At 42.4% G+C, this 72,089-nt stretch overlaps 1 pseudogene; it reads left to right on the plus strand.

The window, feature by feature from the left end:
• The first annotated feature begins 11,233 nt into the window (after positions 1–11,233).
• Positions 11,234–11,351, plus strand: LOC126337230 (5S ribosomal RNA; annotated as a pseudogene).
• Positions 11,352–72,089: the final 60,738 nt, after the last annotated feature.

A 72,089-nucleotide genomic window follows, 5' to 3' on the forward strand; every position in this document is an offset into this window, starting at 1 on the left:
AGAATTGGCACATCGATTACAGAACATATCTGTAAGCACGAGCAGAACTCTATCTCCTCCTTAATATGACACATCTTGCTTCTCTTCATCTATCATACTTTGCGCTTTAGTGAGCAACAGCAAGCAATATGAAACAGGTCTTTGCGTACGCGGATGGTGGAACTGACGTCACGTTCATTTGATTTGAACCTGACGGGAGCACACGGTCCGTCCCACGAGTGACGCGCTGGTCAGCTGCGCCGCCTTAGCGGGCCGCCGACACACGCCATGAGAGCCCATCATCCATGTCGGGGAGCGCGCGCCACCCGAACGCCACTTGCAACAAAAATCATCCACATTCAGATATAGTATGTGGAGCCACAACATCTAACACATCTCGAATCTTGTGATTCAGATGTGTTTGAGACCCGCCATACTAACTGCTAGTTGTCCCAAGAAACAAAGAAGCGATCACACAATCTTGGGTTTATAACAATAGTTCAGTGAACGTAACTGAATGTGAGGCTGTGGAGGAGCGCCTGGTATCTGCGTCTTATCTGATCCCTGTGAATTGGCGGAAAGACTTGCTACTGCTGGTGCTGATCGCCAACAAGTCGGCTACTAGGTTCAATCACGTTTCCTACTTCTTAGCACAGACGGAAGTCTCCTTGTCTGTCGAGGAATGCCACAAACGCTCTGCTCATACCTCTGGAACAGCACAACGTAATCGGGCCAGCTTTACAATCCAAAGAATATTTCTGCGGTCACGAATAAATTCTCGGACAGTACGTTCGCCTGTACTGATGACTCTCTTCTCTGGGAAATATGAGAACATTCAACAGGATAACGCGACTTGATATACGGTAAGCAGCTGAAAGATGACGATGAACCTGCAGAATATTTTCTTGTCCCTCCAATTCCCTGGACACTGCCAGCTACAAATAATAATGTCAATCGACAGTGATTCATTTAGTTGACTATCGACGTGCCTTGTTTTTTACAGTCACCAGTTTAATAACTCAGAGCTGCAACTAACGAATTACATCAACGTCTAAACCTACAAAGATACTACATAAGCCACCTTATGATGCGTGGCGGAGAGTACCTTGTTTCACTGCTAGTCATTTCCTTTCCTGTACCAGTCGCAAATAGAGCGAGGGAAAACGACTGTCAATATGCCTCCGCATGAGATCTAATTTCTCTTATCTTATTTTTCTGGTCATTACACGAAACTTATGTCCACGGCAGCAGAATCGTTCTGCACTCAGCTTTAAAAGTCGATTCCCTAATTTTCCCTCCAAACATTCGAGCAGTTCTCAAGTGTCCTGCACGTCGCCTCCTTCACACATGAATCACATTTTCCTAAACTTCTCGCAACAAGCTGGAGTCGATCATTCGCCTTCCCTAATACAATCCTTACGTACTCCTTCCACTTCATATCGCTTTGCAACGTTACGCCTAGATATTTAATCGATGTGAGTGTGTCACATAGCCCACTAATAACACTGTACTCGAACATTGCAGGTTTGTTTTTCTCCCATATCTGCATTAACTTACATTTTTCTACGTTTAGAGCCAGCTGCCATTCATCAGACTAACTAGAAACTTCGTTGAAATCATCTTGTACCCTTCTGCAGTCACTCAAGAAGTCACCTTCACGGGAACCATAGCATAATTAGCCAACAGCCACATATTGCTGCTCATCCCATCAATCAGATCATTTATATACACTTAAGGCGGTATAGGCATGCGTGTTCAAATACAGAGATATATAAAAAGGCAGAATACGGCGCTGCGGTCGGCAACACTGAAACGTCCCCTTAGAAAAATTATACACGACTGTGCTTAATCTGACACACAATATTTTTAGCGCAACGCAATCTGACTTTCAATAATCCCTACAAAAGAATGGCCCTGACTAACATTAACCTATACCTTTCACAAATCACTTACCTCACAAAAAATCTTCGTTACTCGAACTACTGCAATACAGCGAGCACCACTACTGCCAGCTAAATAAAAGATTCTAACTACGGAAGGCACTAGCTACTGATAGGTATAGTTAGCAAATGAAAGATTTTAATAGAGAACAAACAGTGTATTTACCTTAATAGTCAAAATATATATGATAGTTCATGACATCCAGTCTTACAAATTACAAAACTCCGCCATCTCTCTCCCCACGTCCACCACTGCTGGCGGCTCACCTCCAACTGCGCAACGCTATGCGCTGTTAGCATCCAGCTGCCGCTGCCCGACACTACCATGGCAGACAACAATGCAAACTAAACACAGATTGCGCACAGCACAGCCAGTGATTTTTCATACCGAGCGCTAAGCGGCGTTACCAATAAGAAAACCTAAACAGCCTACCTACATAGCCCCCATGCTCCCCACAAAAAATTTTTACAAATTGTTTTGGGCAGTGGCCAACAATGATTTGATAAAATTTTTCATAATTACTATAACAAAGATATCAAATGCACACACTTATTGATACAATGTTGGTCAAAAGCTAAAATTCTCTCACAGTCCATAAAGACAGTCCTGATCGTTCATCATAGTAATATTGCAGTGTTTTTTTTTTTTTCAAAGTCTGAGCAATAAAAGAAATTGCACTTGGAAGTAGTGGATTTCTAAGCAGTCTTGAAGAAGTAGTGTTGTCCTTCCAACGAAAGACAGTGCTGACTCTCGACATGCAGACAGGTAATGGGCCACAGCAGAGTCAGTCGACATTGAAGACTATCGGTAGGTAGGTCATCACAGAGCAGACCCACTGTAGTCCTGGTAGATATTACTATTGGTGGGCCACCAGAGGTGCAGACCCACTGCAGTCCTTGTAGAAATAATGGTATTGGTGGGTCATCAAAGGTGTAGACCCACTGTAGTCCTTGTAGAGATGGCCAGCAGCCATCGGTTTGACTGTGCAGGTGCACATTCACCATTGAAGAGTCTTGCAGTTAATATAGCAAGTCCATAACCACCACTTGTGCACTCACAAAAATTGTTTTTGAAATGTCCTTACAACCAGCAATGCTGTTATCCAGTCCCTTACTGAATTATTAACGCAAGTGCAAACACTATCAGTCCCTACTTCTCACATATTGTCCATATACTATGACCAACAGAAACATGTGCAGTGAAATGTAATTTACAAGTTACTTAATGTGATGAACTGGTGTCAGTTACAATTTTATAACATGAGAATACAATAACAAAGGCACAAAATATATCATTAAGGAACATAATAGTACAGATAACATTTGCAGTAGTACAGGCTTTACAAAAGAATCGAAATAGCAAATACATCAGTGTTACGAAAATTACGACATAAGTACGTACATAAAAGATCAGAATAACTTTTGAAACATCAAGTTCACACATGAGCATTAGAACAAAACAGAATAAATCATGTCTGAACATATTTACAAAGAAAATAACATAGTATTTGAAAAATTCTACAACATAAATCTTATTAGCTAAACACATAAAGACAGGAAAAAGACAAATACACAAGGGTACATAAACACATAAACGGATAATATGAAAGAAAAGGACAGGGTTTGTTTTACTGCAGTATTTTGCATAGAGATCTGCCTTAGTTCATCAGTATTCCCAAAAAGTCCTATCTAAACCTGCTTTCTGTCTTCTGTACACATCCTCTTTCAAAAATAGTTTTTCTCCACTGTACACTACTTTTTTGGCCAAACCATTTTCTTATAGCTTCTGGATGCTTTTCTTTCAATTCATCGTAGTTAGTTTCTTATATAGTCTACCCCCTCTTAAGCTAACTTAAAGCTACTGAGCTCAGATGCTAAACCAAGGGGCGACGCAATGCAGCAGCACAAAACAAATTAACACAAACAGCAATGACCCAAAAAAATGCAGATTTGCAAAGCAAGCAGCAGTAAATGTAATAACTTATATCTAAACATGACAAACCCACAAGCAGAAGAAATAGTATACTAAAGACAACAATGCAGATAATGGAAAGTTATAATCACATCTTAATGTCTATGTAATTAAAGTGGCACACTACAAAAACTAATTCTAAAAAAAATTACCAAGTACTGGGAAAGAAAATTATATATGCAGTTACTGTTACTAGTCGCTTCTTATTGCCTTCCCATTCCAAGAGCTCCTTTTTCGCAGAATGTGGATCATAAAATAATTATTTAATAGATCTGTCGACAGAAAGTGTTCACATTAGCAAATGCATTTAATTTTATAAAACCAAAGCTGCAACACAGCTGGAAAACAGATATCAAATGAAATAAGCAACTATGGAAGGCAAAGCATAAAAATATCATTCAATAGTCATGTGACATTTCATAAGTTAGTACAAATTCTCTCAACTCTCGTAGAAAGACGCTTGTCATTATCAGGTGTGCAGAAGAAAATAAGTATCTTTTCCAAGTAATGAGCGTGTCGTTTTTGCGATGCTTTCTACAAAGGAATGTCAATAGCGAGGATAATGGCCTCCCTTTTTTTTTCTTGTGCCTCTGAAAGGCACACACTAACGGCTTGTTTCCAGGTGGCTGTCGCCCAGCTGGGTGCTCACGACGCATTACGTGCAGGTGGACACTTAACTGTCTTACCGAAATATTTACGACACCAGTTTCCGCTACAGTGGCAGTCTCATATAAAAAATTTGACAGGTCAAGAATTTGCGTTACACATCTGTAGAAACAAAATTCTGTTAATATAACAGTGTCCAAAAAGTTCTCGTCGGCATTGTAATACATTCAAGCATTTACATACATTTCATAACTCTTTAAGTACGATTCTTGGTTTTCAACAACCTTTTTCACAAACCAGAGTCCCTAACCACTACTCATTATTCCTTACCTTATTCGTCGACACTTCTTCAATATTTCATCATAACAGATACGTAGCATAATCAAATAACTCATATAGCATCAGCTTATTGATCATAAACATACCGCAACAGCATAATACACATAGTCATCGTAATAACAACATCATAACACCTCAGTCAAATTCTCAAAATCGTCGTAGCTTCCTCCACTAATTTCAAAAGCTAAAAAAATGTCAAAAGTGTCATCTACCTCAAACGTACTTTAAAAATCATGATCCCATACCAAATACATCATTCGAAGCTCTCATAATATCACAATGGTTCCGAAAAAATATGAACTGTTCACAAAGTACAGACAAAATACAATTTCATAAGTGTGAAGTTATCCAACGGTGCAATTACGTAAACATCTGTCACTGATGTAGTAAAATAAATGTTTGTCTCTCTCAGTTAAATAACCAGATAGCTGTGTAATTTATGTGTTATAGAAATATGGTACCGATGTGTAAAGTTGTATAAGCAAATACCATATTAGCTAGGGCTCCTTGTGCTTGCCAAACACATGGTACACAAAGTAGGCGTGTACCCCCCTGAGGATTAATGTAATTATATCCTCACGTGTTACAGATTACAGCAATGGAATGAAATGTATCACGGAAAACTTTCTTTGTAATTCAAATATGTTGAAAAATAAATAGTTTAATGCGTGTCCTGTAGCGCTAAATGTGCGTCTTGCTGTAAGACAATCTCTGTGGAAGTGTCGTAGTTATCGTCCTCCGAAAGCTAAGTTCTGCAGAAGTCAATGTACTTACCTCATGATAAACAAAAGTGAAATGCTTTGCGTATAGATATCGTATTTACTACGCTTATTGCTGTGATGAAGTAAGTTCTGTACCATAACGTATTGTTGTGCTACAGAAAAGGCTGTCTCATTGTAGCTATACCACAAAGTTACTACTAAAACATGTTTTCCTTTCCAGAAGAATTCAGAAAAGCTGTGCAGATATAAAACAGATACACCGCAAAAGCAACATTGTAAATTGTCACTCATTAGTAGCGTCGTGATATAATCGTGTAGCTGCCACATATACTAACCACTGTGTCATCTGGTATCTCACAGAAAGTACTTTAAATCCAGAATGTATTTGCAAGTAAACCAAAATGTTGCATTAAAATCTCATTAGTAGGACTGGTAAATGTTCTAAGTATGTCAGCCTTATGGTCGTTACATAATCGTGCCACTAACAAGCAAGAATGTACACACACACAATGACGCTGTGTCATCTGTTCACTGTAACAATGCATTCGTAATTTCTCTTTAGATAAGTTCTCTTGGTCCTTGATTGGATATTTAACTTAAATACTGCTGCATGTTAAGAGATTAGAAGTCTGACAAAGCATACTAGTAATGTGAAGTGAAAAGTTATATGGCAAATACAAAGTTAAAAAGCAGATTATCTTTCAATAAACGGTTTTACATGTGAAATGTGGTGTAAACCTTTACTCTTCCTAGTACGCAGAGTTTTAACTTCAAAGCAATTATCATGTTGTGTACGTCGGTAAAGAATACTGGAATTTTTCTCAAGGTTAGCGCCTATGTTAGTTATTTTTCTCTGAGCCATCCGGCGCACGCGGCTGCCTGAGGTGCGGGTCATTGTCTGTCTCTTTGTTGGCGCGCGCCATTATTGGGATTAGGAGACCTAACTTCTACAAATTCACCTTGCCGAGAGGGCCCTGCTCTGTTTGAATCCCGCCAGTTCTGATGCAATTCAGGTCTGTCGTTACGATCATATCGTCTGTCGTCATGTCGGTAATATCTGTAATTAATTTCTTGTCGGTCACGTGGTGGAGAATTTCTCCCGGAATTGGAACTGCGCGCTGGACCGTTGCGTCTGAAGTTATTCCGTCTCCCGTTATGATAATAATTATTTTGATTTCCATATTGTCTGTTTCTCTGATTGTCTCTGTGATAGTCATTACCGCGGAGAGGTGATCTTTCCCTGTAATAATTACTACTCTGCCAACGGTTGTCATACGGGTGGTGTCTGTTTTGGTCACGATTTACGTTGTACGAATAGCCTTGTCGTGTATTATTTCTGTCATCGCGGAATTGTGACAGGTGTGACCTGTAATTGTTGTGCTCCTGTTTTCGCGTTCCGCGATTGTCAGTGTCAATTTCCAGTTCTTGTAACAGTCCCTGGAAAGCTTCAATGTCGTCTTTGCATCGTCCTGCTAAAATAATCTGTCGTAAATGTTCAGGTAATTTGATTAAGCAAATGCGGATGAGTTCTGAGGGGCTGTATGGGTTTGAAAGATACTGATTCTTATGTAACATGTCTTCAAAATATTTGACAAGACTGGAAAATTCAGATTGTTCGAAATGTTTCATCATCATGATGCCATGTTTTACTCGGTCTTGTGTGGCTTGGGACCAATATGCTGAGAGGAAGGCATGGTGAAATTCTCCTTCACTGTGACAATCGTGAATGACCGATCGCATTCTTACAGCTGGTTCATTCTCTAAGTAGCCACACATAAATTCTAATCTGTGCTCTAGTGACCAGTTGGGAGGAAAACAATGAGAGAATTGATGGAGCCACGCTTGTGGATGAATGTCGTTGCCAGAATTCTTAAATGTTTTGAATTTACGTGAAGTAATGAACAGCTTATAGTCAAAATCATCGTGTCGGCGGGTAGCATATCGTTCATTGTTACGTCGTGTCGGCAGTTCCATCTCAAAATTCGGTGCAACTTGCCAATTTCTTTCGTAATTTTCGAAGTGCCCTGTGTTATTATTTTGTGGCTGTTCCGTATTTCTATGTCCCTCTTCCCGTATTGGAGCGCGAGTGTCCTCTGAAATACATAATTGTTGTATTACCTGTGACAGCTGATCTTGTACTTCCCGGATTTCTCTTTGGTGTTGCGTACTAATTTGATTCAGACTTTGTTTGAATTTCCTAATTTGTTCGTACTCTTCTGTGTCATTAAAGACTACCGGTTTTGTGTCATTCAGATTATCATCTACCTTCGTAGATAAATTAGTGAACTGATCCGAAAGTTCGGCTACTTTCTCCGATAGTGAACACATTTCCTCAGTGTGTTTTTCTGAACCAAGTTTCAGAGTGTCCATTTGTGTTGAAATCGAATCTACTGTGTCCTTTAAGTTTTCCTGAGTTCTTGCAAGTTGCGTAACCGAATCGGTGGATGCAACTGAGTCCATTTTAGCTTGCAAGGTGTCGTGATTTTCACGAACAATAGGTTGCAATTCTTTTATGGCTGCTTCGTGATTCTGTAATGCATTTTCATGCCGCGAAAAAATGGGTTGGAAATGCTCACAAATTTGTGTTTTTACGTCATTACAGATTTTTTGACATTTCGATTCAATGTTATGTAACTCAGTAGTTAAATCTTCACGTGTTTGTTCAAGTGTGGTGTCTAACTTCCGAAGGTTTTGTTCCATTGTGTCTAACTTTTGAAGATTCTGTCCCATTTGTTTCTGATTTTGTTCAAGCGTTGTGTCTAACTTTTGAAGATTTTGTTCCATTGTGTCTAACTTTTGAAGTTTTTGCTGTGTTTGTCTCTGATTTTGTTCCATTGTGTCTAACTTTTGAAGCTTTTGCTGTGTTTGTCTCTGATTTTGTTCCATTGTGTCTAACTTTTGAAGCTTTTGTCCCATTTGTTGCATTAATTGTAATAACAATGCACTGGTGTCTGAAACATGTTCCTTAGTGCTATTTGGCAATGCATTTGAACCGGCAATATTCGAATTTTGAAAAGCAGAAAATGTGTCTTGATTTATTTGAGAAAACGCTGAGGACGCTAAATCTGAATCTACAGTATTTGCAAGATTGTGTCCTGTCATTTCGGAATCCTGAGGCGAGCTGTTGCCGACCGATCGATCGATAATGCTTCCCTGTTCACTAATTGTTTCACTGCCTACACCATTATTTGCAACTCGCTCCATTTCCCTATGCGCTATTACCAAATTACTACTTTGAACATTAGTGAATTCATTACATGGTGACGTTAACACACTGCTTTCGTCTTCACTGTCATTTCTCAGTCTACTTTGGAGCCTAGTATTACGTTTCTCACACGCCATTATTGTCACAATATTTCACACGACAACACAAAAAAGCACAATTTGAAAAGCAAAAATAAGAGATCACATTAACATATCACTGAAAATAATATCTAGTTAATTGCAAGCGCAGCTGCGAAATACTTGGTGCAACTCTACATGCATGCCACAACTGTTGTACTGTACAATAATGAAAGACTACAACTACAAAGGAAATTCTCTCTATGATTACGCGCTAGCAATAAACAAAGGCTACACTAACTACACAAACTACAAGAAAAAAAATCAGAAGATTCCAGTGAGGTATCCTTGGCTAAGGGTCGACATATGAAACGTACCCTTTGTAAAATTATACACGACTGTGCTTAATCTGACACACAATATTTTTAGCGCAACGCAATCTGACTTTCAATAATCCCTACAAAAGAATGGCCCTGACTAACATTAACCTATACCTTTCACAAATCACTTACCTCACAAAAAATCTTCGTTACTCGAACTACTGCAATACAGCGAGCACCACTACTGCCAGCTAAATAAAAGATTCTAACTAAGGAAGGCACTAGCTACTGATAGGTATAGTTAGCAAATGAAAGATTTTAATAGAGAACAAACAGTGTATTTACCTTAATAGTCAAAATATATATGATAGTTCATGACATCCAGTCTTACAAATTACAAAACTCCGCCATCTCTCTCCCCACGTCCACCACTGCTGGCGGCTCACCTCCAACTGCGCAACGCTATGCGCTGTTAGCATCCAGCTGCCGCTGCCCGACACTACAATGGCAGACAACAATGCAAACTAAACACAGATTGCGCACAGCACAGCCAGTGATTTTTCATACCGAGCGCTAAGCGGCGTTACCAATAAGAAAACCTAAACAGCCTACCTACAACACCTATGTAAGACAACTAGAGTCTGGCGCAGCTGGTAGATCGGTTACTGCAGCTACAATGGCAGGTTATCACGATTTAAGTGAGTTTGAACGTGGTGTTAGAGTCGGCGCACGAGCGATGGGACACAGTCATCTCCGAGGTAGCGATGAAGTGAGGATTTTCCCATACGACCATTTCATGAGTGTAAGATGAATATCAGGAATCCGGTAAAACATCAAATCTCCGACATCGCTGCGGCTGGAAAAACGTCCTGCAAGAACGGGATCAAAGACAACTGAAGAGAATCGTTCAACGTATCAAAAGTGCAACCCTTCAGCAAATTGATGCAGATTTCAATGCTTGCTCATCAACAAGTGTCAGCCTGCGAACCATTCCACGAACCATCGATCTAGGCTTTTGGAGCCGAAGGCCCACTCGTCTACGCTTCATGACTGTACGACACAGAGCTTTACGCCTCACGTGGGCCGGTCAACCTCGATATTGGATTGTTGATGACTGGAAACATGTTGCTGATCGGACGAGTCTCCTTTCAGACTGTATCGAGGGAACGGACGTTTACGGGTATGGAGACAGCCTCATGAATCCATGGACGCTGCATGTTAGCAGAGACTGTTCAAACTCTTGGAGGCTCTGTAATGGTGTGCAGCGTGTGCAGTTGGACTGATTTGGGACCCCTGACACGTCTAGATACGACTCTGACACGTGACACGCACGTAAGCATCCTGTCTTATCACCTGCATCCATTAATGTCCATTGTGCGTACCGACTGTTCAAAAATGGCTCTGAGCGCTAGGGGACTTAACATCTGAGGTCATCAGTCCCCTAGAACTTAGAACTACTTAAACCTAACTAACATAAGGACATCACACACATCCATGCCCGAGGCAGGATTCGAACCTGCGACCGTAGCGGTCGCGCGGTTCCAGACTGAAGCGCCTAGAACCGCACGGCCAGCGTACTGACGGACCTGGGCAATTCCAGAAGGGCAGTGCGACACCCCACGCGTCCAGAATTTCTACAGAGTGGCTCCAGAAATACTTCTCTGAGTTTAAATACTTCCGCTGGCCGCCAAACTCCCTAGACATGGACATTCTTGAGCGTATCTGAGATGCCTTGCAATGTGCTGTTCAGAAGAGATCTCCACCCCCTCGTACTCTTACGGATTTATGGACAGTCCTGCAGGATTCATGGGAACAATTCCCTCTAGCACCAATTCAGACATTAGTCGAGTCCATCAGTAAATTATTAGAGTTACCAAGAAAGCACCTAAAATAGACAATGCACTACTGCTGTCTCAATTACACCAAGTATCTATAATTCAGTCGATGATCTGGCTGATACGATTATGTCGGTCATATGCCCCCAAAATATAAAAACCAAAACCACTGCACTAATCACTGATGTAACGAAATTATGATTATATTAAAATATTTGCTATTATTATTTAATTCTAGGTCAACGGCCTTGCCGAAGTGGTAACAGCGGTTCCCGTCAGATCACCGAAGTTAAGCGCTGTCGGGCTGGGCTAGCACTTGGATGGGTGACCATCCGGTCTGCCGAGCGCTGTTGACAAGCGGGGTGCACTCAGCCCTTGTGAGGCAAACTGAGGAGCTACTTGACTGAGAAGTAGCGGCTCCGGTCTCGGAAACTGACATACGGCCGGGAGAGCGGTGTGCTGACCACATGCCCCTCCACATCCGCATCCACTGACGCCTATGGGCTGAGGATGACACAGCGGCCACTCGGTACCTTTGGGCCTTCATGGCCCGTGCGGGAGGAGTTTAGATTTATTTAATTCTAGACATATGTGGCACATTATATATGGTGCTTTTGCTTGGGAGGAAGGGGAAGAATGACAGTAAAAACATCCCTCAGAATAGCACACTCTATCTGCGCCTGGTACTACTAACATGCTTCGGTTTTACAAGCTGAGACATTGTCGCGAATTAAACAGTGAACCGAATATAGAACAAATTTCCTTTACTTTACGTCTACGGTCACAAACTTTTTGTCACAGATCACCGGTTTCCGAAGATAGTCATTATACCGAAACCGGTAATTTCTTGACAAAATGGTTGTTACCATGGACGTAAAGTAAAGGAAATTTATGCTTCGGTTTAACTAACGTTAACGTGACCATATTGATATTTGTTATAATAGTTACCTACGTTCTGTAAGAATACACACCAACTCACAGCGACCATCGTACCTTTTCAGTCTAGGAACTTACATAATCAAATAATTTACACAAAAATTATAGCACTTGAAAGATAGTCTGAGCAGTCTTATAAGGGGAGCGTTCAATTAGTAATGCATCATATATTTTTATCAGCCAATTTCGGTTGAAAAAATACTGAATTTTTTGTGGGACATCGTGGAATATTCCCGCAGCAGTCCCTATAGTTTCATGAAGTTCCTATTGGTGGCGACGCTAAACGTAGCCTTCAAAATGGCTTCTGTGAAGGAGGTCCGTTCCAAGCAGAGAGCTGTCATAGACTTTCTTTTAGCGGAAAACTAGACGTCACGAACACTGATAGGCGCTTGCAGAATATCTACAGTTAACAAAAGGTCTGTGAGCCACTCGGCGACGCATCTGTCATCATTTTCTTACAGCAGTAAATCCATGGACGATGCACGTTAGCATAGATTGTTCACGCTGTGTTGAGGCACTTCTGCGTGCTCGCGGGGAGCATATACGATAATAGGCAGGTATACCAGTTTCTTTGGCTCTTCAGTGTATAAAGAAAATAATTAGACATGTCACACTTCCCTGGGTCATGCTTGACGATACATTCGCCGTCGAGGGCAATGTACTGGGTTCTATTACTTAAGCATTCTTCGAGCCACTCACACACCGGGGAACCTAATCCGTACGCTTATACCTTCATTAACTGTGGGCAGCGAGGACTGCGTCAAATGCTTTCCGGAAACCTAGAAGTATTTAATACACCTGTTGCCCTTCATACGAGGGTTGGAACTTAAATAGTGGCAACTGTTTATTCACAACCGATACAAAAGAATTGTGTGTTTGCACCTGTTACCGTCCTTCAGAGTAGTCACCAGCGTTGTGTAGAGCCCATTGCCAGCGATGTGGAAGGCGTAGTATACCGTTAGCAGAGTCTGTTCTGTTGATGGTGCGAATGGAGCGGTCTAAAGTTATGATGATTCTCGTGTACGACTGTGATGGTGTTATCCTAACGCATTACGTTTCTCCACGGCAGACCGTCAATGCACAGTATACTGTTAGTTTTAGGAGCATCACCTGCGGCCAGCTATGTGAAAGAAGCGGCGGCACTTTCTGCGCAACCCACCCATCATTTTGCACGACAATGCGCGGGCGCATACAGCGCAAGCTGTGGCTGCTCTGTTCGCTCTGTGGGACTGGGAAGTACAGTACCATTCACCATACTCCCTGGACTTAAGTCCTTGTGACTTTGATTTGGTTCCGAAGATGAAGGAACCACTTCGTGGCATTCGCTTCAGAACTGTTCCAGAGATTTGACAGGTAGTAGACCGCTCCATTCGCACCGTAAACAGAACAGGATCTGCTAACGGTATACTACGCCTTCCACATCGCTGGCAACGGGTTCTACATAACGCTGGTGACTACTCTGAAGGACAGAAACAGGTGCAAACATGTAACTCTTTGCATCGGTTGTAAATAAGTAGTTGCCACTTTTTAAGTTCCAACCCTCGTACATAGTTCACAGGACATGATATGCGAAAAGGGTAAGCCAAGTTTATCATGAGCGACGCTTTCTGAATCCGTGCTGATCTGTGGACAGAAGCTTTTCCGCCTCTAAAGAAATTTATTGTACTCGAACTGAGAATATGTTCAATCTTTCTGCATGAATCTGATGTTAAGCATATTGGTCTGTAATTTTGCGTTTCCATTCTTTTACTCTTCTTACGTTCTGACACTTTTTTTCAGTCTCTTAGGGCTTTGTGCTGGGCAAGAGATTCGCGATACATGAAAGCTAAGTAAGGAGCCCCCCCCCCCCCCCCTCACCACCAAGAACCATGGACCTTGCCGTTGGTGGGGAGACTTGCGTGCCTTAGCAATACAGATAGCCGTACCGTAGGTGCAACCACAACGGAGGGGTATCTGTTGAGAGGCCAGACAAACGTGTTCATCCTGAAGAGGGGCAACGGTCTGGATGATTGACTGATCTGGCCTTGTAACACTAACCAAAACGGCCTTGCTGTTCTGGTACTGCGAACGGCTGAAAGCAAGGGGAAACTACAGCCGTAATTTTTCCAGAGGGCATGCAGCTTTACTGTATGGTTAAATGATGATGGCGTCCTCTTGGGTAAAATACTCTGGATCTCCGGGAGGAGACTACTCAGGAGGACGTTGTTATCAGGAGAAAGAAAGCTGCGTTTTACGGGTCAGATCCCTTAATCGGGCAGGTAGGTTAGAAAATTTAAAAAGGGAAATGGATAGGTTAAAGTTAGATATAGTGGGAATTAGTGAAGTTCTGTGGCAGGAGGAACAAGACTTTTGTTCATGTAACTACAGGATTATTAACACAAAATCAAATAGCGGTAATGCGGGAGTAGGTTTAATAATGAATAGGAAAATAGGAATGCGGGTAAGCTACTACAAACAGCATAGTGAACGCATTATTGTGGGCCAAGACAGACACGAAGCCCACGCCTACCACAGTAGTACAAGTTTATATGCCAACTAGCTCCGCAGAAGACGAAGAGACTGATGAAATTTATGATGAGATAAAAGAAATTATTCAGGTAGAGAAGGGAGACGAAAATTTAATAGTCATGGGTAAGTGGAATTCGACAGTAGGGAGAGGAAGAGAAGCAGACGTAGTAGGTGAATATGGATTGGGGGCAATAAATGAAAGAGGAAGCCGTCTGGTAGAATTTTGCGCAGAGCATAACTCAATCATAGCTAACACTTGGTTCAAGAATCATGAAAGAAGGTTGTACACATGGAAGAACCCTGGCCCTACTGGAAGGTCTCAGATTATATAATGATAAGATAGAAATTCAGGAACCGGATTTTAAATTGTAAGACATTTCCAGGGGCACATGGGGACTCTGACCACAATCTATTGGTTGTGAACTGTAGATTAAAACTGAAAAAAACTGCAAAAAGGCGAGAATTTGAGGAGATGGAACCTGGATAAACTGAAAGAACCAGCGGTTGTAGAGAGCTTCAGGGAGAGCATTAGGGAACGATTGACAAGAATGGGGGACAGAAATAAAGTAGGAGAAGAATGGGTAGCTTTGAGAGATGAAATACTGAAGGTAGCAGAGGATCAAGTAGGTAAAACGACGAGGGCTAGTAGAAATCCTTGGGTAACAGAAGAGTTATTGAATTTAACTGATGAAAGGATAAAATATAAAAATGCAGTAAACGAAGCAGGCAAAAAGGAATACAAACGACGCAAAAATGAGATCGACAGGTAGTGCAAACTGGCTAAGAGGGATAGCTAGAGGACAAATGTAGGGATGTAGAGGCTCAAAAATGGCTCTGAGCACTATGGGACTTAACATCTGTGGTCATCAGTCTCCTAGAACTTAGAACTACTTAAACCTAACTAACCTAAGGACATCACACACATCCATGCCGGAGGCAGGATTCGAACCTGCGACCGTAGCAGTCGCGCGGTTCCTGACTGCGCGCCTAGATCAGCTTGACCACCGCGGCCGGCGATGTAGAGGCGCATATCACTAGGGGTAAGATAGATACTGCCTACAGGACAATTAAAGAGGCCTTTCGAGAAAAAAGAACCACTTGCATGAATATCAAGAACTCAGATGGAAACCCAGTTCTAAGCAAAGAAGGGAAAGCAGAAAGGTGGAAAGTGTATATAGAGGGTCTATACAAGGGCGATGTACTTGAAGACAATATCATATAAATGGAAGAGAATGTAGATGAAGATGAAATAGGAGATATGATACTGCGTGAAGAGCTTGACAGAGCACTGAAAGACCTGAGTCGAAACAAGGCCCCTGGAGTAGACAACATTCCATTAGAACTACTGACAACCTTGGGAGAGCCAGGCCTAACAAAACTACCATCTATGGAGCAAGATGTATGAGACAGGCGAAATAGCCTCAGACTTCAAGAAGAATATAATAATTCCAATCCCAAAGAAAGCAGATGTTGACAGATGTGAAAATTACCGAACTATCAGTTTAATAAGCCACAGCTGCAAAACACTAACGCGAATTGTTTACAGACGAATGGAAAAACTGGTAGAAGCCTACCTCGGGGAAGATCAGTTTGGATTCCGTAGAAATGTTGGAACACGTGAGGCAATACTGACCCTACGACTTATCTTAGAAAATAGATTGAGGTAAGGCAAACCTAAGTTTCTAGCATTAGTAGACTTAGAGAAAGATTTTGACAATGTTGACTGGAATACTATCTTTCAAATTCTAAAGGTGACAGGGGTAAAATACATTGAGCGAAAGGCTATTTACAATTTGTACAGAAACCAGATGGCAGTTATAAGAGTCGAGGGATATGAAAGGGAAGCAGTGGTTGGGAAGGGAGTGAGACAGGGTTGTAGCCCCTCCCCGATGTTATTCAATCTGTATATTGAGCAAGCAGTAAAGGAAACAAAAGAAAAATTTGGAGTAGGTATTAAAATCCATGGAGAAGAAATAAAAACTCTAAGGTTCGCCGATAACATTGTAATTCTGTCAGAGGCAGCAAAGGACCTGGAAGAGCAGCTGAACGGAATGGACAGTGTCTTGAAAGGAGGATTTAAGATGAACATCAACAAAAGCAAAACAGGGATAATGGAATGTAGTCGAATTAAGTCGGGTGATGCTGAGGGAATTAGATGAGGAAATGAGAGGCTTAAAGTAGTAAATGAGTTTTGCTACTTGGGGAGCAAAATAACGAATGATGTTCGAAGTAGAGAGAAATTTGTTAACATAGAATATAGATTTAAGTGTCATGAAGTCGTTTCTGAAATTATTTGTGTGGAGTGTAGCCATGTTTGGAATTGAAACATGGACGATAACTAGTTTGGACAAGAAGGGAATAGAAGCTTTCGAAATGTGCAGACTGGCAATGGCAAGGAAAACGTTTCTGAAGAAGAGAAATTTGTTAACATCGAGTATAGATTTAAGTGTCAGGAAGTCGTTTTTGAAAGTATTTGTATGGAGTGTAGCCATATATGGAAGTGAAACATGGACGATAAATAGTTTAGATAAGAAGAGAATAGAAGATTTCGAAATGTGGTGCTACAGAAGAATGCTGAAGATTAGATGGGTAGTTCACACAACTAATGAGGAGGTATTGAATAAAATTGTGGAGAAGAGGAGTTTGTGGCACAACTTGACTAGAAGAAGGGATCGGTTGGTAGGATATATTGTGAGGCATCAAGTGATCACCAATATAGTATTGGAGGGCAGCGTGGAGGGTAAAAATCGTAGAGGGAGGCCGAGAGATGAATACACTAAGCAGATTCAGAAGGATGTAGGTTGCAGTAGGTACTGGGAGATGAAGCAGCTTGCACAGGATAGAGTAGCATGGAGAGCTGCATCAAACCAGTCTCAGGACTGAAGACCACAACAACAAAGTAAGGAGCCAGTGCCGTAGAGTACTTTTTGAAAAACCGAATTTGGATTCCATCCGGACATGGCGACTTATTTGCTCTCAACTCTCTCAGTTGTTTCTTTACGCCAGGGATGCCGATTACTATGTCCTCCATAAGGAACTCTGTGCAATGGTCAAACGACGGTATGTTCGTACTATTCTCCTGCTTGAACTACTTCTTGAACTTCAAATTTAAAATTTCAGCTTTCTTTTACTTCCGCATCACACTTGTCAACGAGTGACTGGGCACCAGCCTTTGACCTGATTAGCGGTGTTACGTAGGACTAGAATTTTCTCGGAATCTCGGCAAGATCTTTTGCTAAGATGTGAAGGCGGTAGTTGTATCCCTCCTGCATTGATCTTTTCACAGACGCACGAATATCTACTAACCATTGCTTGTAGTCACTTGCACGTTCTCTTTTAAACCGAGAGTGCGACAGAGTCTTGTTTACTCAGCATTTTTCGAATCTCGTTATTAAACCATGGGTTTTTCCGTCCTTAATGCAGTTACTCAGTACATACTTCTCCAGAGCACGACTTAAAGTTCATTTAAACTTTGCCCATAATTCCTCTACGTCCACCACACTGGAACAAAGTCGTGTCTGTTCATTTTCTATGTGAGATGCTAACAACAGATTATCTGCTCTTTCTACCAAAGACTCTCTCCTAGCATTCTTGATAGATTTGTTAACTTTAGAAACTATAGTCGCTGTGATGACATCATGATCACAGATCCCTTTGCCTATAATGAGAATGTCAGTAAAATCAGGCCTGTCCGCAGCTACTAGGTCTACAATATTTCCATTGCATGTGGGCTGCCAGATCAATTGCTCAAGACGGTTTTCGGAAAATGTGTTCATAAGTACTTCGCAAGGTTGTCTGTTTGTGCCACTTGCAATTAATCCATAGACTTCCCAATATATACTCAGTAGGTTAAAGTCGCCCCTAAGTAATATTGCATGAGCTGGGTATTTCCGCGCTACTGACCGTAGCCTTTCCTTGAATGACTCTAAAACTGTCACAGCGGAATCGGGTAGATGTTAAAACCATCCAACTGTTAACTTGGTTTCATCTACTCCTGTTATATGCCATAAGACAACTTCACTGTCAGAGTCAAATTATACCTCAATAGCGACAATATTTTTGTCAACTGCAATGAACACTCCCCCTCTTAAGGAGTCTAACCTGTGTTCTTTTTCTTGTGCCTTTGTCCCGCAGTTTCACAGCGTCGGCTTGGTTGGATCAACTTTGGCATGGTTAATTTAAGGATTGGCCGGACTCCCTTCCTTTCGCTACCCGTGGGATGAGATGATGATGATGATGATGGAGACAACACAACACCCAGTCCCTGAGCGGAGAAAATAACTGGACCACCCGGGAACGGAGCCCGGGGCCCCTTGCAGGGCATTCCGTCGCGCTGACCACTCAACTATCGAGGTGGACCAAGACGTTTAACCAGTATTTCCGATATATGTTCCACGACTCTCTAAATATCTCAGAGCTTTCAACTTCAGGTTTCAGCCAGCTCCCGGTCCCGAGAATACTTTGTGCGAGAAATTTCCTGAAGTTATTGTTTATTACAAATACATTATTACATTATCAACAGTCATCTTTTTCAAAATAAAAATACACATGAAGTATTATTTACAGACTGTTGCGATTTACAGACATGCTCTTCTCTGGAGGCAAGCGTATTTGTAGAAAAACATTATTATGCTTTCTGATAGTCACGGCCATCGTGTGAACTTTTTATTTTAGGACGTATATACTGAAAATACATTGGAACACCATCACCCACACTAAATGTTTGCCCATTTCAATAATTGACCAGAAACGTACTCGCTAAATACCAAAAATCATACTTCCATTGATCGTAGGTGCCTAATCAAAAGTCTTTTGAAAGTCAGACTATACATCACGCTGCCCAGCACGTCGTCGAAATTTACTGACAGCAGTTGTATTTTCGTAATAATATTTACGAAAATGTTCGCTTTGGTTGTCAACATTAAAATTACGTACAACATTGTTGCCTGTTATAGTATTGCGCTGTCTTTGTCGCCAGACATTTATGATAAACGTGATACAACTACAAATAAAAACACAACGTAACCAGGAACCAAATAGATCGGATTTTTAAAATCTTTTTCTGTTAACGTGGTATTTCGGGGACTTCGCTCTATCATGAGACGGCAATTCCGATGTTTAGCTGAGATGCAGATATTTCGACGTCGTTGGTTTCCTGGGAGCCAAACATCTGAACAGCCACCTGGTGATAAAGTGAAGTCTCCGGAACACCACGTAAATGGCTGTTTTGTTTCATTTATGTTTTAATTTGTTGCAGAAAAGTTCTATGAAAAATGTGCATGTGTAAAAGAAATAGTGCAATTTGTGAAACAACAAAATACCACTACGACCAGAAAAAACGGCAAAGAGGCGAGTACTGTGTGTCACATTAACCTTACTCACCACAGACATCGTTTTGCGTAGAAGAAAACCAAAAAATATCTGAAGCAAATGTGTTTTAGCAATCAGCGAGACATTAACCAGGATGATTGCCTTCCCTGTAACTTTGTTCGTTACGTGGATATGAACTACAATACGTCTTTTTTTAAATAGCACCCTACATATTTTATTCAGTAGTCCACTTCCTCTCCTCAAGACCTATTCAAAAATGTATCACAGTGCACAATTCGTGTAAACACGACGTTGTTAATCCTAGAACACTAAAAGAGACAAAACGTTACGTTGCTACTAGACCAGCGTAAAGTTTACTACTCCATATTTTATTCAAAAGAAATCATAATTTATAGGTTATGCATTAGTTAGCTACCATTATTAGATCTCCAGTAGCTAATTAAGTGAAAAAGTCATGGTTTATATCACACTGCAATCGTAGATTTTACAAGGGTTTAGTAATTTAGGATAAAAAACGTAACAGAGTTTCCTGTTACGTTTTTAGTAATGTCATATTTACGTGAATGGAACCCTGTGATATGCTTTTGAATTTGTTTTGAGGAGAGTAAGTTGGTTACTAGTTACAAAATGTTAAGATTATTTTTAAATAAGACGTATCGCTTTTCGTGTCGTCGTCGTCGTCGTCGTCGTCGTCGTCGGAAACGAAGCTACAGGAAACGCACTCATCGTGATTAATGTCCCGCTGGTAGCTAAACATCATTTGCTTGATGCATTTATTATTTTGCTTCTCGAAGAAATGTTATTTGAGTTAGTCAAGAGAAATGAGACAGCCTATGTAACATGTTTATGTGACATATGACTTAGGCGTTGTTACAGCAATAATAACGTTTACTTTCAGTACACACATTATAAAATATGGGGTTCCCAAGTTGGCAGTGCCTATCTGAGAACACTTTCCAAGACAAAAAAAGAAAGCACGCGCCACGAAGGATCTATGGAAAGTGGTCACAAATTGTTATTCACATAGATGTAGACGGAAAACGCAAAATTGTAAACTTTGGCGGCCGATGGATGAATGTGTGACGCTGTAGCGCAATTTCACCGCCCACGTGGCAAGGACAGTTAACAGGGGGCATGTCGATGCCAGGACATAAGGTAATTGCGAATTTGATTTCGTGTACTCAGTTGGACAATAACTATGTCTCGTAAACAGCTGCCTGAACAATATACACACATATCAACATTTGAGACAGGACGTGTATTTGGGCTCAAAGAAGCGATTTCAGCCGGCTGGGATGGCCGAGCGGTTCTAGGCGCTACAGTCTGGAACCGCGCGACCGCTACGGTCACAGGTTCGAATCCTGCCTCGGGCATGGATGTGTGTGTGATGTCCTTAGGTTAGTTAGGTTTAACTAGTTCTAAGTTCTAGCGGATTGGTGACCTCAGAAGTTAAGTCCCATAGTGCTCAGAGCCATTTGAACCATTTTGAAGCGGTTTCGAGTGATTGGCGATCGCTCGGCTTTTGAACATGATCGATGCCACTATTGCTAGGAATGGGTGAACCATGGCCGAACACAGCGTCCGGAAGGTAACGGTCGACCTAGAAAGACGACAGCGCCCCGGATTCATCATCGATCCGATGAGCAACTGGTGCTTGAGGTCCCATGTGGACCATTAAGAGGCGGCTCACAGAAAGGGGACTGAGCTCACGGTGCTCCTTGCGCGCCGATTACCGTTGACCTCTGTACATCAACAAGCTCGTATGCGGCGGTATCGGGGACATTCGGCCTGGAATCTCATTGACTAGAGTAGAATTGTCTTCAGTGATAACTCCCGCTTCGGACTGAGCCCCAGTTACCAGGGAAGACGTGTCTGGAGACGCCCCGGATAGTGATAGCGTAACACCCTGAGTGTCGTCCAACATAGGGGCCAACAACCAGGAACGATGGACTGAGTTGCCATTTACTTTCATAGCAGGACGCCTTTGGTTGTCATCCGCGACATCCTTACAGCACATGGGTACGTCGATGATATTCTATGCCCCGTTTTGTTGCCCCCCATGCCAATTTGGACTTACATTTCAGCAAGGTATTGCCACCCACACAAGCTTGTCTTCGTACTTGCCAAACCCTACATTGGCCAGCAGGGTCATCGAATCTCTCTCCAACTGAGAACATTTGGAGCATTATGGGCAGAGCTCTCCAATTACTTCGGGATTCTGACTCTCTAACGAGCCATTTGTACAGTATTTGGCACAATATCACTCAGGAGGAAATCTAACAGCTCTATCAATCATTGTCAAGCCGAGTACCGTCACTGCTTGCATAGGGGCCAGAGGTGCACCAACGGGCTATTAACTTGGTCGCTTTGTGAAGTTCATTGTCTTGAATAAATCATCCGATTTGTATGAAATTTTAATTATTTGCTTGTCTGTATATGTATATCACAGTTACCGATTTCAGCCCTTTTCTGATAATTCCTCCACGCCGCGTCGTACTGTTTGTCTTAGAGTGTATTTCACATGACTTCGTGATGTTCAAAATGTCTAACTGTATTTTTATACATCTCTACGAACCTCTTTAGTCATGAAGGTGGCAACTAGTTGCCAAAACTACATATATTTAAGCGATCATGACGCAATAAATTATTATTCAAAGTGAGTCAGGATATTTATTTCAGTATTCTTGGTGATCAGATGTTGACCTGTATTCGGTACCGTCCTGCCGAGTATGGTGTGGAGTCTCTCGGCTTCCGAGATGGCAACAGCCTTGTCCATAGGGCTGCACTTACGAGTCCCTGGTTTTACGAACACACTGGTACCCTACCTTACCTCGTATGGCATGCTAAATCACCTGACCTTAATCCCGTGGAAACCATCTGCAACTATTTGGAACAGCGAGTGAAACGTAACAGTCAGCATCCCCGCTCTGAAGTTTTCTGGCTCTACTGGCTCCAATTACGAACGAGTTGCTTCAGCTGAGTACAGCACACCTGAAGAAACATGTCGACTCACGCTCACTTGACTGCTCTCCGGTGTGCCATGTATCTGGACTCTGGCCTAAACTTCTAGGCTGGAGGTTTTAGTGTATTGCAAAGTGGCTGATTCCTCCCTTTTTCCCTTGCGGTCAGCCAGCCACTTCCATCTGCTATATTGTTTTAGCTCCCTCTACCACTTTCTTCCCGTTTTGTCCATGTTTTACTGCTGATGGCATGCTTCGTCCCACGCTTCGGTATGGGTAGGCACATATTTTTCCGACCTTGTTACCTGTGTTTTACGTTCTGTTTTATCTTACTATTCTGAGTCTTTTCTTGACACCCGGCTCAATCCGTTACAGAGCGGGCGCTGAAGACCTTGCCGTCGTGCGCCCATACAACCTTCTCCATGCATCCATCATAAGTTGCAATGCGAACGTTCTTATTAGATACGAAGCGTGGTACCCGCAAATGTTTCCATCTGTTGTTCAAGGGTGTTAATGACGTTAGCCGCATCTGGGCATTGAAATAAATTAGTGCTAAAAGGTGAAAATTTCTGCAGGGCAGATACTCGAACCCGTTTCCACTGCCTAAGGCGAGTGGTCGCCTTATCGGCGTCTGCTGTCCGTCCACGCTTCCCTTCCGATCCAAATTCCCAGCCCGTTACACACTACTGACGTAGCGACAGCCACCCACGAACTCCTCACTCGCAGTTCCTGATTCCCGTAAGAGATCGGGTACAGTGTGCTTCCGCACTGTAAAACAGTATGCATTCTTGGTGTCTGAAACGTGCAAAATGCACCATTGCTTGGAATCCACTTTAAAGTGTGGCTGCACCCACACGTCTGTCGGACGAAGGTAAGGTCGTAGCAGCACAAAACTGCGTGCAGCAAAGCGCTGTGGTGTATGGCTCGGCTACTGCGTCGCGCCGCCAGTAAGTTGCAGTCGTCACAAATGGGAATCGTGCTGCGGTGGCAGCGAGCAGACCGCAAGTGAGGGTTGAGTTTCTGCGGTGGCGGCCACGGGCGGCGTCAGCCTACTGAGGAGCCCGGGGCAGAGCGCCGAGGACCGCCCGCTGCGGACACGCAGCACTGCAGCGCGCTCGCCGATACAAGCGTCTCATTTCTCGGTGTCTGTCTCTCTCTCTCTCTTTAGTACACGACACACTTATTTAGATATTGCAGCCGCAACATGTGTATAGCCCCGTCAGCGGACACAATCAATTACTGCTGACGGCGTAGCGTGCCGTGTGAGGCTGGACTAGCTACCTGGAGAAGCAGGTTCAGATGGTAGTCTAGACTGGCAAAAGGACATGCGCCGCAGCATAGAGAATACTCGTGGCTCGTCGAAACTCACGTCCGGATACATAAACTGCTCGAAAACATGGCAAACGCAGGCATCACCTGCAGGGAGCATAACGACAGCGCCGATACTGTTTGGTTTATTGACTAGTTTGGTTCGTCTGTTGCGAGCATCCTAGACGTGTGGAAATTACCGTATGCTACAACAGTATCAGATACAGTCAGTCATTAAAACTCGACTTGCGACGTTATACCTTACATTCACTGCGCCAGTGGCAATGTGCTTCAAGTACCTCCTGGCGCCATCGTCAACACAGAGTGCTGAGAGCTGGATCAGCGATGTTTATTGTTATCTTATTGGACAGATGTACGCAATCAGATCGAAAGTATCCAGACACCGGCATGTAACGCGGAATGGACCTCTAGATGTCACGAGGGACGAACCCACCAGTATAAAAGGAGGCAGAGAGTACTGTGTTCACAGCAGAAGAGCAGTAACAGCGGAATGAGCTGCTCAGCGACTTCCAAAGTCAACTAGTCATTGGATGTCACCTGAGTAACAAATTCATCAAGCTCCCCAAGTCTAGCGTTGGTGATGTGATTCTGAAGAGGAAGCTGGTGATCTGTCTGAGAAGTAGAAACGCGAAGGAACAATTACAGCTAAACCGAGGCCAGGCACACCTCAAGTACTCACAGACACTAACTGTCAAGTATTGCGGAGCGTCGTTGTAATTAATCGTATGAAATCAGCGGAGGGAATCGCACTTGAGTTCCAGACTTGTTTCCAGAAGTCTGCGTTGCACAAAAATTGTGCGTAGAGAGATAAAAATAATGGGACGTAATGGTCGAGCAGCTCGTAACACCAGACATTTATGTAGTCAATACTATGCAACGCTTGAGGTGGTGTAAACAGCAACACCACTGGACAGTCGATGACTCGAAACGAACTATTTCAGGCAATTAATCGCGATGGAACGGTTTAGATTTGGTGAACGCCTGGAGGAAGTTACTCTCCATCACAGGTAGCACCAACAGAGAAGTACGGAGGAAGTGGTGTTATGCTTTGGGGCTGGTTTTCGCAGTTATTTCGAGGTTAGGCTGAGATTCTCTGCTTGCGCTTTAGAAAACGCTACATTACGCAAGAAATAAATTTTACCGTAATGTGTATTGCTTACAGCAGAGGAATACTTTGGAGACGATGATGACAATGCACACTGCCATAAAGCAGCGTCTATGAGGCAGTGATTTGTGGACTATAACGCTCTTAATCTGGTCTGGCCTACCCAGAGTCCCTGCCTGGACCTAGTGGAATACACGTGCCATGAGCTGGAACGTCGAATTCGCTCCAGACCCCAGCCTCCAACATCACTACCTTCTCCGTTGTGGGTTCATACTTCTACATCTACATCTACGTCGTCACTCTGCAATTCACAATAAAGTGCCGGGCAGAGGGTTCAATGAACCACCTTCAAGCTGTCTGTATACCTTCCACTCTCAAACGGCGCGCGGGAAAAACGAGCATTTAAATTTTTCTGTGTGAGACCTGATTTCTCTTATTTTATCGTGATGATCCTTTTTCCCTGTGTAGACTGGTGCCAACAGAATGTTTTCGCAATAGGAGGAGAAAATTGGTGGTTGAAATTTCATGGGAAGATACCGTCGCAATGAAAAACGCCTTTGTTTTAATGATTGCTACTCCAATTCACGCATCATGTCTGTGGCACTATCTCCCCTGTTTCGCAATAATACGAAACGAACTGCCCTTCTTTGTACTTTTTCGACGTCATCCGTCAGTCCCACCTGATGAGGATCCCACACCGCACGGCAGTACTCCAGAATAGAGCGGACAAGCGTGCTGTAAGCAGTCTCTTTAGTTGACCTGTTGCACCTTCTAAGTGTTCTGCCAATGAATCACTGTCTTTGGTTGCTCTACCCACAACATTATCTATCTGATCGTTCCAATTTAGGTTAGTTGTAACTGTAATTCTACATCTATATACATACTCCGCAATCCACCATACGGTGCGTGGCGGAGGGTACCTCGTACTAGCATCTTCTCTCCCTGTTCCACTCCCAAACAGAACGAGGGAAAAATGACTGACTCTGTATGAGCCCTAATCTCTTATCTTTGTGGTCTTCCCGTGAAATATAAGTTGGCGGCAGTAAAATTGTACTGCAGTCAGCCTCAAATGCTCGTTCTCTAAATTTCCTCAGTAGCGAGTCACGAAAAGAACACCTCCTTTCCTCCAGAGACTTCCACCCGAGTTCCCGAAGCATTTGCGTAACACTCGCGTGATGATCAAACCTACCAGTAACAAATATAGCAGCCCGCCTCTGAATTGTTTCTATGTCCTCCCTCAAACCGACCTGATAGGGATCCCAAACGCTCGAGCAGTACTCAAGAATAGGTGGTATTAGTGTTTTATTGTTAAGTATTTAGTTGAATTTACAGGCTTCATATTTGTATGTGACTTATCGTGTAATCGAAATTAAGCTGTTTTCTTTTAGTACTCATGTGAATAACTTCACACTTTTCTTTATTCAGTGTCAATTGCCACTTTTAGCAGCATACAGATATCTTATCTAAATCATTTTGCAATTCGCTTTGGTCATCTGATGACTACAAGACGGCTCTTAGATTGTCTCCTATGTCGTTAATATAGATCAGAAACAATATATGGCCTTAACAGTTCCTTGGGGAACGCCGGATATTACTTCTGTTTCACTAGATGATTTGCGACCTTTCTGACAGGAAATCACAAATCCAGTCGCACAACTGAGGCGATATTCCATAGCCATGCAGTTTGGTTCAAAGACGCTTGTGAGGAACGGTGTCAAAAGCCTTCTAGAATCTAAAAATAGGGAATCAGTTTGATATCCCCTGTCGATAGGACTCATTACTTCATGAGTATAACGAGCTAGTTATGTTTCGCAAGAATGATATTTTCTCAATCCGTGCAATGTGTCAATCAATCGTTTTCTTCGAGATACTTCATATAATGTTCGAATAGAGTACATGTTCCAAAACTCTACTACAAATCGACGTTAGTTATATGGGCCTCTCATTCAGCGGATTATTCCTACTTACCTTTTTGAGTACTGGTGTGACTTGAGCAATTTTCCAGCGAGCGGTTGTATATAATTGCTAAATATGGAGCTATTGTATCAGCATACTCTGAGAGAAACCTGACCGGTATACAATCCGGACCGGAGACCTTGGCTTTATTAAGTAATTTAAGCTGCTTTTTTACCCCAAGGATATCTACTTCTATGTTTCCCACCTTGGCAGTTGTTCTTGATTGGAATTCAGGAATACTTACTTCGTCTTCCTTGGTGAAGGAGTTTCGGAAAACAGTTCTTAATAACTCTGCTTTAGTGGCACTGTCATCAGTGACTTCACCGTTGTTATCGCGCACTGAAGGTATTGATTTCGTCTTGCCATTGATGTGCTTTTTGTATGACCGGAATCTCTTTCGATTTTCTGCCAGATTTCGAGACAGAATTTCGTCGTGGAAATTATTAAAAGCATCTCGCTTTGAAGTACGCGCTATATTCCGAATTTCTGCAAAATCTTGCCAGTCTTGAGGATTTTGCGTTCTTTTAAATTTGGCATTCTTTTTTCGCTGCTTCTGCAACAGCGATCTGGGCCATTTTGTGTACCATGGTGGATCAGAACCATCACTTATTAATTTATGTGGTATATATCTCTCAATTGCTGTCGATACTATCACTTTTAAATTATTCCACAACTTTTTTTACGCTTACGTCATCAGATCGGAAGGAGTGGAGACTGTCTCTTCAAAAGGCGTTAAGAGCATTTTTATCAGCATTTTAAATAGATATACTTTGCGTTTCTTTTTGGTGGTTGTAGATGTTACGGTATTCAGCCTAGCACCAACTGCCTTGTGACCGCTAATCCCTGTATTCGTCACGATACTCACTATTTGTTCAGGATTATTTGTTGCTAAGAGATCAAGTATGCTCTCGCAATCATTTACACATCGAGTGGGCTCAGGAACTAATTGTTCAAAATAATTTTCTGAGAAAGCATTCAGTACAATTTCTGATGACGTTTTATGCCTGCCGCCGGCTTTTATATGTGTAATTTTTCCAGCATATCGAGAGTAGATTGAAGTCGCCACCAACTATAATTGTATGAGCGTTCTGTACCTATAACTAGCTGAGCTTCAGTGCTTCCTATTAGAGCTTGGAGCTCTGGTTCTTTTCCGATACAGCTATGACAATTTACAACTACAATACCGATCGTTTCTACAACGACCTTACTCTGTTGTACCTGTCCCCTTTTAGACGGACGCCCTTTCCGTGGTTCCCTGAGACCCTCTAACCTAAAAAAACCTCCAGTCCCTTCCACACAGCCCTCGCCACCCGTGTAGCCGTCTCTGTGTGTAGTGGACTCCTGGCCTACTAAGCGGAACCCGGAAACCCATCACCCGAAGGCGCAAGTCAAGGAATCTGCAGCCTACACGGTCACAGAATCGCCTGAGCCTCTGAGTAAGACTCTGCACTCGGCTCTGCACCGAATGACCACAGTCGGTTCTATCGACGATGCTGCAGATGGTGAACTCCGCCCTAATCTGGGAAGCAAGACTGATAGTCTTTACCATTCCCGCAAGACGCTCGAAACCAGATAGTATCTCCTCCGATCCAAAGTGACACACGTCACTGGTACCGACATGAGCCACCCCCTGCAGTTGGCTTCACCCTGTACTCTTCGTGGCATCCGGAAGCACCTTTCCGCATCCGGAATGACTCCCCCCGCTATGCACACGGAGTGCACGCTGGCTTCCTTCCCCTGCTCTGCAGCCATGTTCGTAAGGGGCCCCATTACGCGCCTAACGTTGGAGCTCCCAACTATCAGCAAACCCATCCTCTGTGAATGCCCAGACCTTGCGGGCCGAGAAGCTTCCTCTGGAACAGAGTGGACGATTGCATCCAGCTCAGAGACATCGTCAGCCACAGATAACGCCCGAAACCTGTTCGTAAAACGAACTGGGGAGCCCCTATGATCGGCTCCTCGGTAAGTTTCTCACTTCCTGCCAGACTTTGGAATGATCTCCCACTCGACCACGGGTGAGGGGTCAACATCAGTGCAGGCAGTACCTGGGGCAGCCACAGCAATGAATCTACTGGGGGACACGTGGGAAGGTGCTCGATGTCCCTCGCTTCCCCACTTCCGACCCCCCACAGTGATGCCCCTTGGCAGCAGCCTCAAGCTGTGTGACGGAAGCCAACGCAACCTGGAGCTGTGAGTGAAGGGCACCAACTCAGCTCGAATGGGCACACAGCAATCACAGCTCCTATCCCTTACTGCAGTCGCTCCTGTTTGAAGCTCGTAAAAATATGTAACAAACGAACGGTGTACTCAGCTTATTAGCAGCAGGAATCCAAAGTGCTCTCCCATTGATGGTATATCTGACACTGAGCTACACTAACCAAAACAAACAAAAGCCTATAAGATACGAGGGTCAATAACAACGAGGTACTGCATGCTAAGCTGTTATTACAATAAAAATAAAAGGTTATATCTAGTAAGAACTCGAACCTGCAAGAAATTACAAAAATAATGTTATAACTACACAGATATCTGTAAATAAGTCGTTCCTGTTGGAAGCTTGTAAAATATATTGTCGCAAAAAAAGCTGAGTAGCACTGTGGTGTAGTGGCTATGCTACTAAACTGTTGTGTGGAGGGTTGTGAGTTCAATACACACCTGGACTATACATTTTTAATTTATGTACTCGGTTCGAGTACATTCTTGAAGTGTCCACAAATGTAACTAATCATTGTACTGGAATGTTCTGTAGATGTATATGTACTGTATGTGTTCTGGCCAGATGCAGGTCGCCCCGCGCTCTTGTATGTGCAAGTGCTGAATAAACCTCCGTTACGTGAAGTTAGTGTTCGCCATTCATCTAATTACGTCTTCTTCTACGTGACATTATTCAGGTGGAGGCGCCGAGATCTGGAACTTGTGATAGCGCACATTATCGACGACACAGTGGTTCCCCTCAGGCCACGACAGAGCCGCCCTTTAGGTGGCGAGAAACCCGAGCTCCAGCCATATTCAACAGGTCGCAATCTACCGGAGACAGAAGAAGAAGAGGACGTTAGGATGACAGCAACTGTGTGCCACCCACATGAGACTGTCTTTCCGGGTTCTCTGGTGACGATGGCCAAGATCCAAACAAGTGGCTGAAGGTATATGAGCGTATAGCCAAATTTAACAAATGGGATGACACCGTGTGTTCGGCTAACGTATTTTTTTACTTGGAGCGAATTGCCAAGCAATGGTATAAGAACAACGAGGAGAAGTTCACAAGCAGGGAAGTATTCCAAGCGGAACTGAGCAAGTGTTTCAGCAACACACAACGACAGAAGTGTAAAGCTGAAGATAAATAAAGTGCAGGGCACAGCGTCCTGGAGGAACTACACCATCCTACATTCAAGACGTCTTGGAGCTGTGCAGAATAGTGGATCGTAGAATGAAGGAGGAAGATAAGGTTGCACAACTCATAAAGGGTGTTCCTGAGGACATGTATCAACCCCTACTCCTAAAGGAGGTTTCGACAGCAGACGACTTCATAAAATGGTGCCACTATATCGAGACAATGCATCAAAAAAGAATTTCACGCAAGAAGTTTGAACGGCTGCCTAACGTCGTATCGATGTCTATGATAGACGAGGCAACTGATTTCACTAGTGTTCTTCTTCAGAGATTGAGAGAGGAAATTCAGAAGGCACTTGGATTGCACGGCAGGCAAAAAACGGAGACGCTTCAAGAGGTCATAATAGAGGAAGTGGAACAGACATTGAACCCAATCTCTCGTCCTTCATTTCCCTTTAAAACGGTGGAAAATTTCAGACCCAGGCGGAGTTACGTTCCTACAATGCCGCATGAGGAACCTGTCTAGGCACCAAGGAAGAGTGACGTCTGGAGGGCCCAGGATAACCAACCAGTACGTTTCCACTGCAGACGACCGGGACATGTGGTGCGCTATTGCCGAGAAAGGCGCCGGAGATTTGATGACGCCCGCACCAGAAGACAGCAGACCGATCTTAGCCGACGCCAACTCCGGGACGACGAAGAGTAACAAGAAGATGTGGGTGCGGTACGACGTAGGTCACCTTCGCCGCAAGCTAGCCGCTGGAGAGGACGCTCCCCAACACGCCGATCAAGGTCTCCATCGCTGTTTAGAAGCTCCAGCCGATCACCTAGCCGCTGCAACCTGGAAAACTAAAGAGTGCGACCTTCCTTAGAGGTGAGGCCGCCGAAGAGAAAAATCCTCCGCCGTCGATCACCACAAACATGATAGGAAACTACGTCGATATCCTCATGGATGGCCGCCCAGCCCAAGCTCTTGTGGACTCTGATGCACTTCACTACTTCACATAACATTTCTCCAACTGCAGGCTCTTGTGTAATGTACTTTCTTACATCAAGCATGTTTTTAAGACCAGTTTTTATTAGCGATATCGGCCAACATATTCAAGTGTAAGCGCAGTCTCTCAATGTCTAAGTCATTTTTGAAAAACTTAGTTAATTTTTCCAAATTTGTTTCACCTCTGTTTACTAAAAGCAAGCCCTTTTATTGACTGTGTGAGTCCAGTTGAAGCAAACTGCTCAGTAATGCAAGATAGCACCGATTCACAAACTTCAATGTAAATAGCTTTGTAGTATTCCTTTGGGATCTTGAAAGTGTGCGGTGAGCTGGCTTGTTTTCATACTTCTTTGGTATGCTTCGATTCCGAGGAAGCGAAGGATCATCAACTTGTGAAGGTTTTTCTTCTAAACACAATTCCCAAAAGTGTTCAAAACTATCACGCCTTCCATTCAATAGACAAATCAAGCCCTCATATATTTTTTTTCCAGATCAGTAGCACTTAGGTGAGGGTATTGAATTTTTTCATTGACATCCTCTACTGGGTTCACTGCATGGCAATAAAGACGTAAAAGGAAATAAGTCTTCAATTGTAACACTGGCTCAAGGTAGCCTGCCTCTGTTTTGTCCTCTGCAGAAAATGTTTCAAAAAACTCTAGAAGTTCTTCAAGGTTTTTCAGTATTCTCAACATACAAGAAGCTCGCATAGTCCATCGAGTTGGGCAAAGGGGTCGTAGACCAGCTTGGTCGTTGGTGCTCTCACAGCGTATGCTTCTGAAAAGTCCCATTCTTTTGTTGGATTCCCTTACGGTGTTTATTAAGTCCTTGGCTAAAGCCATAATATCCCTCATAGACGTAAGATAGCGGAGACTGTCCACAACTTTCAAGTCTAAACTGTGAGCAGTGCAGTGCACATAACGTGCTTTTGGTTGTATATCCAAAACTAACTTATTTAGTCCTTTGAACTTACCTCTCATATTCGAGGCACCATCATAGCAATGTGCTCTTAAGTTTCCAGAATGAGATTTTCACTCTGCAGCGGAGTGTGCGCTGATATGAAACTTCCTGGCAGATTAAAACTGTGTGCCCGACCGAGACTCGAACTCGGGACCTTTGCCTTTCGCGGGCAAGTGCTTTATGTGTAAACGTATTTTCATGACGACGGAATTTTTCCAAAGTCTTTTTCCAGTTAGAAAACCCTATGGAAGTAAATGCATTTCTTTTTTTGAAGAAAATTGTAATAGATATTTAGCATCTGTCTCATTGCAGGTTTTGCAAAAAACTTTTTCGGTAGATGCTTCATATTGTAGCCATGTATATTTGATCAACCAACACTTCTGAAATGATCTTCCCGTACTGGATTGTCCAGGTTTTGGCCGTGAACGGTTCTCGCCCGCAGACGACGAAGCAATTGACGACACAATAATTGTTGGAGGTTGACTTGCAGTATCATCAACTTCCAAGTGCACCTTTTCCGTAACAAATTTATCCATTGCAAACTTAATTCACAATACACTAAGAGACTAAAGTAAACGAATAAAATATAGTCATATAAAATAGTCCACTAGACACTAAAGTCAGAACACTAAACACGTCTGCAGCATGCACTGAAAGATACTATCTACACTGAATGACTGCGACAGCAGGGGGGCTTTATATAGCCGCGGCGTCGTAATGTCTGAAAGCATCAAGGGGACGCGAGGCGGAGGGTTCCAGGCGCTTCTGTTGCAGTTCTTTTGATGTCGCCGCGACCGCAGCGCTGGCCCGCCGACGCCAGACGTAACCTGAAGGTTCGTGCACCGCGACAGATTCTAAGTGTGCCTCAGCACCGTAACACTATCATGATTCACACCACTCATTTTCAGTTAACCTGCTTACTACTGTAATAATTATTTGTTTTAACTCATTACTGAATGTATTTTAAAAAGTAACTACCGTCAAACAAGGAAAATAAAAAATTCCAACATAATTTTGTTATTTTACAAAGCATGCCGTCCGGAGTGGCCGATCGGTTCTAGGCGCTACAGTCTGGAACCGCGCGACCGCTACGGTCGCAGGTTCGAATCCTGCCTCGGGCATGGACGTGTGTGGTGTCCTTAGCTTAGTTAGGTTTAAGTAGTTCTAAGTTCTAGGGGACTGATGACCTCAGAAGTTAAGTCCGATAGTGCACAGAGCCATTTGATTTTACAAAGCATAATATAACTAATAACTATTTTAATTTATTGAGGGGGTGGGCTCCACCCCCCCCCCCCCCAAAAAAAACAACTTTTGATGGGCTCGGGCCCCCTCAGTCCCCATGGAGTCGGCGCTTGTGCTTCCCAGACACTAAGATCGACGACATGAAACACAATACATACGTAATAAGAGGTGGAGTGGTATATTTACAACGAAAACCGATACAGATTTTACCGCATGGGAAAGTAGGGTAACAGACATAAATAACGTTCATGTTTGATATAGAACAGACTCCCAAAATAAAGGTCAGTATAGGACTCTCGGTAACTAAAATGCCGTCCTTGGGCACCAATGCACATTTTGCGTCCGTTATTCATGCTGGCTACCGAATTGTTGGGGAGTCCTTGGCGAATATTGTTCCACTCCTCTCTCGAGACGGTTTTCGGTTCTTGCACAGTTTGGGGAGGGGTTATTTGTTGAGCAACACGGCTGTCAAGAGCATTCCAGACATGCTCTGTAGGGTTTAGGTTCGGGAAGTATGTAGGCCATTCCACACATTCAGTATCTTCTCTTTCCAATGTGTCCGACGCTTTAGCTGTCCTGTAGGGCGGTCATTGTCGTCCATAAACAGGAAGTTGGAACTTTTTTGTGTCATCTGTCTTCTGACTGGTTTGTTGCCGCCCACCACGCATTCCTCTTCTGTGCCATACTTTTCACCACAGAGCAACCTACTTCATCCGTTATTTGCTCCATGTATTCCAATCTCTGTCTTCGTCTACAGTTTTTACTCTCTACACCTCCCTCTAGTACAATGGAAGTCATTGCCTGTTGACTTAACAGATGTGTTACCATACTATCCCTTCTTCTTGTCACCCTTATCCAAATAATCCTTTCATCTCCGATTCTGCGGAGAACCTCCTCATTCCTTACCTTAGGAGCCAGGCTACTTATCAGCATTCGGCTGTGTCATCTCATCTCAAATGCTTCGATTCTCTTGCTCCAGTCTTTCCAAAGCCCACGTTTCACTACCATATAATTCTGTGCTCCAAAAGTAGATTCTCACAAATTTCTTCCTAAAATTAAGGCCGATATTTGATACTACACTACTGCCCATTAAAATTGCTACACCAAGAAGAAATGCAGATGGTAAACGGGTATTCATTGGACAAGTATATTATACTAGAACTGACATGTGATTACATTTTCACGCAATTTGGATGCATAGATCCTGAGAAATCAGTACCCAGAACAACCACCTCTGGCGGCAATAACGGCCTTATGCGCCTGGGCATTGAGTCAAACCGAGCTTGGATGGCGTGTACAGGTACAGCTGCCCATGCAGCTTCAACACGATACCACAGTTCATCAAGAGTAGTGACTAGCGTATTGTGACGAGCCAATTGCTTGGCTACCATTGACCAGATGTTTTTTTCAATTGGTGAGAGATCAAGAGAATCTGCTGACCATTCACACTTCCAATGTGCGTTCACCGCGATGTCGCCAAACACGGATGCGACCATCATGATGCTGTAAACAGAACCTGGATTCATCCGAAAAAATGACGTTTTTCCATTCATGCATCCAGGTTCGTCGTTGAGTACACCATCGCATGCCCTCCAGTGTGCAGCGCCAAGGGTAACCGCAGCCATGGTCTCCGAGCTGATACTCCATGCTGCTGCAAACGTCGTCGAACTGTTCGTGCAGATGGTTGTTGTCTTACAAACGTCCCCATCTGTTGACTCAGTGATCGAGACGTGGCTGCATGATCCGTTACATCCATGCAGATAAGATGCTTGTCATCTCGACTGCGCGTGATACGAGGTAGTTGGGATACAGCACGGCGTTCCGTGTTACCCTCCAGAACCCACCGATTCCATACTCTGCTATCTGTCATTGGATCTCGACCAACGCGAGCAGAAATGTCGCGATACGATAAACTGCAGTCGCGATAGGCTACAATCCGACCTTTATCAAAGTCGGAAACGGATGGTACGCATTTCTCCTCCTTACACGAGGCATCACAACAACGTTTCACCAGGCAACGCCGGTCAACTGCTATTTGTGTATGAGAAATCAGTTGGAAACTTTCCTCATGTGAGCATGTTGTCGGTGTCGCTACCGGCACCAACCTTGTGAGAATGCTCTGAAAAGCTAATCATTTGCATATCACAGCATCTTCCTCCTTTCGGTTAAATTTCGCGTCTGCAGCACGTCATCTTCGTGGTGTAGCAATTTTAATGGCCAGTAGTGTAGTAGATTTGTCTTGGCCAGGAATGCCTTTCTTGCCAGTGCTTGTTTGATTTTGATGTCCTCTTGCTCCGTCCATCATGGGTTATTTTGCTGCCTAGGTAGCAGAATTCCTTAACTTCATCTACTTCGTGACCATCAATTCTGATGTTAAATTCTTCGCTGTTCTCATTTCTGCCACTCTCATTACCTTTGTCTTATTCCGATTTACTCTCTCTCTCTCAGTACTCTGTACTTAATAAACTGTTCTTTCCATTCGGCATATCGTTTAATTCTACCGCACCCCAGACGGACGTGATCCGGAATAATCTCCGTGCAGTACCGCTGTGCAGTAACGGTACTTCATGCAAAAATGTGCACCGGTATTTGGCCATTGTGCATAACTCCTGACCACACCATAATGCCTATGCCATTCCTATATTGCTATGAACATTCTGTGGTGTGTAATGCGTTCTTTTCTCTCTCCGCAATTAGCCAGCCGCTGTGGGCGAGCGGTTCTAGGCGCTTCAGTCCGGAACCGCGCTGCTGCTACGGTCGCAGGTTCGAATCTCGAATCCTGCCTCGGGCATGGATGTGTGTTTTGTCCTTAGGTTAGTTAGGTTTAAGTAGTTCAAAGTTCTAGCGGTTCGAATCTCGAATCCTGCCTCGGGCATGGATGTGTGTTTTGTCATTAGGTTAGTTAGGTTTAAGTAGTTCAAAGTTCTAGCGGACTAATCACCTCAGATGTTAAGTCCCATAGTGCTTAGAGCCATTTGAACCATCTTCTCTCCACGCTTAACTGGTCGCCAGAATCACGTTCCACTTAAGCGGGATTCGACGAAGAAAATCACTCTGGACCAGTGTTGCTAACTGCAACCAGTATGTTCCATACACAAAAGAATTCGTTTCGACTATGGCATGGTAGAAGTGGGAAGTATTTAACTGGCTTCCGAGCATATAAATCAGTCTGGTGTAATAGCTGCGAAATGGCTCTGGCAGAGACATGTGTACCGGTAGCAGTTACAAGCGGCATTTTGTAATCGCAAAATGACACTTGTAGGCACAGCCATTATTGTGGTCAAAGTAGTGCCACTTCGAGCCGTCCGACTGCTCGACCACGATCGTAATCACTCAAATTATGTCTTGCAGGCATGTTTCTGCAATACACGGAATGTCGCAGTAATCGGTTCCACAGCAAACTCCGTCAGACGTCGTTCTGCATCAACTGTCGAATGCATACAGGGTGTTCGTGCGCAGCCTTCGCTGCAGTTATTACGTCCCCCCGACCTCCACATTTTCTTTTACTGTTATTGATCGGGTGTTCCGTAGCAATTGTCGGTTGTTCCATAGCAATTAACAGTTGATCCTTAGCAAGCGTCAGTTTTTCCTTAGCAACTGCCAAGCAATGTAATTGAGTCAGCATCGAACGGTGTACCTATCAATCATGCTCATTTCGATTCGACATCTAGCCAGGCCAGGACCATGGTTGCTCTGTGTACCAGATTTCGCACCCTATAAATCCCCACATAACCTACAGATTTAATTACGTTCTGTTTCTACTAGAACCTGTATGCACAGTAGGTAAAATTTAGTTATTTGCTATCGTTCCTCTTGTTGCAGCTTTAACGACTAGCTCTGTAGCTCGGCTACAATGCTATGGAACTTTGATGAACTTTCTCTGGATGCCAGCGCACCAAGGCATCCGACAAAATGTGTACCTGCGCAAAAAACACAATGCACAATGGGCACTTACTTACCCACGATTTCACTGCACCCGCTAATTCTTCGAAGTCAAAGCGAGGGCATATAACGCACGGAAAGAAAAGTGGGCGTGCCTGCGATGGCAGGGGAACAGCCCGCACTATTATCTGCAACTTGCTACCCACAGAACGCCTTTTACGGATCGGACGCGGGGCACACTATGCCTAACATCTATGAATAAGGATGCGCTTTTATCGCGGCTACTTCCACTATCGCCTCCAGGCCACAGACGTTACACTCTCCAAAAAAATGAAATAATAGTATCGCATTGTTGGCCAGGAGGCCCCGTCCGCAGAGTTTCTGGGGCCGTTTGCAACTCTTATTTCAGGTGATGCCACATTGGGTGACTTTCTCGTCGGTGATGATGAGAACAACACAACACGGTTAGAGAAATACACCGGAATCGAAACTGAGCACGGTGCATGGTAGACAAGCATGTTTCCACTCAGCTAAGCAGGTGGACATAGACTCCGTCATGTAAGTGCGACAAAGTAAGTAGTTTAAGTTGTCACAGAAAGTAATTTTGTGTAAGATTCCAAGCAAATTGGAACACCAGTTTCTCACTAACAGCACCACTATCGTAGCGTCAGGAAATACAAACTTCTAAATTATTACTGGCGTTTTAAGAGATTAAGACCTACACGTATAATTGTCTATTGACACGAAGAACTTATCTGCCATACTGCAGACTGACTGTTAGGGGATTATGCCCTATCCATGTTCTGCTTACTCTTTACCTTCTGGAAGTACGTCTTCTGTTAGTATATTCAGAAGATAATACTGCAGTTTCGGAACAAATCATAGTATCTGCATTGTTCGTCGACTCTTTCCCTTGCTGATGTAAAACATTTCTCTACTTGTTGCTCGCTACCATGATGGGTTGTTATGATCTATTGTCAGCTACTATGCGCTATTCACGTACTTACCTATTGTGATCTTCAGTCCGGAGATTGGCCTCATGGGGTTTGTCCTACGGAACCCCCTTCATCTCTCGATAGCTACTGCAGTCTAAACCCATTTGAAACTGTTTAATGTATTCAAGCCTTGACCTCCCTCTACAATCCCCCCCTTTCCCTTCATTATTTCCTGTTCCTTGATACCTTTATGTGTTCTATTAACATATCTTCTAATCTAAGTGTGCCATAAATATCTTCTTTCCTCAGTTCCATTAAGTAACTCCTCATTAGTTACTCGATCTACACATTTAATCTTCGGCATTCTTCTGCAGCACATTTCAAATGCTTCTATTCTCTTCTTACCTGGACTGTTTATTGTCCATGTTTCAGCTCCATGCATGGCTACACAGCAGACAAATACCTTCAGAAGAGATTTCCTAACAGATGAATTCATATTTCATATCAACAAACTTTTCTTTTTCAGAAAATCGTGTGACTCAATTCGTCTCCGCTCTGTCACCTTTGTACTGTTTATTCTTCATCTTCTGATCGTAGTTGTGGATGTACACCGCGTAATCTGTTCTCGCGACATTATCGATTCCGTTCAGTTGTCGTTACAAGTGCTTTGCCATCTATAACAGAGTTAAAATGTTATCGACCAATCGCAAAGTTTTCGATTCTTCTGCATGAGCTATGACTCCTATTCCACATTTATCCTTGGCCTCCTTCACTGCTTTCTCAATGTATAAACTGAATAACATCGAGGATAGGCTACAACCCTGTCATACTCCTTTCACGACTACTACTTTCATTTCATGTCCTTTCTCTTACAACTGCAGTTTGGCTTCTGTATAAGTTGTTGATAACCTTTCGCTGGCGGAATTTTATTCTGACCTTCAGAATTGCGAAGAGTATACTACAGTCAACATAGGCTAAAACTTCATCTGTATCTACAAAATACTTACATAAGTTTATTTTAATCATCTGGATGTAGCTCTAACGTAATGCGGTGATAGCTGGATGATGCATACACCTAACGCCAATAAGACAACGAAAATAAAAGTTACCTTCCTACATTGCCCTACTTGGATAGGGATCACGAATTAGACTAATCAGAGACTGCACAGCGGGCTACTCGTCAAGTTATCAAATAGTTCAAATGGCTCAAAGCACTATGGGACTTGACATCTGAGGCCACCAGTCTCGTAGATTTAGAACTACTTAAACCTAAGTAACCTAAGGACATCACACACATCCATGCCCGAGGCAGGATTCAAACCTGCGACCGCAGCAGCAGCACGGTTCCGGACTGAAGCGCCTAGAACCGCTCGGCCACAGCGGCCGGCCGTAAAGTAATCATTATTCAAGCAGTCCATTAGAGGATAACACGGAAATAAGCGTTTAATATAAAATAAGAGCTCTCTGGAATCATCTAATCTACATCATACACCGCAAGCTACCTAACGTTGTGTGCCGAAAGTACTTCTGGCACCACTAACTGATACCCCTTCTCCTGTTCCACTAACGAATGGCGCGTAGATGAAACGGTTGTCGGTAAACCTCTGCATTTCCCGAATTTTCTAATCGTGGTTATTTCACAAGATGTATGTGCGAGAAAATAATATGTTTACCGACACTTCGCGGAAAGTCTTTGGAAACTTCAGCAGCAAACCCCTGCGTGAGCACAACGCCTCTCTTGTTACGTCTGCCACTGGATTTTGTTGAGCACCTCTGTAACGTTCTGGCGTCGACTAAACGATACCGAGACAAAACGCGCCACTCTTCGTTGGGTATTTCTATCTCTTCTATCAGTCTTATCAGGTAAGGATCCCTTATTGATAGACAATACTCAAGAATCTGTCGAACAAGCGCCTTATAAGCCACTCCCTTCGTTGATGAGTTACATCTCCTTAAGATATTTCCTATGTAACTCAATGTGGCATCCGCTTTTCCAACTATTTGATTTATGTGGTCATTCCACCTAAGGTCGCTCTAGACAGTTTCTCTTCCGTATTTTACGATAGTGTTTCCAGTAGTTTCTCATCAGTAGCGTGGCTGTACAGTAGTAGATTTCCTTTCTTAAGTAAGTGCGACGTGCTGCCTTTATTTACGTTCACTGTCAACCGTCGGAGCCTGCAGCATCCACCAGTCCTCTGCAGGTCGTTCTGGCGTTGTTTGTAAACAACCGTATTATATGTGGACAGTCATAATGAACTTCCGACGCTTTCTGCTAGATCATTTACATACTTCCAAACAGTAACGGTCCTGTCACACTTCCTTGCGGTACTCCGGGAATTACCATTACTTCTGTCGATTCTGTTCCGTTAAGAGCGGCGTGTTAAGTTCTATTTGCAAGGAAGTTTTCCATCCACTAGCAAATCTGGTCCGATAATCGATAATCTCATACTTTATTCACTAACCGATAGCGCAGAGCTGTGTCAAAACTCTTCCTGAAGTCAAGGAACACGGCATCAACCTGAGCGCCGTTGTCTACAGCGCTATGGATCTCAATGAGGAACAGAGCGAGCTGAGTTTCACAAGAACTCTGCTTGAGGAATCCATGTTCATTTATATAGCGGAGACGTTCGTTCATGAAAATTTTCACAATTCTTGAGCATGAAATATGTTCCATAATCATGCAATAGTTTGCCATCAACGATATACGCCTATAATTATGTGCAAATGTCGTACGACCCTTCTTGGAAATGAAATGGCCTGTACTCTTTTCCCATCGCTAGGGAGGGTTGGGTTGGGTTGTTTTGGGGGAGGAGACCAAGCAGCGAAATCATCGGTCTCATCGGATTATGGAAGGACGGGGAAGGAAGTCGACCGTGCCTTTCAAAGGAACCATCCCGGCATTTGCCTGGAGCAATTTAGGGAAATCACGGAGTGCTACCCACTGCGTTACCTCACTCGGCCGTCGCAAGGGACCTTACGTTGTTGCAGCGACCTGCAATAAACGGCTGCTAGAAAGAAAGCGTGTTCTTTCGCGCAATCTTTGCAGAACCTTGTAGGTATCTCATCTGGTCCTGACGCCTTTGTGACTGTGGCTGCTTTTCTATTCCGCAATCGGCCATTCCGACGTTCATTGAGTGAATAAGTAGATGGTTTCGAACCACTTACTGCTTTTACATCAGAACAAAACCTCTTAGAGTTTTTACTCAGATCTGTTTACAAAAATTTACTTTCAAAGTCACTGAATGGCTCTCTCATTGCTCTCTATATGTTCGTTTTCGCTTCGTCCAGCTTTTGCCTGACAGCTAGGTTTTGCCTTTCCTTAAATCTTTGATGAAGCTCTCTTTGTTTACGTAGCAGTTTTCTGACATGACTGTTAAACCACGGTGGGCCTCCCCCATCCTTTAATACCTTGGTCGGAACATACTTGTCTAAGGCATGTTGAACGATGCAACTACTCAGCTACTTTCAGCTTGTATCCTGTCACTCTTGTTAAGCAAAGATATCTCCCTACCTTCCTTAACATTCTTTATAAAACCCGTAGTCATAGCTGCTATCGCAGCCTTATGACGATTGATAACATCCACTACGTTAACTGATTTGATAAGTTCAGGCCTGACAATTTCATTGTCATTTTTTCTTCTTTGTTATACGGCCGCTTTTTTCCACCGTTGCAGTTATACAAGGTACTTATGTTCACATCGTCTTTTGCGACAGTAATAAAAGTCTTATTAAGTCTCATAGCTGCGACCATATTGAAAAATATAGCCTGCTTACGATCTTTACTATTACAACATGTAACTTTTGTATCTACGTGCAAAATGATGTTCCAGGATACTTGATGATGGCGAAGTCCGAAAAGCGCAATATAGGAATAATAAAGTCGCCCGGTATGCCGTCAATGACTTTCTTCTTTGCGACCTATTCGGCATTTTGCTGACTGCACATATCTTATTTAAGTTTTCATAAGACTTATTACAGTTGCAAACGACAGTACTAACCTGTGTAACTTGCAGTTTCATAGTGCTTCCCAATTATAAATATTGCTGTCACGTAATATAACGGGTAGGACAAAATGAGAAAACACGGCGAAAAATGCAAGCTTGAACATAAATGCAGATACAGGTCAAGCCTGCAGGTTGCGTTGCAGTATCTGACCACGAACGCCACATGTGAAATGTCCCCAATACGTTGCAAGCGCCAGGTGTTCTCAGAATAGTGGTGTGCGTAGTTGTGACTGCATTATGTCGGAGTTGAGTTCCAACGTGGCCGGACTTTTGGTGTTCGTATGGTGAGCGCTTCCTTAACCAACGAAGCCGAAGTCTTTGATGTTTCAAGAGAAAGATTTATGGCACATACAGAGAAAGTAGAAAAACATCATCCGCTATGTCACAACGCAGACGAAAGTGTGTGTTGAGTGATCCTGCCAGATGCTCATTGAAGTGGACTGTAACGAAAAATAAGAGGATGAGAACTGCAAAGTCACTGCAGACGTGTCTGTCGCACACGCACCAAGGCAACACGAAGGGAGCTCCGTCAGCTGGGAATTTCAGGTTGAGCTGCAATTCCAAAACCACACATCAGAAATGCAGGTGCGTGTTACATTAAAATATAGGCTCGAAGCTCTAAAACCTTAACTTCGGAGCGATAGAAGAAAATCATGTGGTCGGATGAGTCTTGTTTTACACTGTTTCCAACTTGTGCCATGTCTACGTCCCAAGAGTGAAACGTGGCAGGAGTCCGGTGGTGGTCTGGGGAACCATATCGTGGTATTCCATGGGCCCCTTGGTTACTCTGCAAGGTCGCATTACTGCCAAGTAGTACGTGAACATTTTGGCTGACCGAGTCCATCCCACGGTACAGCGCCTGTTCCCCAGTGGTGATTTTGTGTTCCAAGACGCCAGGACCCGAGTTCAGACACCTCGCATCGTCCATGATTGATTTTGTGAGCACGACGATGAATTGGCGCATCTCTCTTTACCACCACAGTCACCAGATCGGAATATTATTGAGCCTCTGTGGTCTACTTTGGAGGGAAGGGTGAATGATCGCTATTCACCGCCATCATGGTTACTCGAACTTGACACTATTTTGCACGAAGGGTGGTATACAATTCCCATGAAAACCATATGGAATCTGTATTTATCCTTTCCGAGACAACTGGAAACTGTTTTCAATATCAGCTGTTTCCTGCACCTTATTAGGTACGATAACACTCTTTAGGTGTTGTCCATATTTTCTTCCCTCTTCTGTGCATTCTGTTTCGATGTGTCAGCCGTGTTTCAGACACAAATGAGGCGTACAGTGTGTATCATGCCACAGATGCTTACCACTTTCAGTTTCTCCAGTCTAAACCTGCAATGATAGTTGAATTTTATCACTGTAAGACACGAAATACTGGAAGTTGTACGTTCATATCCTTTTTTTGGAAAACTGGCTACTGATTCTGCTGTTGCGTGCGTATGTCATCTCTTAGTCTGAGATATTATTACGCGTATGGCAGGGAGCGAACATTTATTGGTAGCAGTCGTACGCTGCCTGGTGCGGGTAGAAGCCGCGAGTCAGAAGACGTCGCAGCCTGCCCTGCCATGCTAATGGTGCCGGAGATTTTGGTATTAAATGATGATTTTTGGTAATTAGCTTTTTGCTGCAATTAGTTTGTTGCTTGCTTGAGAGCACTGGAGGCATTTTGCCAGAGTTGAGTATGCATACATTGACAGTAACATACATTTCTTTGTTGTGACAGAATATGTGATTATTGAACACAGACATTGTAGAGCAATTAAATTTTTTGCTAATCAAACTGTTCAAGGAAAAGAAATGTCTGAGTAAAGCCTGTCTGTATGAATCTTCAGTTTTCACATTATCGTAAATTAAAAGCTTTCATTGATTCCTTTCACTTTTTACACTGTTTAAGACTTGATGACTAAACCCCTCCTAATCACTGAATTTCTATAAAAATTATGCAAAAAAATAGTTGATCAGTAGCTATTATCATGCATTGCACTCTGCTTGGATCGCAGTATTTCTTTTGAATTATTTTAACTTACATACTCTGTTCATGCAGTTGCAGCGGTAAGATGAGGTAAGTTGTCTGTTGTGTGCATTGGCATTGTAGCATAATTTATAGGAGACGTTAGAGAATATTTTTAAAATTGCAGTCAGATACTAGAGAATTGATTTTTGTGTTTTATAGAAAGATTAATTAACATATGTTTTTTCTCTCTATCAGAATACTGACAAGTCCGATAGTAGGAGGTTCCAGAAAGTGTTTGAGCACTGACATGTTGGAATAAGGGTTTTCATAATATAGGTTGTATGGCTTGTAGTGATCCAGCTACATACTGCTAAAAAAATAAAGACCTAACCTGCTGTGTTATATAGTTCAGTTATGAATCAAGCCAGGCCAGCCGCTGTGGCCGTGCGGTTCTAGGCGCTACAGTCTGGAGCCGAGCGACCGCCACGGTCGCAGGTTCGAATCCTGCCTCGCGCATGGATGTGTGTGATGTCCTTAGGTTAGTTAAGTTTAATTAGTTCTAAGTTCTAGGCGACTGATGACCTCAGAAGTTAAGTCGCATAGTGCTCAGAGCCATTTGAACCATTTTGATGTGGCAATAGGATATTTGCTTACAAGTGAACAAACAGTGCACAGTATGACACTTATTATGTTAACTCGCATCTGTGTGCATTGCACCAATATGGTGTAAGCACTTCTGCTGTCAGTGACTGTTGCATTCAGCTTTATAGCAGACGTCACAATTCGAAGAAATACAATGCCTGACTAATTGCTTATTAAATTCACTCGCAGAAATTACAGTGGACTCAAGTTTCACACTCACCAAAAGATGCTTCAAATAGCAGGCAATGGCAGCAGCACTAAATTATGAATGAAAGAAACAAGCATAGGATTGGAAACGACTACACTAATGGAGAGCAACAATGTCTACATTAATAATAAAATTTCGCTAACATGACATTTATTTTAAAAAAGAAGCAAATCAAATATTAGTTTTTTTGAACAAGTTCCAAGCAGAAAGTTAACAATTTTAATACTTGTTTTAGCATTTGACTAGAGCTAAAGCAGCTATCCTTATCTGTTATGATGCAAGCGGTGAGGTGCAATGTCGTCGTCAGCTTACCGTTACAGACGGCGCGTTGTAATCAGCTCCGTCAAGTGCAGAAGATTTATCTCATGTGGAATTTTACTTTCCACTTGGTGACGATTTCATCAGTAAAGTATTATAGACTACTGGATAGTTGGACCTAGTTACAGTTGTTGCCACCATTCAGCTTCACACGAGCGATTCATTATGTATCTCATGCACACTGCTGAAATAATACAGTTCAGTAGAGGGTTTTAAAGTTATTTCGATTGCGGAATTACAGTCTGTTCGTTTACCACGCGAATAACCGACCGTGAACTCGCCATTGTTGCCGTAAACTCATAATAAACTGTTTCTATAAGCCTGTGGCACAACGGTTCATGTACATGGTAGTCAGCGACGGCACGAATATGCATTGAAATTGAAAAGTACTTAAAATGCACATGGCACAATCACAGCGAACGTAGTTCTTTGCAGCACACCGTAATTACAATGTCGTCTGTCCATAACTATACTGTCGTAGTTACGCTACACAGCTCGTTTTGCGGTTTGACACAGTCCAACTTTACTGTCCACTTTAAACGTTTTTACGTTTCATTAGAGGAAGGAGCAGAACTGTATCTCATCGTTAATCAGTTTCGTTCGCACCGGTTGTTTCACGACACGACATAGTCAGCACACTTTTTAACCTCCTCCCGCCTTCTTGGTACAAACATGAGTACAACACACGGTCTTCTCATACTGTTCGACCCTCACAATCGATATTCTGATCGCTCTCGTTCTGCTTGTACAATATCTCAGTATATATATTTAACTTTACAAAGTAATGTCAATCAAACATAATGCAATGAACGATAAAAGAGGAATCAAAATATTTCACATATTCAGTAAGCAAGAAAACTTAATTACTGATGTCCAAAGGGAAATAATATCAGTTGTATATTATTATTTTCAACAAACAGTTACTTATTACATTATAGAACAAAATAAACACTATGCTATGAGCTATGAGCAACTACGAAAAAAGAAAGATACCAAGGAAGAAAAGAGAGAGAGAGAGAGAGAGCTGGTCTGATGGGTATTTAACCCCTGTGTTCGAAGGACCGGATCTGTCTTGATCCCTGCCTTCTGTCTGATGATATGTGGTAACAAAATGATGGGATGATAGAGTCATGAGTATGTGTAGATGTTTGTTGTTTAAGTTTAAGTTTAAGTGAGTGTTATGATGTTTTTATTTTATTTTATTTTTGTTTTGTATACTGTTTATCATGGTATGTTGTAGTTTCTGGTGTTTGTCGTGATGGGAAATCTCGTTCTTGGGTCGGGTGGATTTTGTCCCAGATTTCTGATGAGTGGGTGGTTCGAATCCGTGGTTTGGTGGAAAAACTTTATGGACTTTCGTTGGATGATTTCCGGGATTTTGAGTATGTTATGATTTGTGTATATGTCTCGGTTTGTCTGGTACCGGCTAGCATCAGCAGCAATTCTGAAGAATTTGTTCTGCACCCTTTGTACTTTTGTTATGTTGGTGTCTGCGGCCATTGACCAGATTTCAGAGCCGTAAGTGATGGCTGGTTCTATGATGGTTTTGAAGATCTTCTTTTTGGCGCGCATATTTATTCTGTTTCCTTTAATGATGGGGTACAGTCTGAATATTGCTCCTGCAGCCTTGTTACAAATGTGTGTAACATGGTCTCTAAATGTCAACCTCTTGTCCAGCTTGATGCCTAGATACTTTATTGTGTCTGACCATGGAAGATTGTTATTTCTGAAGCGTATATGTAGGTTAGGAGGTATTCTTTTGAATGTGAATAGTATTGCTTGGGTTTTCTCCGCGTTTATTGTTATTTTCCATTGGTTAGCCCATTTCTGGATGGATTGTAGGTGTTGCTCTATTTTTGTGACTATATATTGCAGGTTTGAACTGCTGCGGTAGACTGCAGTGTCGTCTGCAAATAGTGACAAGTGTCCTCCCAGCTGTTTGGGGATATCATTTGTGTATATTGAGTAGAGGATGGGCCCCAGCACTGAGCCTTGCGGGACTCCAGCCTCTATGGATCTAGTGTTACTTGCCGCTCCTGGTACATGGACATAGAATGCTCTGTTGCGGAGAAAAGAAGCAATAATGTGGATGATGTGGTTGGGGCAGTTGTAGTGATGGAGCTTGTAAATAAGGCCCTGATGCCATACCTTATCGAATGCTTTTTCAATGTCAAGCAGGACTGCTCCAGTACTGTGTCTAATGTTTCTGGCCTGACATATGTGCTCGACGAGTCTGGTCACCTGGTGGATGGTACTGTGTTCTTCGCGGAATCCGAATTGTTCTGGGATGATTATGTTGTTATCCTTTAGGAATTTCTTCAGTTCCGTTTGAATGAGCTTTTCGAGGACTTTTCCTAGGAAGTCTAACAAGGAAATTGGCCTATAGTTTTGCGGAAATAATAAGTCCTTATTTGGCTTTGGTAATGTGATGATTCGGGCCTGTTTCCAAGTTTTGGGAAAGTAATTTAATCTTAAGCAAGCATTATATATTGATGTTAGATAATTGATAGTTGCTGGAGGTAGATGATGTAGTAGTTGCGGTTTGATGGAATCTGGGCCTGATGCCTTCTTAGGATGTATGTTTCTGATGTGGTATGATATGGTTTCTGCGTTTATTGGATTGAAGGATGTTCTGATCGGGGCACTTAGGAACAGAAAAAAACCTCTTATATAGGTCGCAACCAGCGATGCCTTCGCAAGCTACATAACAGATTTCATGATAACGATAATAAAGTATCACAAGATTGCCTTGCAGTTCTAGAAGAAAAGTATATGTAACGATAATATTGTCAGAGATAGAGCTTTACATATTTCCGTTCGTCTTTCACCAGGCTAATAATAATAATAATTACAATTTTTGGACAGCAAACCTTTGAATATCTATAGTAAATTAGCAATTCACTCTTTGATTTTGAATCGTAATGTGATACAAATGTGTATAATGTTTTCTCATTTTATCAGCTGACAACTGCAAGTATTCGATTTACGAGTACATCTAATCGATTGCTTCAAACGGCAAGCTCTTTGTTCATAATAACCCAAATTCCACACAAAAAAATTTAGTTTCGATGTAATGTAGAAGGGTGTTTCGGTCACAACGTAAATTTGCTTGTAGTTATGCATATTTCTTACATGATTTCTTAACTTATAATCACCCTTTCAGTTCTTATCATGTGATTCAAGTTATCGCTTTTGATTTTCTTTTTAGAAATTGCGCTTAATATTAGTAACATTAACTGAATGTAAGTCCGCAGCTCGTGGTCGTGCGGTAGCGTTCTCGCTTCGCGCGCCCGGGTTCCCGGGTTCGATTCCCGGCTGGCTCACGGATTTTCTCTGCCTCGTGATGACTGGGTGTTGTGCGATGTCGTTAGGTTGGTTAGGTTTAAGTAGTTCTAAGTTCTAGGGGACTGATGACCATAAATGTTAAGTCCCATAGTGCTCAGAGCCATTTTGAACCATTTGAACTGAATGTAAGAACCACATCTCATTCAGAGTGGCACGATATGTTTCACAGGTAACAGCTTCTATGAACGAATCCCACCATTGAACACTTCTGAACTATTATTTGACTCCTTTTATACAAAATTTTTGAGACAATTGAGGTATCTCACTGAATATGGGAGACTGGTCATTACTTCACCCAGATACCAGTTTCATCTAAAAGCCCATGTTTTAACCACCCAATTTGTGATTCTCGTGTCATATTAAATTGTTTGATGTACATAACATTTTTTCAATTATGTTTTCACATTTTTGTATGTGAACAGAACTAGCAATCTGTCAGGTACTCCCATTTTAATTATGATGAACTGAATATTGTGTCAATTTGCCCTTCAGACCAATTTACCCTTACATACTGAATAATTTGAAATAAAACACTCGTATGGATTATGTAGACAGGCTTCTCTGAAGTAAAAATAATGGTGTCACAAGACACTTTCTCAAAAGAAATTGTAACAGCGAAGGTTGACACATGCTGTATGTCACTTGAGATAATTCTGTGGTGGCAACACTTGTGGCAGTCAAATTAGTGTGATTCGAGAATATGTATTTTCCTGTTTTTATTTGTATTGGAAAGTAATAGATTAAAAAAGCATTTATTAAAATATTTCTTTGTCATTCAAACGACAACATCCCTTAATATCAATTGAAGCTCTGAACCTAAAAGTCTGGACTAAACATCAGCAAAGATGATTACATCCGCCAGTCTTTTATATTTGGTTATCTGTTAATGGGGGCTCTATTACTCATCGAAAATAAACGTAGGTAGAACTCGTTACCACCATGATTCAATGGATACTTTTACAAAACAAGGTTCGTATATTTCATGAATTTCTTTGTTATTTGTTGACAATTTATAGCGGAATGCATTGTGCAATCTGTAATACGTGGCTTTAGTGATCCTGTTCAGTGTAGCGTTATTTAAGAATGGGCACATTTCTTTGTGAAAAATGAAAGTAATTGGTCATTTATTGTATTAGGGTCATCCGAAGTAGATCAGACGAAGGTACCTGAAAGTGGTGTATATATGTATTAGCGGCTTTGAGATTTAGACTATATATTGTGAAATCTCAAATTCACATTAGGCGTTTGGAAGGGAATACTATTTCATCAGTGGCATCCATATCATGCTCGCTATTTTCACTACGGAATTTTAATACGTCATCACATACCATTCATATTTTCCCCAAAGGATCACACCTGTAAATACTATTTTGTCAAGTCCCTCATTTTTTCCCCACATCTATGTGTACTGCGAAATGTTCTTCTTGCTTAGACGCCCTTCCTTTGGTATATTTCGTATCATAACTTTTAGATAACTACTTTTTTGACGGTTGTGAACTGTTAAGTCATAAATTTGCAGAAATGGGAAGGTGTGGTGTCGTATATTTCTTGAATGCGAGATCAAGCATCATGTTTCCAGGTTTAATTCATGAAATGATGGGCTAAGTGACTGTTGACTGTGGTTTTTCCTTCATGTACAACGTGAACTTTGATGGTCTTTCAAGTGATTTTCATGAAAGCAACGAAATGCATCGTTGTTTTGTTTCATACCTCTATTTCCTGTGGTTTCGTAGTCATCTATAGCAATAGAAATATTACACTACACTTCACAGTAATAAGGGATATTCGGTGAGAAACAGACTTATTGAATGTAAAACATGGTATGTGATGTTCCACGATAAACCGAGAAACTGTAGTTCTATCTCTAATTTCAGATTCTCATTAATGGCAACTTCACCAGGATGTGTACATGTAAACAGTGGCGAGTTCCAGAAACATGGCTGCCTGTAGTAGGAACGTGTGCCGGGTTCATGACAGGAAAATGCTTTCATGACTGCTTTTCACAAACACAAGGATGATGTTGATAACCAAGACCCATATAAAGATCTCGAATATTTTCCTGAAGCAAATGCACCTCAAAAGTTGTTGCTAATCATGTAAGTGTGAGTAATTATCGGGTTGCCCAGCTGTTCTGGGCGCTACAGTCTGGAACCGCGCGACCGCTACGGTCGCAGGTTCGAATCCTGCCTCGGGCGTGGATGTGTTTGATGTCCTTAGGTTAGTTAGGTTTAACTAGTTCTAAGTTTTAGGGGACTGATGACCTCAGAAGTTAAGTCCCATAGTGCTCAGAGCCATTTGAACCATTTTTTTGAGTAATTATCAAGGAAGTAAGCAATGGTAGGTGCCATAGTGTTATGTACACAGTTCTGCGTAGTCAGCGCGTACACAACTTTCAAAATAGAGCGCGCCCCGCTAAGCACAACAGCGCAAGCGCAGCGCTCGTCCGTCTCCGCACTACGAGATGGCGCTGTCTTAGAGACGGACCAAATTCTGCTTCCTCCGATCCGCGTATTGATATGTAACGCAGCCAATGAGATTGCTGCTAATGTAGAACCTTTGCTCCTCGCGGATCACACTCGTGCAGTGATACCTGAACACGCGAGGTATTATAAAGAGTGTACAGACCTCTGATCAGTGAGTCTGCATTAGTCTGTACCAGTCTGAATTTATCTGCAGTCTGCATTAGTCTATAGTCAAGTTTAAGTCTGCGCCTAATAAAATTATCATATTCCTGTACATAGCCATGACGATCAATGTATAGACACTTTGTCAAGTATGAGAGATATGTCAGAATAAGATTAACGTACCAAGACCAAAGGAACTTCAGATTGTCAATTTTAAATAGCGTCCAGAATGAAGTTACGTAATGTCTATGCTTTTTTATTATTTTAATAAATATGTGAGAAAATTAATCAAGTTCTGTTTAAAGTTGGTCACCGTCACTCTGCTACTCTAAGCGTGCAAGTGGCATTTCTATCGTCTGACCTAACGGCAGAAGATAAAGACGCCACGATAAGACCACGAGACATACTGCTGACACTCGACTACTTCGTTAGAGCGACAAGTCAAATAATCTGATGGTGTGTGTACCGAAGGTCTTACAGTACGCACACCATACATAGTTTACGTGAATTTACTAGACAGTTTGACGTCACAAATGTCAAGGACCGACCTTAACATTGTTTACGTTCCATAGTTAGGTGAAGATAAAAATAATTTAATTTGTGCTGCATTACAGATTAAATTCTGAGGTTGTTATACTTTATTATTGCCAAAATTTGTATTGTAAATCTTAACATCAGAAATTGAAATAATTCAGACAAATTTGCGGTTTTTGAGAGATTACGCCATAATGTTTCATTAAGTCGCCCATTTAGTAGCCAGTGGCAAGTTAATGCTGAACCATGTTATGAGCCCTCAGTTTGCAAGTACCCAATGTTTAGTACCTATTTATGTACTTTTAAGAATGTTATTTTTGATAGAATTTACGATTTTAAAAATATGTCACTCTGTAGAAATATCTGAAAACAGTGACTTATCTGAATAATAAAATCACAATGGATGTACTTGAAACATCTTTAACGAAACTTTTCTGTGCAACTTGTCAAAACAACCCACTTGCCTCTTACCATTGTTTACAACTTGGATCTTCATATTTGTTGTTGACTTGACTAATGTATCTGAAGCATCATCCGTTAGTCGAGAGAAGCCACTCGGGAACTTCAGATCAAAGCGAGAAAACAATGCGGTATGTTGCATAATGAGTTAGTGGGGCACTTGCCGTCTTATCAACTTCTTGCATTTCGTCTCCTCCAGAAAAATTTCCCGTGTTGAGCGAAAACTTCCCAGATGTACCAATAAAAAGAAATAGTTGTAAGTCACAGCTAGCAGAAACAAAAGGATAATATCTATGTAGCACCAAAAGATTAAAAAACTTTAATTTGGTATGTAAGAAGTACTTCAATGACATGTGATCCTATATATTACTGTATGATGTGCTTCAGACCTTTGCGATATTGAAATCGAATACACAGAGCCTACAACGGCAGGCTACTAAAGCTAAGACTGCAAATGAAAGCTGTTAAGGATAATGAAGATTGCCTATGAAAACTCTAGCATGAATCTGGACGGAAACCTAAGCTATGGACGCTTTATTGTAGTAACTGTAACGGTAGCGAAAAGCGCTTCTAGGTTGTCCGAGTTCCTGCTTACAGCCGTTGAGAATCATACTTTCTTATCTGAATTGAACAGTGGTCATAAGTGCCCCGTTTCTAATGATTTCTGATTAGGGACATCAGAAAGCGCTCTCTGCTCCCAGAGAATTATCAGAATTTCGCTGATTGAAGAGTTTATTGATGTTCGTATGTTAGTGAGAGGGTAGGCTGGGTAGTGTCAGTGCCAGAAGTGGGACTCATTTCCTACTTTTTAGAACTGGAATAGTTATTAAAAGCAGTCGCAAAATAACCAATGAGACTTCATTTTATATTTGTGTTAAATCTTCGTTGCAGCTAAACATAGGCCGCGGGGGTTTATTCGTTTTCAACAAGTAAGGCTCAGCCGAAAATTTTGGTGCCTAATGTATTGCAAACGATGTGTTATTTTTATTTTTCAAAGAGAAAATTCACTGTTTTCGGGAGGTAAGACCAACATCACAACCAGTAAATACGAGGACATTCAATAAGTAATGCAACACACTTTTTTTTCTGAAAGGAGGTTGGTTTTATTCAGGATTCCAGTACACCGTATTATTCCCCACTCTTTTGCCTACAAATCTTATTAATTTTCAACTCAATCTCCGTTCAATGCTACGGCCTTACGCCACCTTACTGGGAGGGCCTATACGCCCGCATGGTAACACTCTAGTGGTCGGCGTCGGAGTCAACGTCTTACAGCATCAGTAACCAGTCCATCACTCACGTTCTGCTTCCCGCTGAGTGCATCCTTGATTCTGCCAAACAGATGTAAGTCGCAATGGTGAGAGATCCGGACTGTAGCACGGGTGGGGAAGAACAGTGCAATGAAGTTCTTGTGAGCTCTTCTCGGGAGCGTTATCATGGAGAAGGAGAAGTTCGTTTGCATCAACTCGAATGAGAGTGTTCACATGTTCCAACATTGCAGGTGTCACAGCCGTATGTTGCCGGCCGGCACTCCGGAGATCGGACAGGTCCGCGCGACCTCGTTGTTATGATTACAAGCGCCTCGCCCGATGACTCACCGTGCTTTTGTTCACTGATAGATCTCCGTAGACATTCTGCAAGCGCCTGTGAATATCTGCGATGCTCTGGTTTTCCGCCAAAAGAAACTCAATGACAGCGCTTTGCTCGGAATGCGCCTCCGTTACAGACGCAATTTTGAACGTTAACAACATGGGCTGAATTGGGAAGTTTTCACGATATCCCACAGCAAATTCCGCATCTTTCAAACGAAAAGGCCGAGGAAAAAAGTTTTGCCTACGTACTGAACGCCTCTTGTATTAGGCCTCAATATTTAAAGTCACTCAGCATCTGGTCTGTACTTCCATTAACAAATCACTCCGTGTGTTAACACACACTCACATAATGTACGTACTCAGAACCCATACACAAAATTTTAATTTTTGTTGGGGACAGCGAATGACCGAATCCCCCAGTTCCGACCAAGGTTTTCGGGAGGTTTTCCAAGGTTGTCAGGTAAGTACCGGAACTGGTAAGCATCTCTGATTAATACCAAACTGGGAACCTCCTCCTCCGCCAGCTCGGGACAGTCTGCTCTGCTCCTTGAAGCGAAGAAGGCAAAATATACAAAAAATGTATTTTTTTTTAAATGCTGAATATACTCAGCCTTCAGCAAATTCATACGTCGAAGCATATGATTTGGGAGTTATTTCTGTCACAGCACTCCTGACCTTCAGCTCACTGCAGTCAGGTTTGCTGTCTGATAATCAAATTCTCATCATTTATTGATTCAACGGCGACCCATACGAAATGCGTTAAAAACTATAACTGTGGAATTTAATTTCTCCGATTGTCATATAATTACGTCACTGGTGTAGGGGAAGTCAGTAACAAAAATCAGGTAACATGTTCTGAGTATTGCTCATAGCCAGAAACGGAACAATCCAGGCTATGTCAACAAAGAGGCAATATGGGTTCGCAGGCCTTGTACATTCGTCACATAAACTGCGAGATAAATAATTCCAATGCGAGTTCTGAGCCTGCGGCGTACAACGATATCGTTTATGTACATTACGACAATCTTAATCCTTTGCTAGGATACTGTCCGTCAAAAAATACTTAGTTTTTTCTTTTCGTACGTGCATTTTTGGAGTCGTATGCTCCGAGAAAAAAGATGCACGAACTTTTACTCATTCTGAGGGATTGTTCCAGTGTGAGGCTAGTTCCGGCACAAACGTACAGGGTAAAAATAGAAAAGGAGTCTCACACTGTTCTGCTGCCTCCGGCCATCTCAAATAAAACTAACCTCTAGAGAGATTTGTTTTCTTTCTCATATCCGCCAGTGTCTTCGAGATATTAATTTTAAATTTAGTATACATTACTTTTTACTTCTTGCTGTTGGCTTGATTTGTTTTTAAATATTGCTCCTAGCGTGCATTTTTGTAACTTTTTGGCACATAGTTTCCCCTGTGACCTGGGGCGACGCCAAGCTCAACGGTCCCATCCGACGAACAGATCACCAACAACACTGTAACAAGCCTTTACGCCTTGCTAAAGGGTGATTATAAGGAACTGCACGCCACCATCTCTCGTCTCATTGTCGGCCAGACACAGGCATTGGAAACTTTTTCCACTATGAGGTCTGGAGCAACAGGACCGACACTAAATGGTTCAAATGGCTCTGAGCACTTTGGGACTTAACTTCTGAGGTCTTCAGAACTACTTAAACCTAACCAACCTAAGGACATCACACACATCCATGCCCGAGACAGGATTCTAACCTGGACCGTAACGGTCCCGCGGTTCCAGACTGTAGCGCCAGACACTAAATACTCTCAGCATAGAAGTGAGGAAAGTGCTGGTGGCAAGTGACCTGGCCAATTCGACTTGATGAAAGTGTGCTTCTAACGAGTTCCTGAAGCCTGACTTTTCACCGACTGTGTAGGTGACGTGAGCGACACACGACAGCGAATGGCGCTCGGCCATGGGGTATTTCGTTCAACATACTTTGGTGAAAGAAATCAGTAACAGATAACTACGTTAAGCTTCTGATCCACAGACGGTGCACGGTGCACGATAAATCTCTGTACAGTTGTCACGTTCATTTCCTCGACGCGCCAGTATGCTTGTCCTGTAGCTATTGTATTCGCCAGAGTCTGTTACCGGTACCCATAGTAAGGGGACTTCGTCTGGCATGGAGATCAAGAGCCAGCTTGATTTCGAGGGCGAGTGATTTTCCCAGGAAACCAGCACTTTTCATAACCTCTAGAAAATAAACTCTGGGAACACCTCGAAGCAAGCAGTTCTTTGCTGGTGTGGAGTGTTACCAGCGAGAGCGGGAAACGGCCAGTGGACCTGCTCGCGTTTCCCTCCTTAATCTGACTGGCGGAAAGGCCTGTTTGTGGAGTGGATTTGGAGCTCGCGAGATTGGAAGTCAGTCGGCAGCCCCTGCGATTTGGGACTGGAGTCGTGGACGCTATCTAGGCGGAGCTGATGTTTCAGAAGAGTTACATCGGGAGTCAGTGGTCCTCAGTGGCCAGTTAAGTGGTTCCTCTGCTATGGAAGAATAGGAGATTTAGCAAATGCAAGGATATGGAGGGCCCAGCGGTTTATGGTTTCTGACAGCAATTTTGCGGTTTAATGAGTGAGCACCTGCTAGGTGGGAAGAGGGATCAGGTCAGAAAATCGCAAAATCACCCAGTTGTTGACATTAGTATCGACGCGGGCTTGGCGAGGTCTTACAGAAGACAATAAGTTCCTATTGTTTACACGGAAACGTGAAGTGAGGTCTGTGTGTCTTTGCCCTTTCTTTTAAAACTTTAGGCTGCTATCCTACTTTGCTTATGTCGGCGTGAATTGCTAGATCCCAGTTCCAGTATATATAGTGGCAGTCTGCAGTGGTCGTTTTCCAATCTAGTGATCGGAAGTGAGGGTCTTTTGAAAGAACACTATAAGAAAAAAAATACACATAATGAAGAAATTATCCGACTGGAACGGAAATCGGTAGATGTGCTTTATATGGACAGATAAGTCCACCACCAGCAATGGAGGGTGAAACTTTGACAATGCCAGCCACTCGTGCTGGCGATACGTCAGAAAAATCATCAGACGAATGTCGACCGAAGAACCCCAGACAGCAGCCAACAGGCAGTTTGTAGACAAACAGATGATTACAATTACAGAAAAATTTGATAATTTATTCAAGAGAAAGAGCTTCACAAATTGAGCAAATGAATAAGCGTTGGTGCAGCTGTGGCCTTTATGCAAGCAGTTATTCGAGTTGTTCACTGACCGGTGGAGTTTTTGGATAGCCCAGGGTGGCTTGCTACGAAGGACAGGATAACGGGGCGTAGAATATCGTCAACATATCGCTGTACGCTGTTGACAACCGAAGAGGTTGTGCTCTGAATGAAATGGCACCTCAGACCATCACTCCTGATTTTCCGGCCATATGACGAGCGAGTCAGGGTGGTATCCCAGACACGTCTTCGCTGGTCGTCAGGGCTTAGTTCGAAGCGGCACTCATCACTGAAGACAATTGTACTCCACTCAATGAGATCCCAGGTCGAGCGTGCCCGACACCATTGCAAAGGGGGTTGTTGGTGTACAGAGGTCAATGGTAGTTCCTGTGATCCGCCAATTAATGGTCTTTGTGGTCACTAGAACACGAGCTGCACGTCGTATCGATGATAATGATGAATTCGGGGTTCTGAGTGCCTCTCTGCTAATTACACGCTCCTGTCGTCTCTCGTGGGTCGACCGTTTCCTTCTTGAAGCTGTGTTCCGCCATAGTTCATCCATTCCAGCCAACATCGTCGAATAGTGGCATAACTCCTATGCAAGCGATTCGCTGATTACTCCACCCGACTTCTTCGTGCCAATTACACGTCCTCTCTCGCATGCTGACACCTGAGTATATTGTTGACGCGTCTGTCTGTGAGGTATAGTTACTGTGCACCTGAGTACACGGAATGAAATTTGCAAAGACTTTATACCCAGATATCGACATGACGTCTGTTTACTACCCTTGCCAGGTGCGCGGTGAAATTGTGCTGAGCGTTCATCCATCGGGCGCTTGACCAACCGCTTCCGTAGTTCCCTGAACGAGACAGGGCGATTGGACCACATTGTCTCATAGAATAAGAGAACAATGCACTGTGGAAGCTGATCCTTCTCTCTATACATTACGTTCGGTGCCCTGGGTACTATGCGAAAGCAATAAACAGAATGCTGGAATACTGTTTCGTCCTTTTTCTTTGTAACACCTCCGTCTATTTTCAAGACGGCGTCACAGGGCCAAAAGAGTTTAACTACCGGTCACCAGTCTTGAAATTACCCGGGATACGAAACATAAAATCCAAAGAAACTTTGATAGTGACTTCTCCAGAAACTTCATAAATTTTTACTCTCGACTGGAAGTTCCTCATTACCGTTCTCCAAACACCTTTATGCTCTGCAAATGCTCCCAAACCTAGTTCAAAATTAAAGAAATATGTTAGTGAAAGGAGTTAATGATACATAAATTGAGGCACACACACGACTAGTTGAGAGAAACTCCAGTCGTACAGCAGGACATTCAGAAGCAGCAGCAGGGTTTGTACACAGATTATATTCGTGTACATCATTTAGTATTCTGCATCCATACTCAGCAACCCAAAAGACGGCGTGTGACGAAGGGTGCTATCTTGTCCTGCCTTTTTTCTACCATTCGGGAATTGTGCGTGAGAATAGTAACTGTCGGTAAACCTCCTAGAAACCTTCTAACCTGTTGAATTTTTTCATTGAGACCATTCCAAGAGAAGTTTATCGAAGAAAGTAATATTTTGCCTGACTCTTCCCAGAAGGTAGAGATTCGTGCAGTATCGGGGGCCTTACAGTGCCGACCACTACTGTGATTTCACTTTCGGTCTCCACATGGCAAAAGAGCAGTCAGCAGAAGCGAGCACTGCTTCTTCCTCTCTTCGGTGCTTTGTCTGCTCTGAGTGCTTGATGGTGCTGCTGTAGCTATTAGTACACAGAAGATTTTTTTTTAGGTCTGTGTCACCCGTTTTTAAGGTAAGTGACCATTCGTTGCTATATTTCGGTTATCTATGCTGTGTGTGGGATGGCATTTAACAAATATTTTATCATAATGTCTATAAAAGAACGAACAATACGACTAGATCCGACTGCATGTTTGCCGTGCAGTGCCGGCCATCCAATTGTCTTCCAGTATCAGCCAGAAGTAATTTCAATCTATAAATTAAATTTTCTTCTTCTTACTTCTTTTCAGATTGAAATGGCGGAAAATGAGAAAAAAAGTACGAGGGAAATGGAATGAAGACACCCCGAAAAGGGTTGTGAGCAAGGTTATGTCTAACAAAATGACCACGAGGGGGCAGCTCAAGCGTTTTCAACAGCTGGAAAAGTAAAAGATCGACACTGAAGAGAAGAGATTAAAAGCATACAAAATAAAGTCTAAAAAAGAGTTTAAGAAAGCATTGGTGTTCCAAAATAAAATAAATACGCAAAGAGTGGCCATGGAAAGCCAATTAAAAAGCGGCGAAGAGAACTGGAATGTACTGGAAATAATAGGCATTACGTGCTTGGAGTCGTTTGAAGAGTACTGGTTTCTGTGTAGAGGCAGGCCACAATTTGGATGTATGGATCAGAAGAATACTTTACTTGTGATCTCTATAAAACAGTGAGCTAAGCATTGGTGAACCGAGCAGGAGCATTAACAATAAGTTCCCATGCTTATGTGTTCTGTTATTATTCAATAAGTATCTCTGCAGTGTTTAATTAATAACGGATATTATCCCGAAAAAGACAATGGCTGCAAGACACTTTCTACAAGCCTCGTAATTGTAGCTCTTTACTTTCGATGTAATTAAGTACTATAAAAAAGTTTGAAAATCATTGCACTGTGGTATTCATTCAACATGTCTTGAGGTAATGTCCGATTAACCACCACAACTACACAGTAAAGTCAAAAAATGTAAGCCAGCCGATACCACACTCTCTCGGAATTTAAATGTAAATCTCTCCGTGATGCACAACACTTCTCTTGTAGCGCCCGCCTCTGAAGCTTGTTAAGCATCTCTGTAACGTTCTCGTGCCTACTAAACAACCCCGTGAATAAACGTGCCTTTCTTCGTTGGGTGTTCTCTATCTCCTCTAGTAAAACAAAATGGCAAAGGTCGCAGAGCCCCTTAAGATTTTCCGTGTGAATCTCAAGCTGACATCTCCTTTTCCTACTATTTATTGCATGTGGTCTTTCCACTTTAGGTCGCTTCGGATGGTTACTCCCCGAACTTTACTGTAGAGGCTGTTTCCAGTAATTTGTCACCGTCGTGTAATTGTATCTTACGTGTGTGCAATACGTTACATTTATTTACGTCCAGAGTCAACGGACAGACCCTGCACAGTTCATCAAACAGCTGCAAGTCTTCCAGCAGTTCCCTACAGCCACCTGACGTTGCTACTCTCTTACAGACTACCCCATCATCCGCGAACCGTCTTCATGAACTTACTTTCTACGAGATCTACGTGAGCGTAGCACATGCTCTATAATTCCGCAACGCATTCACATCAGCGATATAGTCCAACAATTATGGGCGTCGGTGTAACAGCCTTTGTTGCAAAAGGGAATGACGGGCAACTTTTTCCAATCTGGTTTCCTTCGTTCCTTCAGTGATCTACAATAAACTACCGCTAGAAGGGGAGCAAGATTTTTCGCGTAATCTCTACATAACGTTAAAGGTATATCATCTGGTCCACGTGTCTTTCGACTACTAAGCGATGAAGTTGCTTTTGTATTCGGCGATCACTTTGTCAAGGCATGCCATTTCGGCATTCGTGCAATGATTCGAATGAAGGATCGTATTACGATCTTTCGCGGTGAAGAAATTTCGTAAGACCGAAATCAGTATTACAGCCTTTACATCTACATCTACATCCATACTCCGCAAGCGGAGGGTACCCTGAGTACCTCTATCGGTTCTCCCTTCTATTCCAGTCTCGTATTGTTCGTGGAAAGAAGGATCGTCGGTATGCTTCTGTGTGGGCTCTAATCTGTCTGATTTTATCCTCATGGTCTCTCCGCGAGATATACGTAGGAGGGAGGAATATACTGCTTGACTCTTCGGTGAAGGTATGTTCTTGAAACTTTAACAAAGCCCGTTCTGAGCTACTGAGCGTCTCTCCTGCAGAGTCTTCCACTGGAGTTTATCTATCATCTCCTCTATCGTTCTGCATTTCGGGGACTCTAATCACTGAGCAACAGAATACGTAATTTAGATGCACTTACCGACTTTACATAAAACCAAAACTTATTTGAATTTTTAATCAGATTGGTTGGTAAAAGTTTACTTTCAAATTTATTTAAGACTTCTCTCACTGCTCCCCTTACGCTCATTTCGCTTCGTCCAGCTTTTCTTTTGTTAGCTGGGCTCTGACTTCGCTTTAATCTGTGATGAAGCCCTCTTTGCATCCGCAGCAACTTTGTAACACGGCAATTAAGGTACGGCGGGCCTTTCCCACTCCTTAAAAACTTGCTCGGAACATACATTGTCTAAAAAGTATAGAACGATGGTTTTGAATTTTATCCATTTGTACTCCATGTCTTCATCCTCAGAATTGAGCACTTCGTGTTTATTGCTCAATTATCCTGCAATTTGCATCCTTTCACTATTCCTAAGCAAAAATAGTTCCCTACTTTTCTGAAATAATAGATTATGAAACTATAGACTGGACGCAGCAAATGAGTTACGTTGTTTGAGTACCAAAACAACTAACGGTGGCCAAAGTACATAGGAAGAAAAATGCAGACTGGCAATAGCAAAAAAAGTGCTAGAGAAAGGCAAATTTGTTAACATCGAATATAAAGTTAAATGTTAGAATCCATTTTTTCAAGATGTTTGTAACCAGTGTAGACTTGTACGGTACTGAGTCATGAATAATAAACAGTTCAGACGATAACAGAAATTTTTGAAATGAGGTGATAGAGAAGAATAATTAAGATTAGGTGGTTAGATCATGCATTTAATAAGAAGACGCCGAATAGAATTGGGGAGAAAAGAAATTTATGGCACAATTTCGCTAAAACGAGGTATCAGTTGTAGTTTACATGTTGAATCATCACGGAATAGCCAGCGTGATAATGGAGCTTAGAGTGAATGTATAAATGCAGACGGCAACTAATGCTTGTCTACAGTAAGCAGGATGGAGTGTATGAAGATTACATTAGTTGTGTGGAGATGGCGAGAGCGGTACGAGGACGACCAGCAGGGAGAACTGCACCAAACCAGTCTGGGCAGATGTCCTCAACAACAACAACAAACATACCTTTCATGTTGCACAGGGTGTTCAAAAAATCTCTCCGCAGTGCCGTATGATTGTCAGCCGCGCGTGCCGTATGCCGCAGTGAATATACCGAAATGAAACTCAGTGAAATACAACTTATTCATTTATTGAATATTTATTTTTAGTTACAAATTTCCACATTAAATGTTGAAAGTGTCCCCCCTGTTGTTGAATACACAATTCAGTTCGTTTAATCATTTTTCCAAACACAAGGTGTAACGTTGCTTCTGTAACAGAAGCAGTGAAAGTGGTTATTTTCAGTTCATCGATGGATTTTGGACGGTTTTTATAGAGAGTTGCTTTCGCTGCAGCCCAGAAGAAAAAGACAGGTGGTGTCAGATCAGGCGATCGTGGAGGCCAAAGTCCCTGTGGAATCATGCGATCATCAAAAACATCAGCAAAATGGTTCAAATGGCTCTGAGCACTATGGGACTTAACTTCTGAGGTCATCAGTCCCTTAGAACTTAGAACTACTTAAACCTAATTAACCTAAGGACATCACACACACCCATGCCCGAGGCAGGATTCGAACCTGCGACCGTCGCGGTCAAGCGGTTCCAGACTGACGCGCCTAGAACCGCACGGCCACACCGGCTGGCAAAAACATCAGCAAGCAGTGACATTGAAACGCGAGCTGTATGCGCGGTTGCACCATCTTGTTGAAAATAACCGTTCAGTAATGCACTTAACACAAGTTCTATGAACGGGTACAGAATATCACTACAATATCGTTATGCGTTTATTGTTTCGTTGAAAAATATGGGACCCACAATCCGCCGTCTAGAAACTTCAATCCAAACTGCTATTTTCAGATAATGAAGTGGTTCCTCATGAATACACAATGGATTTGCAATACTCCACATACGAGAATTTTGCGAGTTCTTGTACCCGGATAAATGAAACCACGCCTCATCAGTAAAAAAACGTTTCATTAAGATAATCCTTTTCATTTTGCTGAACGAAATTTTTGAACCATTCACAATAATGCAGTCTCTTGCCATTATCAGTATTTTTCAGTTGCACGACTGTCACTTTGTATGGGAAAAGTTGTAATTTTTTTCCTTACAGCTGTGTGGGCCGTTCCGACACTAACATCGATTTCCTGGGCGAGTTTTCTTAGTGACTTGTTCGGACTCATGGACAGTTTATCGTAAATATCGAGTAGTTTATCATCCGACAAAACGGTAGGACGACCACTTCTCGGTGCATCTGTCACTGAACCCGTACCTCGAAATTTGTTAATCAAATCTCGCACAGTATCGCGATGTGGGAGTGTTGTCTCCGGGAAAACTGAATTAAATGTTTGACGAACTGTAACTGTGTATTTACTCCCAGCTTTGAACGCTTGTTCGACTAAAAACACACGTTCTTCAATGTTTAGCATTTTAACAGTGACAAAAATAAAACAAACGAACAAAGGAACTAAAACGTTCGAGTGAACACGTAACGACACACACCAACGATACTTCTGACGCTGGCTGAGATAAACGAAACAGTGGAATGTTGGGAGAGTCCACTTGAAGAGAAGTAACCCAGGCAGGCGAACACTCATACGGCACGCGCGGTTAACAATCATACGGCTCTGCGGAGAAACTTTTTGAACACCTCGTGTATTATTAGCCTTTCCTATGGAGTATAACTGTTTATCGGAGAATTTCAAACATCTTGTTCCGCTGTTCGCTGTCGAACGCTTTTTCTACGTCCACAAATCCTTCGAAAATAGCTCAATTTTTCTTGAGCCTTGCTTCCACTATCAAGTGGAACGTCAACTGCTTCTGTGATGCCTCTACCTTACCTATGGATACAAGTGATACCATACGGCAGATTCAGAGATTTGGTTTCCATTGTTCTGTGTATTAGATTGCTGACAGAAAAATGTGAAGCACTCAGAAGGCGAGAAGAAATCTGACTTCACGGTCTGACACAGTATGCGATGCTATTTCAGCGATCGTGATATTGTGTCAAATTTACAGAGAACTTGGCAGTATGAGCCCACGACTCACTAAGACGTTCCACCCCCTTTGGTGTGGATGCATTCAATAATTTGGTTGAGAATGGTGTCATAAAGCCATTTTTTTACTCTTCCTGAGGCAAGCTTGCCCACAGCTGTTGTACTTGGTCTTTGATATCCTGGATACTAGCGTTGGGACATTGTTGGTACCCGATGTGGTCCCACACATGTTCTATTGGCGACAATCTAGGGATATTGCTGGCCGCGGGAGTGACTCAACATCATACAAACAGTTCATAGAACGTCCCATGCGCAGAAGAGCGTTGTTCTGCCGAAAAATGGTACCAATATATTGAGCGGCAACACATGAGAACGCATGATGTCCGGAATGTACAATTGTGCCGTCAGACAACACTCCATTACTACCAGCCGTGACTTGAAGTCATGTCTAATGGCTCCCCACATTATGACGCCAGGGGTAATACCGCTGTGCCTTTCCATATGTCACCGCGATACTGTCCGACGACGGTCATCTGGGGTAGCGCAGAACCGCGATTCATCACTCACCGCAATGCGACATTTATCAGCAGTCCTTCCTTCTCGGTCACGGCACGACTCGAAACTCAGCAGTGCTAGTTGCGATGTGAATGAAAGTCTATGCATGGGACGGTAAATGACAGGTCTGGCTGGTGCCGTAGCTAACCAATGGCGGCGACGACGCAGAATGTAGTAGGGAGTCCATCGCACACATATGGGAGGAGGCTAAAATGTGCTTGGTGCACATTGCGGTGATCCTCTCTTCGGATAGTCAGGCGTGCTCAACCAGAACCGTGTTAAGTATGCACACCCCACATTTCCGTGCTGTCGGACAACGAGCCACTGTCACGCTGCCACATACACTGAAGAACCAAAGATACTGGTACACTTGTCTACTATAGTGTAGGACCCTCGCGGGCATGCAGAAGTGGCGCAAGACGACGTTGCATTGATTCGACTAATGTCTGAAGTAGAGCTGCAGGGAACTGACACCATAAATCCTGCACGGCTGTCCATAAATCCTAGGTATACGAGGGGATGGACATCTCTTCTGAACAGCACGTTGCAAGGCATCCCAGATATGCTCAATAATGTTCATGTCTGGGGAGTTTGGTGGCCGGTGCAAGTGTTTAAACTCAGAATAGTGTCCCTGGCGCCACTCTGTAGCAATTCGGGACGTGTGGGGTGTCGTAGTGTCCTGCCAGAATTGCACATGTCCGTCGGAATGCACAACAGATATGAATGGATGTAGGTGATCAGACAGGAAGCCTACGCACATGTCATCTGTCACAGTCGTACCTAGACGTATCAGGGGTCTCATATAACTCCAACTGCAAATGCCCCACGCCATTACAGAGTGTCCACCGGCTTGAACAGTCCCCTGCTGACATGCAGGGTCCATGGATTCATAAGGTTGTCCCCATACCCGTACAGATCCATCTGCTCGATACAATTTGAAATGAGACTCGTCCTACTCGGCAACGTGTTTCCAGTCATCAACAGTCCAATGTTGGTGTTTTTTCTTTTTATTTGCAACACCACCTCTGTATGAAAATCACTGGCTGTGCTATGTGCAGTCTGTGGCTGGTTGGCATTGTTGTAATACTCGCCATTGTTGCGTTGGGCAGTTGGCACTTAGCGGCGCGTAGCGTTGCGCAGTTGGAGGTGAGCCGCCAGCAGTGGTGGATGTGGGGAGAGGGATGGCGCAGTTTTGAAATTTGTAAGAATGGATGCCATGAACTGCTATATTATGACTATTAAGGTAAATACATTGTTTGTTCTCTATTAAAATCTTTCATTCGCTAACTATGCCTATCAGTAGTTAGTGCCTTCCATAGTTTGAATCTTTTATTTAGATGGCAGTAGTGGCGCTCGCTGTATTGCAGTAGTTCGAGTAATGGAAGATTTTTGGTGAGGTAAGTGATTTGTGAAAGGTATAGGTTAATGTTAGTCAGGGCCATTCTTTCGTAGGGATTTTTGAAAGTCAGATTGCGTTGCGCTGAAAATAATATATGTCAGTTTAAGCATAGTCTTGTACAATTTTTCTAAGGGGACGTTTCATATGTCGACCCTTAGCCGAGAATACCTCACAGGAATCTTCTGATTTTTTTCTTGTAGTTTGTGTAATTAGTGTAAATTTTGTTTATTGCTAGCGCGTAATTGTAGAGAGAATCTCCTTTATAGTTGTAGTCTTTCAATGTTGTACAGTAAAACAGTTGTGGCACGCATATAGATTTGCACCAAGTATTTCGCAGCTGCGCTTGCAATTAACTACATATTATTTTCAGTGCTATGTTAATGTGTTCTCTTATTTTTGCTCTTCAAATTGTGTTTTTCTGTGTTGTCGTGTGAAATATTGTGACAATAATGGCGTGTGGAAAACGTAATACTAGGCTCCAAAGTAAATTGAGAAATGACAGTGAAGACGAAAGCAGTGTGTTAGCGCCACCATGTAATGAATTAACTAATGTTCAAAGTAATAATTTGGTAATAGTGCATAGGGAAATGGAGCGGGCTGCAAATAATGGTGTAGGCAGTGAAACAATTAGTGAACAGGGAAGCATTATCGATCGATCGGTCGGCAACAGCTCGCGTCAGGAATCCGAAATAACAGGACACAATCCTGCAAATACTGTACATTCATGTTTTGTGTGCTCACCGTTTTCTCAAATAAGTCAAGACAAATTTTCTGCTTGTCAAAATGTGAATGTTGCCGGTGCAAATGCACTACCAAAAGCGTAGAGGAATAGATTCCAGACACTAATACATTATTATTGCAATTAATGCAACAAATTAAACAAAAACAGAGACAAACACAGCAACAGTTAGACACAATGGAACAAAATCTTGAAAAGTTAGACACAATGGAACAAAATCAGAGACAAACACAGAAAAAGCTTCAAAAGTTAGACACAATGGAACAACACCAGAGAAAAACACAGCAACAGTTAGACACAATGGAACAAAATCTTCGTAAGTTAGACACCACACTTGAACAAACACGTGAAGATTTAACTACTGAGTTACATAACATTGAATCGAAATGTCAAAAAGTCTGTAATGAGCATTTTCAACCTATTTTTTCGCGGCGTGAAAATGCATTACAGAATCAGGAAGCAGCCATAAAAGAACTGCAAACTATTGATCGTGAAAATCACGACAACTTGCAAGCTAAAATGGACTCAGTTGCATCCACCGATTTGGTTACGCAACTTGCAAGAACTCAGGAAAACTTAAAGGACACAGTAGATTCGATTTCAACACAAATGGACACGCTGAAACTTGGTTCAGAAAAACACACTGAGGAAATGTGTTCACTATCGGAGAAAGTAGCCGAACTTTCGGATCAGTTCACTAATTTATCTACAAAGGTAGATGATGATCTGAATGACACAAGACCCGTAGCCTTCACTGACACAGAAGAGTATAAACAAATTAGAAAATTCAAACAAAATCAAAATCAAATCAATACACAGTACAAATGAGAAATCCGGGAAGTACAAGATCAGTTGACGCAGGTAATACAAAAATTACATATTTCAGAGGACACTCGCGCTCCAACACGGGAAGAGGGACTTCGAAATACGGAAAAGCCACAAAATAATAACACTGGGCATTTCGGAAATTATGAAAGAAATTGGCAAGGTGCACCGAATTTTGAGATGGAACCGCCGACACGACGTAACAATGACCGATATGCGACTCGCCGACACGATGATTTTGACTATAAGCTGTTCATTACTGCACGTAAATTCAAAACATTTAAGAATTCTGACAACGACATCCATCCACAAGCATGGCTTCATCAATTCTCTCATTGTTTTCCTCCCAACTGATCATTGGAGCACTGGTTAGAATTAATGGGTGGCTACGAATGAACCAGCTGTAAGAATGCGATCGGTCATTCATGATTGTCACAGTGAAGGAGAATTTTATCATGCCTTCCTCTCAGCGTATTGTTCTCAAGCTACATAAGACCGAGTAAAACATAGCATCATTATGATGAAACGTTTCGAACAATCTGAATTTTCCAGTCTTGTGAAATATTTTGAAGACATGTTGCACAAGAATCAGTACCTGTCAAACCCATACAGCCCCTCAGAACTCATCCGCATTTGCTTAACTAAATTACCTGAACACTTACGATATATTATTTTGGCAGGACGTTGCAAAGACGACATTGAAGCTTTTCAGGGACTGTTACAAGAACTGGAAATTGAAATTGACAATCGCGGAACGCGAAAACAGGAGCACAACAATTATAGGTCACATCTGTCACAATTCCCCGATGACAGAAATAATATACGACAAGACTATTCTTACAACGTAAATCGTGACCAAAACAGACACCACCCGTATGAAAGCCGTTGGCAGAGTAGTAATAATTACAGGAAAAGGTCGCCTCTCCGCGGTAATGACCATCACAGAGACAATCAGAGAAACAGAAAATATGGAAACCAAAATAATTATTATCAAGGGAGACAGAATAACTTCAGACGCAACGGTCCAGCGCGCAGGTTCGATTCAGGGAGAAATTCTCCACCACGTGACCGACAAGAAAGAAACTATGGAATCTACCGACATGACGACAGACGATATGATCGTAACGACAGACCTGAATTGCAGCAGAACTGGCGGGATTCAAACAGAGCAGGGCCCTCTCGACAAGGTGAATTTCTAGATGTTAGGTCTCCAAATCCCAATAACGACGCTCGACAACAAAGAAACAGACAATGACTCGCACCGCAGGCAGCCACGTGCGCTGTCAGACTCAGAGAAAAATAACATAGACGCTAACCTTGAGAAAAATCTGAGCATTCTTTACCGATGTACCATATACCCCATGATAATTCAATTGAAGCTGTAGCTCTGCATAGTAGGAAGTGTAAAGGCTTGCACCACATTTCACATGTAAAACCGTTCATTGAAAGATAATCTGTTTTTTAACTTAGTCTTTGCCATAAAATTTTTCACTTTACATTACTAGTATGCTTTGTCAGACTTAGAATCTGTTAACCTGCAACAGTGTTTGAAGTTATATATCCAGTCAAAAACTAAGAGAACTTACTTAGACAGTATTTACGAGTGCATTGTTATAGTGAACAGACGACACAGAGTTATTGTGTGTGTACATTCTTGCTTGTTAGTTGCACGATTACGTAACAACCATAGCGCTCACATGCTTAGAACATTTACCAGTGCTGCTAATGAGATTTTAATGCAACATTTTGGTTTACTTGAAAATACATTCCAGATTTAAAGTACTTTCTGAGAGATACCAGATGTCTCAATGGTTCGTTTATTTCACAGCTACACGATTATATCACGACGCTACTAATATGTGACACAATTTACATTGTTGCTTTTGCGGTGTTTCTGTTTTATATCTGCACAGTTTTTCTGAACTCTTCTGGAAAGGAAAACATGTTTTAGTATCAACTTTTGTGCTATAGCTACAATGAGACAGCCTTTTCCGTAGCACAACAATACGTTACAGCACAGTACTTTCTTCATCACGGCAATAAGCGTAATAACTAAGATATCTATAAGCATAGCATTTCACTTTTGTTTATCATAAGGTAAGTACATTGACTTCTGCAGAACTTAGCTTTCGGAGGACGATAACTACGACACTTCCACAGAGATTATCTTACAACACGATGCACAGTTTAGCGCTACGGTACACGTATTTGAGTGACTAATATTGAACTTAAAACATTTATTTTTAAAGAAATTTTAAGTACAATGATACAAAGGTTTTCCGTGATACATTTCATTCCATTGCTGTAATCTTCAACACCTGAGGATATAATTACATTAATCCTCAGGGGGGTACACGCTTACTTTGTGCACCATGTGTTTGGCAAGCACAAGGAGCCCTAGCTAATATGGTATCTGCTTATACAACTTTACACAGCTATCTGATCATTTAACTGAGAGAAACAAACACTTATTATACTACATCAGTGACAGATGTTTACGTATTTACACCGTTGGATAACTTCACACTTTTGAAATTGTATTTTGTCTGTATTTTGTGAACACTTCATTTTTTTTTCGGAACCATTGTCATACTATGAGAACTTTGAATGATGTATTTGGTATGGGATGATGATTTTTAAAGTACGTTTGAGGTAGATGACACTATTGAATCGGGCAGAGAATATTTTTTAGGATTTGAAGTTATTGCAGAAAGCTACGATGATTTTGAGATTTGGATGAGGTTTTATGATGTTATGATAACGATATGTATTATGCTGTTGCGGTATGTTTATGATCAATAAGCTGATGTTATATGAGTTATTTGATTATGCTACGTATCTGTTATGATGAAATATTGAAGAAATGTCGACGAATAAGGTAAGGAATAATGAGTAGTGGTTAGGGACTCTGGTTTGTGAAAAAGGTTGTTGGAAACCAAGAATCGTACTTTAAGAGTTATGAAATGTATGTAAATGTGTGAATGTACTACAATGCCGACGAAAATTTTTTGTACACTCTCATATCAATACGATTTTGTTTCTACAGATGTGTAACGCAAATTCTTGAACCGTGAAATTTTTTATATGAGACTGCCACTGTAGCGGAAACTGGTGTCGTAAATATTTCGGTAAGACAGTTAAGTGACCACCTGCACATAATGCGTCGTGGGCACCCAGCTGCGCGACAGCCACCTGACAAAAGAAAGCCATTAGGTGAAAAAAAAGAGGCCATTATCCTCGCTATTGACATTCCTTTGTAGAAAGCATCGCAAAGACGACACCCTCATTACTTGGAAAGATACTTACTTACTTCTGCACCGAGCGAGGTGGCGCAGTGGTCAGCACACTGGACTCGCATTCGGGAGGACAACGGTTCAATCCCGTCTCCGGCCATCCTGATTTCGGTTTTCCGTGATTTCCCTAAATCGCTTCAGGCAAATGCCGGGATGGTTCCTTTGAAAGGGCACGGCCGATTTCCTTCCCCATCCTTCCCTCACCCGAGCTTGCGCTCTGTCTCTAATGACCTCGTTGTCGACGGGACGTTAAACGCTAATCTCCTCCTCCACTTACTTCTGCACACCTGATAATGACAAGCGTCTTTCTACGAGAGTTGAGAGAATTTGTACTAACTTATGAAATGTCACATGACTATTGAATGATATTTTTAATGCTTTGCCTTTCATAGTTGCTTATTTCATTTGATATCTGGTTTCCAGCTGTGTTGCAGCATTGGTTTTATGAAATAAAATTAAATGCATTTGATAATGTGAACACTTGTCTGTCAACAGATCTATTAAATAATCATTTTATGATCCACGTTCTTCGAAAAAGGAGTACTTGGAAAGGAAAGAACAATAAGAAGGGATTAATAACAGTTACTGCATACTTAATTTTCTTTTCAGCTACTTGGTAATGTCTTTTGTAGAATTAGTTTTGTGGTGCACCACTTTACTGACATAGATATTAAGATGTGAATTAGATATAAGTTATTGCATTTGCTGCTGCTGTTTGCCAGGTATAGTGTTACTGAATTTCACATTGTATTACTCTGTTAATCCAGTTTTACTACTGATTTATTTTTCTTGTTGCTGTTCATTGCTTCATATTCGTTGTAATGTTGCATTTGCTTTGCTAAGTCCTATATTGCTGCCTTTTTTTGCCAATTTGCATGTTTTTT

Source organism: Schistocerca gregaria, chromosome 2 (genome assembly GCF_023897955.1).
Source record: "Schistocerca gregaria isolate iqSchGreg1 chromosome 2, iqSchGreg1.2, whole genome shotgun sequence".
NCBI lineage: Eukaryota > Metazoa > Arthropoda > Insecta > Orthoptera > Acrididae > Schistocerca > Schistocerca gregaria.